General features: G+C 34.3%; 1 protein-coding gene across 1 annotated transcript; it reads left to right on the top strand.

The window, feature by feature from the left end:
• Positions 1-10,550: 10,550 nt before the first annotated feature.
• LOC110019126 (chaperone protein ClpB3, mitochondrial-like) lies at positions 10,551-53,917 on the top strand. Its single transcript, XM_020716702.1, has 10 exons — positions 10,551-10,986; positions 18,152-18,370; positions 18,454-18,691; positions 30,781-30,976; positions 31,251-31,305; positions 42,870-43,020; positions 50,727-51,035; positions 51,366-51,631; positions 51,965-52,894; positions 53,378-53,917. The coding sequence occupies exons 1-10, from the start codon at positions 10,723-10,725 to the stop codon at positions 53,657-53,659; spliced, it is 2,910 nt and encodes a 969-aa protein (XP_020572361.1). The 5' UTR covers positions 10,551-10,722; the 3' UTR covers positions 53,660-53,917.
• The last annotated feature ends 17,292 nt before the right edge of the window (positions 53,918-71,209 follow it).

The raw sequence follows: 71,209 nt of genomic DNA, 5'->3' as shown, positions 1-71,209 counted from the left end.
TTAATGTGATGCCTCTATCTATATTTAAAAGTTTAGGTTTAGCCGATATTTCTATAACCCTTCAGTTAGCTGATCGATCTATCATTTATTCAAAAGGGGTTATAGAAGACGTGCTTATTAAAGTAAATAAATTTATCTTTCCTATGGACTTTATTATATTAGATATGAAGGAAGATAAAGAAAATCACATTATTTAGATGAGACCTTTTCTTGTTACTGGAAAAGCTATGATAGATGTGCAAAAAGAAAAGTTGACTATGAATATTAATGACCCGGAAGTCACTTTGGATGTGTTAATGACTATGAAGTATCCAGATGAGAGAAAAGATAATGATTGTTTTTGGATTGATGAAATTGATTATATAAGTAAAGACCATTTCAAAAAAAAATTTGAGAGTAAGTTAACAGATGAGATTGAAATGGACTTTCATGATGACTCTAAAATGTTGTTTAACGAAGACTATATGTATGTTCAGGAGAGGTGCAAAATGATGGACTTTACCAAAAATAGTAAAATTTTAATTTCATCTGTTGAAAAATCTCATGTACTTAAAATGAATATACCTCATACAATTTTAAGGCTTACCTATATAGAGAATTCATCTACACCACCAGTCTTTATATCTTCATATTTGACTCAATCACAAGATGAACCTAAATTAAATGATGAAATCAGTAAAAGATCTCCTATGAAAGAGTTATTAAAAGTCACTGAATGGCATATTCCGTGGTATACAGACAAAATGAATGAGATTCTGATGTTGGGGCAAATTTTTAATGCAATTAATAATTACCCTCTAGAGATTCTACCTAGTGACTTTGAGATAAATTCTAAATAGTTGAATGATGAGCAATATAAAGTTATCGAACAAATATTTAGAAGAGAATTTAAATATATGTTTCAAAAGAACTTTGAGTTGAGAGATGAGAGTTGAGAGATAGATGAGGATAAGGAAATTGAAAGACCAATGGAAGAAATTTCTGAAGAATTAGAAGATAACTTGAAAGACAAAAGTAACCTAGAAGAATTTGAACCAGAATCTAAATTATCTAGAGAGAATTTGATCCAAAATTTGGGAGATCATGAAATAACTTATAAAGATCCATTTCTTATAAAATTTAAGGATGATATTAATATAAAAATTGAGAAAATTACTAGAAAATATTGGATCTCGAAAGAAATATGAGGAACAAGGATATGAATCAATCTGAAAAGGAAGAGCTGAAAGAAAATTTTAAATTTGAGGACTTTGTAAGAATCCCTGGATCTAAAAAAGATTGGGCGATTTATTAAGGATTACTTAATTGGAATTTTGATCCAGGTAGAATCATTTATCAGGTTAGCGACATTAAACCAAACGCTTTATGGGAGAAAACCTATAGTTATCAGTGTGGTTTGATTTAGTATTCTTAAGAGTCATGATTGTTAGTGTTGTATTGTGTTTGCTTTAGTGTGGATCTATCAGTAATTAGTTTAATTGATGTTTAGTAGATGTTTGAATTGTTATTGGTTTGATTTGCTTTTTGTGTGTCATGAGGGAAATGATTTCTTAACTTCTTATTATGGTTAGGGTTGTATGTTTCTTAACTTCTTATTATGGTTAGAGTTGTATGTTCTCTTGTAGTAGTTGGATTGAGTAATCCACTACAACTCGGGTCTTACCCGGACTTGAGTTTTAGAAGAAACATTATGAATTTATTAGTGACAATTCCATCTCAATTTTATTACTTCATTTATTTGACCTTGTTTTTATTTGGTAGGAGTAGCTAACTTATTTTATGAGTAATATGTGGATGAATTTACACTATCCTTATAACTATTAGAGGTGCTTAATTTAAAGGAATAGATGATGCCTGAGATTGGTGCCTAGGAGCCAATATATCAGGAATAATTTTATCTTTGGGATTAGAATCTATTAAATCATTTATAAGTACCCAATATATTTCTGTAGTGATTCTGTTAGAAATTGGAAGTAAGTTAGTAAGATGTGATGAGTTAAAGGAAGAATTGACCTCATTTATTATGTGTGTGTGTGTTTGTGTTACAATAATAGGACTTGAAGAACATTTTTATATTCCAATGCTGATACATGTTATGCTAGTTAGACTTTTATTTAGTTAATTTTATTTTGGCATGTTTAGTTTAGATTTAATTTCTATTACATGTTTTCCATCCTGATAAATAATTGTAGATGTTTTTGATAGACATTTGTGGTAGATAGACTTTCTAAACTGTTTTACTTCCTACTTATATTTTCTTGCACTAAATTCTATACATGTTACATGTTAAAAATCAAGTTTTTTGGGGGTAGGAAGAAAAATAGATTTTAAAGCTAAGTATACTTCCTTTTAGTTTAGTATTATAACATGCATTTTTTAGGCTAGATTTAAATTCTTCTGTCGTCATTCTATCTTGATTATGAATGTATATAAATTTAATAGGATGTTGTAGTAGCTAGTAGATTTAATTACTTTTCCTTCCTGCTATATTTTATGGAATTAATTGTAAAAAATTTAAAAATGCAAGTTTGGGGGAAAGAAAAAAAAATTTTCTTTTGAAAAGAAGTAAACTAAATTTTATTTGTCCTTAATTAACTATATTTTTAAAATTAATGTAACATGACCTTAGAATTAGAGTTTAACTTTAAATGACTATATTTATGTTTGTAGATATTATAACAAATTTAGGTAAAAGTTTTTAATAATGAAGATTAATTCTAAAGTTAAAGATATTTGATATGAAAGGATAAGATTATGTTTTTCTATTTAAAGTTTTTCTAAAAGAAATTGTATTTTTGAAGTATTAAGAATTTTAGAGTTTCATGTAAGAAGAGAAGAATGAAATTTTATGAAAAATCATAAACTAATATGAATGTATAAAGTGAAGAAAGGTAAGGAGTTTTGACTTTAAGAAGAGGATAGTGAAGTTCAAAATTATTAAAAGACTATCAAGATATAGCAATCCTCACTTGAAAAAAAAAAGAAGAAAAAAAAGAAGAGAAAAAGGAAAAGAAAAAAAATGGTGAAAAAGAAAAGAAAAATGAGTGAGGAGAAGCTTGATGAGATGCTTAATAAAAAATTGGCTTTACTTGAATCAACTTAAGGAAAAGGCTTTATCACATTTTCTAAACTTGTATTGAAGTATTAGTACCATTACTAGTAAGATTTTCATGAAGTTCTTTTCATATGAATGTTCTAAATATCCTTGATATAACAAATTGCAATTGGCAAATTACAATTCTTCTTGAAATGAATATAAATTAGAAATCTTAAAATTGATTACTAAGTATTCTTAGTCTTAGAGTTTGAATATAAGTTATTAAATGTTTTTCTTAAATTTTACAATTTTATTTACTAAACTAAACTATAGAAGTTTATAAGTTAGTCTCTATCCTAAGTCATATTTTTATTTAGTAAAAGGGTAACTTGTGGACAAGTAACATTTAAGTTTGGGGGATTTTGATATACCTAAAAAATGTGCAATTTTTCATATGCTTTTAATGCCTATATTTGGTGATTTTCAATGATATTGCACTATAAAGGAAGATATTTTGTATATTTTTGGTTTCAGGTATAGAAAATGGAGTTTTAGAGAAAAAAAAGTAAAAACGATGCAATTTGGAGCAAAAACGAGCAAGAAAGAAAATTGTCCTGACACATTTTGATGTCTTTCTATGCTTAATGATGTCTTTCTATGCTTATGTCTTTCATGCTTAATCTCTTTTACACTTATCGCACATTTTTGAATGAAATTACACTTTAAAGAAAGGTTGTTTTTATGCTTATTTTGTAGGTCTATCTGTTAGGTCGCAACGCAACTGAAACGGGCCAAAACGAAGCTAAAACGGAGCTAAACGAAGCAAAATAATTGAGCTGCACAGGGTGGGCACCGACAGTGCCAAAGCCGGTGCCGACGGCGCTGAAGAATAGAAAAATGATGAGAAAACGACGCCGACAACGCCCAAAATGGCGCTGACAGCACCCGGGACAGTCATGGATCAATTTTTGGCAGTTTTTGATGTTCTTGAAGACTCCCAAGTGATTCAAACACTCAATGAAATAATTCAATGAATCTAGACACTTGGATAAGGCTCTTGAATGAAGAGACATGTCTTTTGGATGAATAGATTTTTCTTTTAGAAAAAAGGAGGGAATTTGTGTTTCTTTAAAAAAGAGGGCTTGACACCTCTCATATGCATGTGTGTGTGTGTGAGGGTGTGTGTGAGTAGAAAATGTGGAGAATGTTTGGTGATCTTAGAATAGAAGTAGAAATGTAGATTTCTACCTTTTTTTTTGGAGAGATTGGTGAGGGGATTTTGAGAGAATTTGTAAGGGAATGTTCTAGCATTTCATGGATCGGCGGGAGACTTTGTGGGAGAGATTTTCATTTTTCTTTCAAAGGGAAAAAAAACTAAGTATTGTGTTCTTCATTATCTTATGATTTTGTAAACACTTGTCTAGTGGATTTGCTTTGATGTAATGAAGTTTTTTTGTTGTGTTTTCTTTGTGCTTTGTGATGTGTTTCTCTTACTTTTTCTTCTTCTTTGGAAATAGTGGCATGAAAGAATTATGTCATTACTTTCCTTTTACTTTTCTTTTACAATGAGTGGGATTCATGTTTTGGATTTTGGGTTTCATGCTTGAAGAAGTTTCAATTATAAATGTGATGATTTTTAGTTGCACTTCATTTACATTACAATAAAAAGCCCGTTGTAGTGTTAAAATTCGTTGTAATTGCATTAAGACCCGAGAGGGCGGTGTAATTCTCAACAAAGTGGAACCACATTCAAATTCCATGGATGGTGAGGTTTGGATGCAAATAAATAGGGAAATATATTTTGATAGGCGTAGAATTAGAGATTTTAGGGTGACAGACTAAAATCCCCAATTCGGTCTTAGTGTTTAAAGAACTAAAACGAGAGTTAGCCTTCATGAGAAGCGAGAGTTAGCCAAGAACTAAAACGAGAGTTAGCCTTCATGGGAAGGGAAGTGGGAACTCTGGAGTGGGAGCTAGTATCCTCCTAACTTAGTCACAAATTTAGGGACTAAACCTGAGATTAACCAATGATTTTCTATAACACTGAATCAGGATAGAGAATTAAAATTGTTCCTATTTGACACATACAATATTTAATGTATTTTATTCCTTTACATTATCCAATTCACTACATAAAAATAGAAGTTTTTAACATCTTAAAGCTCTCCAAACCAATTCATCCAGAAAGGGTTATCTTTAAAATTTAATATTTACATTTAGGAATAGTTACTGTCCTTATATTTAAAATTAGAATTTAGGAATAGTTGCTAGATAAAACACTATTTTAATCGACATTCAAAACTAAGGACAAATAATAGTAAACTGGAATTTGACTAAGGACATCTTTCCTCGCTTCCTAGTGGGATCAATATTCGGGGATTAATCAGAAAGTCCTATATTACTTGAGCAATACGTATACTTGCGTTTATATCATTGTGACTATATAGAATATATAAAATTAAGCATATAAATAAGTCGCATCAATAAACATACAAAATGGTAAAATTATGTTGATAAAAAAACACATTAAATTTACATATCAACTTGTTTATGACTTAATAAGCTGATTAAATATAAGTACTTTACAAATATTTAAAGAAATTGATCTTTTTAAGGGAGGTTAAAGGATTCTTGAACTTGCAATAGTTCAAGAAATCTTACTATAAATTAAGATGGGACAAATTTAATAATATGATTGATACAAATTATAAATTTAATATTTAATTAAATTCATATAAGACATAATTAATTAAATAATGAGATTTATAATAATGTTGCAACAACATAAAAAAATGGCATCCACCAAAACATTTTTTATCAATATGGCAGCATTAAAAATCAAATTTATTATTTACCTCTATAATAATAATGTTATTTATTCATCTTCTAACAACTTCACCTCGTGTTCTATGTCTAGTTGCATCACTTACTCTCCTGCACTTATCTTCACTACTTTCAACATTATTAGATGTGTTAATTATGCTTTTTGGTAGAGCAATATTGCTTTTTTTATAAGCATTGCTTCACTTCTAAAATGATTTTGGGAGCACTCTTAATTTCTTACACACTAAAGCCAACAATAAAAAAACCAAATAGAATAATAGATTGAAAAAAGTAAATAACTATTAAAATAAAAAGTAAAGAAAATTATCATTTCAATGATACGAAATTCATACAAAAACACATGTTGGGTTATACCTAAATAGTTTTCAATGATAATTTTGAAGCCAAAATAATATGCTCAACTTATCACCTTGGATTTTTTTTAAGTAACATTTGAATATTCCATGAAATAATTATAAATACTATTATATGAGGGGTGTGGCATTCATGATGTAGTGAAGAAATTTATATTTAAAACTTAAGTGAAAGCACAAATATCTTTATCTTCACCAAGAAATATCTTTTATTGAAAGCAACCAAGCTAGCAGCCCAAAATCCACCATCAAGAAAAACTCAAAGTAAGAAAACTTCATAGATTTTGATCCCAAGTTCATCATCTAGTCATGCAATTCAAAAGTATTTATAAATCCATAACACAAGATAACATTGAAGAAGGGGGGAATTTGGGTGATTATTGTTGGTTTTTAATAAAATTGCATTTATTATCTCACATCACATTAACAATATTAGTTAATCAACAACCCCATTAAATTTAATTTCTAATTTTTCAGTGCAAATCCAAACAATTTTGCTAGCTTACCCTTTAGAATTGGGGCATTGACATAATTCCTATGTTTTTACATAACTAACGCCAGAAATTTACTTGTTATATTTATACCACTTAAATCATTCATATCACACCAAAAGTAGAACCATTTTAATTTTTAAAAGTAAAATATACATTTTCATTCATGTTTAGGTTTGGCATGTATGTAATAATTAAAATTTAGATGGTATATATATAAATTCATTGAATTCAAGATCCATGCTCCTTTATTCTCTAACTATAGGAATAAAACCTATAAATTTACCCTGAAATGAAGAATATAAGTAAAAAATTGGCTACCACTCAATTCTTATGTATTTACATATCTAACACAATAATATGTAGAATAAGATTATTGCATTCAAGGTACAACATTGTAGCACAAGAGCAAACGTTTGCCATAATTTCAAGAATAAAAACTCTCTTGGAATAAAAGCATCGTGATATATCATCCATTTTTTCAAGGCATCAACAATCATTGCAAATATCTTTTGAAAACAACCAAAACCATCAATATTTATAATACTGTGAAAATAGATTATTCGCATAAGTAATAAAAGGATAACAAAATATGGTTTGAGAATAAAGAATGCTACATAAATCTTCATCAAATCATTATTATATAGAGCATTTGAAACAGTTACTCTAGTGACAAAAATCTTGACATATGCCTTTGAATGATTTAAGAATTCTTTGGTGATTAGTGAACTCATCATAGGGTGCAGTGCATCAGACATTGAGGATGATGGAGTCTTTTTCACCCTTGACAAATAGATTTTAGTTTGTTGGACTTTCAAAATCACAAACTAACATTACAATAATTAATAATCATAAGATTCGTTAAACTCCCTATATAAGGCATTACACATTCAACTCTGTCATGCCCATCTTATAGTGCACAATTTGAATTTAATTAATAAAAAACTGCAATATTAGAATATTTAGCATGTTCTGCTCTAAATATATGGAAAAAACATAAATTCACTTAAAACATGTTAGAATATAAATTGCATACTATAACAACTAACACATAAATGGCATGAGCATATTGATTCAACACAAAAACTTGGTTAATCTTTCACACTTTAGATGCGAAAGTTAACTCTACTTGCTACAAACAACAACAATAGAAAAGAGCTATTTACATAATCTAAACTCCAAATTTCTGAGCAACCCCACACCATTATTAATACTATTAATTGACCAAACTTCCACTAAAGGATTAGAAGGGATAGTGATAAATCTAAGTTAAAGTATGATTCCAACAAAACCGCTACTAAACTTTTCCATTCAACTATAAGAATAATGGAAATAAAAAAAAATATGAAATTATAATGCAATTTAAACAAAGCCAAATATATAAGAAATAGAAGAGTTAAAACACTACTTCTAAGCAAATCCAATCTTCCTAATATAAATGATAACAAACATAAAAGAATGAAAGGGAAGCGAAGAAGATAAAATTTTTAAGATAAAACATAGGTTAGTAGTTATATCAAGAAGGCAAAGTAGTTCTTCGACATCCAGAGGAAGAGAGGTGAGCCTCATGCCCAACTCCTCCAACTGATCCTCCTATGTTGGGTCCATTTCCAACTTATTTTATCTAAGATGATAGTCTAGCAATATTTTCCTTAAATCCATGTTAAATTCTAACCTAAATCTATTGCTAGAAAGCCCCTTAGATTTCTTTCGTTCTAATTAAGGAACTGTTGAAGTTTGTGGAAAATACATACAAACATCGTGCGAGCGACCAAGTGAGAAATGATTGAGCGATGGGCAAGTTACTAAGGGTCTGTTTGGGACAGCTGCAACTTATCAGCTTATTAGCTACAACTTAATTGCCCCAAGAATCTGTTGCTGGGAAGCTATTGTGGGGAAACTGACTAGCTGTTTATTTCAACTGTTTGAAAATAGTTGTGTGGCAGCTGTTTCTGAACAAATCACCATTCTGTCCTTATTTAGTAATGTTGTTTGTAACAGAACTGCCACAACTATATATTTGATAATTCAAAAGCAGAAATTCACTTTAGAAGAGTACAAAAAATTAGATACACACCTCACTTATCAGTGAGTACCAAGAGTGCAAAAAAGAGTAAAAACTATTATAATTATAATTAATATAATGATTATATTGCTTTTAACATGCAGACAGTGTATGTCCCGTGCTACGCTGTCCTCCTGTGATGGTATCCATTCCTGATCACCGTCAATAGTATAATCTGTCGAACTGCCTACAAACCGGAAGAAGTCACACTTCTCTAAGTTGTTCCGCGTGCACCTATAGAACTTTCTCCTGTAGCTACGAGCCTGAAGTGATTTTGGTAGGGAAGTCTGTAGCCCGCAGTGACATAGCAATCGTTGAGATGTCCCTGAACTCTCTCCTACCAACACATTAGTAATATGTTCCCTTAGCCCGACATGTTGCTTGCACCCTCCCCCTCTTTAATACAGGTAATGAAAGGATCATTCTATCATAGAAAATTTCTGTGGCAAATTGATGCAATTCCTCTATTCAGAGAGTGTGTGTGTGTGATAAAAAATGTTTTTTTTAGCATAAGCTTTTAGATTAGGTTTGAATGATCATGCTCAAACATACCACAACTATACATGTCTTCTAGCATTAAGTATAATGATGATGACAAAGATGGTATGTGACCTTTCTTACAATTTTCTTTTTCATTATATGCCTCAAGGAGTATTAGTACTGAATTTCAATAGCAATGCATAATATTATATCAAAAAAATTTTCTGGGACTTTTTGATGCAATGCCTCACTTAACATAGTGCATGTGTGTGAGAAGAATGTTTTTCTTAGCATAACATTTGAAATTAGTTTGCATGAGCATGCTCAAACACACCACAACCACACATGTCTCATAGTATTTAACATAAAGATGATGAGAAAGATGATCTGTGTCTTTTCTTCAAATTTTTTTCATTAAATGCTCCAAGGGGATGAGTAATAAATTTCACTAGCAAAGCCTAATATTGTATCATAGAATTTTTATTGGCCTATCTAATGCAATGCCTCACTTTATAGATTTTGTGTGTGTGAGGAAAATAGCTTTTCTTAGCATAACATTTGCAATTCGTTTTGCATGAGCATGCTTAAACAGACCACAACTATACATGTCTAGTAACAGTGAGCAAAAAGAAGATGATAAAGATGATTTGTGTACCACAACTATACATGTCTAGTAGCAGTGAGCAAAAAGAAGATGATAAAGATGATTTGTGCCTTTTCTTACAACATTTTTTCGTTGATTGTCTTAAGAGTATCAATACTTAGCTATGCTACCATCAATAAACAGAAGCACAAAAAAAAAAAAACAGTCAAATCCATACGGTGCAGATCTACGAGAAACAAAAATGTCTCAAAGTGAATATAGAGAGAAGGAAAAGATGATACCATAATAAGATGGTGTCCGAAAGGACGGGTTAGGGCAGAGGAAGCAGGTGCTCCGCGGGGAAGGAAAGTGCAGAAGACGAACGCGAGGTCAGAATGAGGGCCAAGCACGTAATACATATAGAAGAAACACTTGTTTTACTAAATGACGCGGTCGTCGCGATCAAAACGCCGCCCTAAACAACCGACATTCACGGCCCCCAACAGCACTGCACAAAAACCGCTGACCCAAACGGGTTCTTAGGCAAGCAATCCTTCACAGGGTGGCTGTTTAGAAAGGGCTGAAGGTTTTTGGTTGGTTGAGTTTTAAATTTTAAAATTTGGCTGGATAGGTTGTTATTTTTAAAATTTTAGTTGGTATGTATGTGAAATCCCCCATTTTTTATTATATTAAAGAGGCCGCAGAACATTCGCAAGCGTTCCTGGACCTTCCCAGTGTTCTTTTTTTCTTCGCTAAATCCCGAGGGAAATCCTCCCGCACAACCACTTCAACCTTGCGTTAGTGTTTCTAAGCTCGCAGCTCCTTTTCCCCCTCATCCAACGAAGTCGAAAGCAGAATAGATTCTCTCCATGTTGATCCGAAAAGCAGCGGCCAGGCTTGCAAGGTCTGCCCCAGTGGCAGCGCGCCGCCGGTTATCTGTGGGATCAATTGTCGCCGGCGCTGCTCCGTCTCTCTTCTCTCCTGAGCTGGTAGTCTCTACCGCATTCCGTGGGGTAGTTCCATTTATGGCAGTTAGAGAACGTGCCTCGGCTTTGGGCTCTTTTGCAAAGACTGGTTTTCTCAGTCGTCATTACCACTCGCCCGCTCAGTCCGGTCATGGAAACCCCTCCCAGGTATCGTTTCCATGGTGGTTTATATCTTTAGGGAAATGGATGAGATCTCTCTTCTTGAGTTTTTGTTGAATTTATTTTTTTGGGCAATTAAAAAACATTTTTAAAAATTTTTTTTTCATGCCGTGGATGGTACGCCATGGAAGGTTTTCTCTTTCTTGATTCAAGTGTGAATTTTTACTGGGGAATCTTTGAAGATTTTAGATTGCTTGTAGAGGAAGAAACAAAAATTTTTCAACATTTTTTGTTTTTGTTATTTTTTTATAGTTGGCCCGTTTGACTGATTGCACGCATGCGTCATGAAAAAAGAAGCTTTCATTCCTGTTTAAATCCTGCTTTGGTTAACTAATTAAAGACGCTTATTAAAAACATTCAAGCTTAGGATCTGGTTGGTTTCCAATCAGAGGCAGAGCAGGGGTGCTGGAGTGGCCCTTGTCCCTTCCATTTGTGAAAAAAAGCTCTTTTTCTTTAAGTGTTTTTTTAGAGAACTTTTTCTTTCTGCTCACCAGATTATTGATGTTGGACAGATTAAATCCAAAACTCTTGCAACAACTTACAAATGTTTAGAGCTTTGATCTATTAACAATTAAAACCACGCCACATAAAAACAACACTGATTCGAGAGTTTTGAAAAAATAAATTGAACAAAAATACACAACAATAAAATCCAGGGAAATAGCACATAAAGAGTTAATGTGTAAAAAACCCGAGAATATAAAAAAATCATGGAGCCACATCGCACAAAAAATCCATCAGTAAAAGTAGAAATTATAGAATACAACACTCATGTTTTTCTCTTTACAACATTGAAACTTACAACAATTTTGGACGCTCAACTCTCGATCAGATGAGAAAAATCATTGAAATCCTGCTTCTCCAGTCTTTTCTTCTTCACAAGAAAGCCTCGTCGAGAAAAATACCGCATGCAAGAGAGAAAGGCATAATGGAGAAACCGTTCCGGCTTAACAACACTTACACTCGACGTAATTATTTTGCACACTCGGCTACGTACCTGAAACAAGCGAAATAGCGACATAATTATGCTCAATAGTGGTGTAGCTTGATAATGTCCTTGCTGGTGTAGCTACGCTGGCATGACATTGGTACGCCTTGTCTTTCCTGCTACTTCAAGCTTTTGGGTGCTTCTTCAGGCTCAACTTCTCAAAAATCTTTCACTTGGAGATTGATATTACCCAACACTTGTCCTCTAGATTTGTTCCTCAATCTGTATCATCTGCATAGTGACGTACCATTGTGTGGCTCATCTCTGATCTCAACCTTCCCGGACTCCAATTGAAGCTAAACATAGCTCCAGTTGCTCGATAGTCACCACCATAGTCAATATATATGCATGATTCTGAGCTTTATGCATCTTCTCCAAGAATAATTGCAAAATTTCTAGGAGAGCGAATAAAATGATGTCTAAGCTGAAAATAATTTATCCTCACATGAAAAATAATGTTCTTAATAAGATGAATAATACCCATACTATCACTATGAAGCCTTCCAATCCCCCATTCCTTGCTTAGTTCTGCCATAAAGCCCCGTAGCCAAATCATCTTATTGCTAGCCTCGTTGATAGTAATGTAATTAACTTCATAGTTGAAAATGTAATAATCTTCTGTAGCTTAGAAACCTAACTCAACGCTATGTCTCCAAAGTGAAGGTATACGTTGCTATACTTCTTCTACCATCTAAATCTCCCGCCATATCTGAATCTTCAAATTTTTGTTGATTGATCCCAACACTTCCAAAGGAAAGTGTCATGTTGACTGTTCCTCTTAAATACCTGAGAATTCACTTTATGTTCTTCCAATGATACCTGTTTAGATTGCCGCCTACTTACCCCATGTCCTTGTACATCTTCATTTCATTGATTGTCATATCCTTGCCCTTGATGAACATCTGGTGTTAATAGTCCCGAAATTTATACCCAAATTCATTCGAGCCCTACCCAATGAAAATGCACTGGACAGATTTTTAATCAAGTTTACTTCTGGACCTTGCATCAACATGTACATATGTAGAATAACCAAATACTTTCAAGTGAGATAGATTTATCTCTTTGTCACTCCAGTATTTTAGATAAGCCTTTCTTTAAAGGTACCGACAGACTACAATTTATCAGATGACATATAATGTTTAATGCTTTTACCCAGAATTGTCTTAACAAGCTTACATGCAACCTTATATTTCTAGCACCTTCCATTATGGTTTTATTTATATGCTCAACTACATCATTTTGTTGTGCTGTCCTTAGAATAATCAAAGGTTCTTAATAAGCCACCATTACTATGAGCCCAAAATTTCTACCAAAACCCTAATATTTCATCATAATCATTTCCACAATCATTTCCCTCTCATTTTTATCATTTCTCAATAATTTCTAGTGTTGGTTGTTGGCCATCTCTGTTAACACCTATTTTGTTTCCCCGACCACTTATGACCACCAATGCACCCTTATTATCTGGTAACAATTTACCCCCACTTTCTCTTAGGCTTCTTTGGTATCAATTTTATGTTTTGTTTTTGAATAGGACACGATGGCCAAAAAACATTCATGCAACTGACCCCACTTAGTGAGATAAAGGCTTATTGTTGCTGTTGTTGTTATTTTTTCCTTTATTTTAAAAAAAAATATGTCTGTCTAATTTGTTTTAATATTTATTTTTTGTTTCTAAAAACAAATAAACATGTTTTTGAAAATACTCAAAATATTTTTTTAGGTATTTTGTGTGTTTTAAAAAACAACTATATATTAATCAAACATACTAAATACATTTTGTTGCAAATCTAAACATAAACAAAATAAAATAAAAGCAAAAAAAATAGAAAAAAAAGAAAAGTGATCCAAACGACCCTTTTTAAAAAATTAAATTTAAAATTCAAACCTCAAAATATGTCGAACTAAACAATCATCATCATCTCCATCAGTCCTATCTTTACAATTTAAAAATTATAAACAACACATCAACCAAAACCACTGCCTTAATTGCTTTGCCTGAATTAAAACTAATCCAATCCTGATTGAAAAATGAACTTAACTACTCTTAAGCCTACCCAACATAAATCCTCATGCAATTTAAAGTTGAATCAATTCAATACTGATCCAATAAAACTAGTCCTGAGTCTTATCTCATTCAACTTTATCCAACTCGATAGTTTAAGCCACTTATTGGTTTGCTCGAGTGCTCCATATGGCTTTGCTTTGAGTTCTGCTACAAATCAATGGTTTTATGATTTCCTATGTTGAGTTTGTGCCCCTTCGTCCTCATTTTTGGTTAGTGTAATGACATCTTTATTTTTGGCTATACTGTGTAGTATCATTTAAACAAGGGTTCCCACATTACAGACGGATACATGTAAAGATGTTTGTTCATGAAATTAAAATTAGGTTATGATCTTGGAATATAAGTACTCTCACAGGTAACTTAATGAAATTAGTTGGTATTATGATTTTTAGAAAGATAAAAATCTTATGTATTTGCGTAGTATCATTTAAACAATGGTTCCCACATTACGGACGGATACATGTAAAGATGTTTGTTCATGAAACTAAAATTATGTTATGATCTTGGAATATAAGTACTCTCACAGGTAACTTAATGAAATTAGTTGGTATTATGATTTTTAGAAAGATAAAAATCTTATGTATTTGAGAAACTAAATGAGTTGGAGAAAGGATTAAAGAGATTGATAGCTTATGTTTTAAACTTTGGTATTCAGGTAAATCACACTAGGAATAGTGTAGGTATAATTATAGATTAGAGTTTGAAAGATCATGTTGTAAAAATTAATAGAATTGAAGATAAAATTATAGCCCTTAAGTTTGTTGTTGATACTAAGATTCTTAATATTATAAGTTTTTATGCTCTTCAAGTAGATTTAGAGATAGGCTCTAAAGAAAAATTTTGGAATGACCTCGAAGAATTAATACAAATGATACCTCTTGAATAAAGAAGTTTTATTGAAGTCTATTTAAATAGACATGTCGGTAGAGTGGTAGAAGATTTTAGAAAATTCATGGCGGCGACGGTTTTGGTGTGATTTATGAAGAAGATAGAGCCATATGAGATTTTATTTTAGCTTATAATTTTATTATTGCTAATACTTCATTCAAGGAAAGAGATAAGCATAATATTATTTATAAGAATGAATCTAATAAAACACAAATTGATTATTTTTTTCTGAGAAGAGAACGTCGAGAATGTAAAGATTATAAGACAATTTTAAGTTAGAATTTAAATACTCAACATCGATTATTAATTCTGAATTTTAAGATGAAGAGTTTTAAAATAAAAAAAATTTAGGAATCATTGTTATAGAATTATATGGAGACACCTAACCGACACAAATAAAATATGTTTATGAGTAAACTTCAAGTTTTCAAGATTTGGAATTTTCATGAAGAAGCAAATTCCATGTGGGATAAAGTAATAAACACTATTAAACAAGTGACAAAAGAGTACTTGGAGAATCAAAATAAAAATTTTCTATAAATAGAAATAGTTAGTAGTGGAATAATAATGTGCAAGAAAAGATAAAATATAAGAAGCTATATTATAAAAATCGGTTTAAATGTAAAAGCTTAGAGAACTGAGAAAAATATAAAATAACTTGTAGGGAGTCTAAGAAAATAATCTGTGATGCCAAAAATTCTGTTTTTAGTAATCTGTATAATATATTAGATACTAAAGAGGGTGAAAAATATATGTATAAACTAGCCAAACAAAGAGAAAAGAAAAGTAAAGATCTAACTCAAGTAAAATGTATTAAAAATGAAAATCAAAAAGTGCTTTTCTTAGAAAAAGATATTCAACTTAGGTGGATGAGTTATTTTGATAAACTTTTCAATGAAGTTTCTGAAAATACGATCGACCTTAGTGATCTTAATATCGTTAATAATAATAAAATGTTTATTTTTTACCATCATATTAGTAAAAAAAGAAGTTGAAGGGGCATCAAAGAAAACCAAGAAAACCAAGGGTGGAAAGTTTGTTGTGCATGATGATATCCTAATTGAAGTGTGGAAGTATTTAGGAGATTTAGGAGTTTCTTGGCTTACTGAACTCTTTAATATTATTTTAAAAACTAAAAAGATATCTGAGGAGTGGAGGAAGAGTATTTTGGTCCCTATTTTTAAGAATAAAGGGGATGCACAAGATTGTGCAAATCATAGAGGAACTAAGTTGATGTGTCATACCTTGAAATTATGGGAGTAATTGAACATATGTTAAGATGTATTACAAAGATTTCTCAAAATCAGTTTGGATTTGTGTCGGCCATGTCTACCATGGAAGCTATACATTTATGAGATTTCTCAAAATCAGTTTGGATTTATGTCGGCCATGTCTACCATGGAAGCTATACATTTATTGAGAGGTTTGACTGAGAAATATAGAGAGAATATGGAGGATCTACATATGATTTTTATTGATTTAGAACAAGCTTACAATAATGTTCCAAGAGATATCCTTTGGAGAGTTATAGAGAAGAAAGGTGCTGGTATGACTCCTATTCAAGTCATTAAAGATATGTATACTATAGCTGTTACTTGTATTCGAACAGAAGGAAGATTGACCAAATATTTTTCTATTTCAGTTGGATTACATTTGGGATCGACATTAAGCCTATATCTTTTTGCTTTAGTTATGGATGTTCTTAGTGGACATATATAGTAGGATGTACCTTGGTGTATGCTTTTCACTGATGTTATCTTTCTTGTGAATAAGACTAGAGAAGAGCTCAGGAAAAAACTTGATTTATGGAGGTCTATATTGGAGTTTAAAGGCATTCGTTTGAGTAGAACTAAAACTGAATACATGGAATATAATTTTAGTAGTAGTAGCTCTAGTGACAGAGTTACAACTATGGGTGATTATATTATTAAAATTTGTGAACACTTTAGATATCTTGGGTCTATTGTTCAAAGTGATGGTGATATAGACGGGGATGTTATTAGTAGAATTCAAGTTGGTTAGCTGAAGTGCTGAAGTGGAGGAATGCTTCAGGAGGAATGCTTCAGGCTTATTGGGTGATAGAAAAGTACCGCTTAGACTGAAAGGAAAATTTTATACGATGTTGATGAGACCTGCAATACTCTATGGCGCAGAATATTGGCCTCTAAAGGAGAAGCATAAAATTAAGTTAAGTGTTGTAATGCTTAGGTGGATGAGTGGCTTACGCTTAGAGACAAAGTGCAAAATGATTATATCCCTTGTAGGGTTGGTGTAGCTCCTGTGACAGATAAAATTAGAGGGAGTTGTCTTAGATGGTTTTGTCACAGTAAACATCACACATCTGATGATCCGGTTTGGAGAGTAGATGTTTTTGATTCGATTTATGTTAAGAAAGGCAGGGGTTGACCTAGATAGATTTGGGCTTATTGTATAAAAAATGATCTTAATTTATTAGAATTAAATGAAAATGTGGCATTCAATAGGACACAATGGAGAAAAATGATTCATATAGCCGACCTCACTTAATGGGATAAAGGCTTGTTGTTGTTGAGGAAATTGAAGAAACATGTGATATAATGATATTATTCAAACGATAATCATTGGAAACAATGAAAGAAAGAAGACAAATATGTGTTCAGTTTATGATAATGTCAAATTTGAGAATAATTATTTATTCAAGAAGTAATAAGCAAAATAAAATGTTACCGAAGAAAGAAATTGGTTGAGTGAACAAAACACGTGCTTTTAGAGAATTTCTTATTAGCACAGGCATGTATTTTTAAGAAAATATAATAAAAGAGAATTTTCTTTAAGAAAGAGAAAATATTACATTAGTTGTGCAAATTCCTTTTATAACTACTAAATGGTAACCACATGTTATAGTCTAAAGCAATTAAGTCATTTAGAGTGTGTACATTTAGTTTTACCTGTATGAGAAATTATTATTATCCTTGAACAACTACTATCTGCTCAGTTAAGTCATGTTTAGGCTACCAGTAAGATGATGTTAGTATTTTTCTTGAAAATTGGATGTTAAGAACCATCAATAGTGCTTTATTAAGATTTTAAATAGGTATAATCCTATTTAACCACGTAATAATAGAACCTACTTGTCTTGAAAACTATATTTTACATTAGCAAGGATCCATCGTTGTAACACTTTGATATCTAAATATTATTAAGATTTTAAATTAACTTTATTTGAGCAGATTAATCAGGGGGAATTCACTGAAATGGCATGGGAAGCTATTATTGGTGCTGTAGATGCTGCAAGAATGAGTAAACAACAAGTGGTGGAGACCGAGCATCTGATGAAAGCCCTTTTGGAGCAGAAAGATGGTTTGGCTCGAAGAATATTTACGAAGGCCAACATTGACAATACTACAGTTTTGCAAGCAATAGATCAATTTGTTTCTTCACAGCCGAAGGCAATTTCTATCCTTTGTATCAAGAGTAGAGTGTTAAAATATAGAGCTGCTTGAAAATGTTAAAATGTTGCTTTTTCTTGCAGATAGTTGGTGATACGAGTGGGCCAATTGTGGGACAAAATCTAGTCTCTCTTCTGGACACCTCGAAGAAGTATAAGAAGGAATTTGGTGATGCCTTCTTGTCAGTGGAACACCTTATATTAGCATCGTGCTCAGATAAGAGATTTGGGCAACAGTTATTCAAAACCCTTGGGTTGAGCGAGAAAGATTTGAAGGATGTTGTATTAGCTATACGTGGCAGTCAAAGAGTCACTGATCAGAGTATGAGATTTTAATTTGCTTATCACCTTCTGTTTTTATGTACGCATAGGGGCTGTTTTGGATCATTTTTATTTTATTTAATTTTGTTTATGTTTTTACTTGAAGTAAAATATATTTGATATATTAGAATATGTTCAGTTAATTTTAAAAGAACTTCAAATAAAAAGTTAAAACAAGGCACTAAACAAACATATTTCTAAAATAAAAGCGAAATCGAAAGTAAAAACAAAAAAAAAAAAACAGTGGAAATCTATGAGGTTTGGCCTCTTTTCCATGGTGGGCTCAGAATGACCATCCAAATAGTGATGGATTAATTGAAAACAATTTGGGAAACTCCTTGATTAGTTTTTATTATTTCCTAATTTATGTTTATTTCAGAATTATTTTTTTTTCATGTTTAGGGTAAGATTGTTGATTAGGAGGGATCAATTTTCTTATATATGTAGCCTTATGGTTGAAGATTGTTGTAAGATTGTTGATTAGGAGGGATCAAGTTTCTTATATATGTAGCCTTATGGTTGAAGATTGTTAATAAGAACTACATGAATATTCCCTCCCACGCTTTTCATGAGATTGGAGCATCGTCAAATTTATTCATCTGCGTCTGCTTTGTTCGATGTTATCTGCATTTTCAATTTTGTTTTGAAGGCTTTGTTTGCTTCGAAAGATGTCAGCGAGGCTTCGAACGGCCTCGTAGCCTTCTTCCCATGACGTCTGTGTTGATCGAATGAATCAATGTCTTTGGCGTCGTTGTCTGCATCCCAAGACGTCTTCGGCGTCGTCATCTGCATTGCTCGACAACGTCATCTGGAGCTTCGGTTGAAGCTTTCCTCGTTCCAATGAAACAAATCCTAGCTCTTCTTTAGCCTGCAAACCCTCTTTTGCGTGCTTCTACAACTACCAGAGCCCTCTTCAACAACCATCCAATAGCCGAAATCCCCACTGCAGCAGCCGAAATCCCTGTGGCCAGCCTGCAAGCCCTCCACTGCTCCTTATCATAGCCGTTGGACTCCATTCATGCAGCAAGCAACAACCAACTCCCTTATCTTGCCCTAAATATGGGTAGTGCTTATCACCAAGTATGGAATAAAGACTTCTAATTCTACTTCAGAGGTTTGTTCTGAATCAGAGATCATGAATTCTATCAAAACAATCCCTGAACTCTCTTCCTTTATCACAAAACATAATCTCAATGCTGATAACTTCCTTCAATGGTCTCAATTCTGGTTTATGTATATTTATGAAAAAAAAAAGGAACATCTCACTGGAGAGGATACATTTTTTGAGCTCACTGATCCTAATCATCACACATGGAAGATTCAATACCATATTATTATGTCTTGTCTATTCAACTCAATTACCATTGAAATAGAAGAATTTTTTGTTCTAGAAAACAACCAAAGAAATCTTAGGTTGCAAAAGAAACTTATTCTAGCACCGAGAATACTTCAAAGTTGTTTGATATCGAAACCAAACTACATGATCTTTGTCAAAGAGAGCTAAGTGCCACCCAATATTTTATCACCATGACAAAGTATCGGCTACAATTGGATATGTTTGAGACATATGCGAGGAAATGTCCACATGATTCCGTGATGTATAAATCCATCATTGCAAGAAGAAAACCATCAAATTCTAATGAGATTTAGTAACTGGATGAAGTGAGAAGGAGGATTATGAGAATAAAGCCTCTTTCATCTATCCATGAAACTTTTGCTGAAGTTAGAAGAGGAGAGTAGAAAGAAGCTTATGATAATGGAATTGGGAGTTCACTAATTGCTCAAAGCTCAGCTTTGTACTCCAATAATTCTTCCCATGACTCAAATGTTCAAGAAGAATCTCCCACATTTGACTATTGCAAGAAAATTGGGCACCTCAAAGATAAATGTTGGAAACTTCATGGAAAGCCTGCAGATTGAAAAGTTTGACATGGAAGGAAAGATCAAGAGAGCAAAGCTAATGATATTATCACATTTGAAGGGTCGATTGACCCATTCACCAAAGAATAGCTTGAAGTACTGAAAAACTCCTTAGGGGCAATTCAGAACAACACACCAGCCTCATGACATATCAAGACAATATATCCTTCTCCCATCTTGCCAATAATGTGAGATTTGGATATTGGATTATTGATTCAGAAGCTTTTGATCATATGAATGGAGACATCAATGCTCTAGTCAACTATCTAGAGGCTTCTACATCTAGACCTGTCAAACTTGCAGATAGATCGCACTTAAAAACTGCTAGAAAATGAGATAGAGCTCTCTCAGGATATTACTCTTTCCTCTGTTTTATATATTTCACAGTCGTGGGATATACTCTTTCTTATTTGGACTGTAATTTAATTTCAGTCAACAAACTTACCCATGATATAAAATGCTTTACTAAATTTCTTTCAAACATTTGTGAATTTTAGGTGGTTGATTCGGGGAAGGTGGTTGACAGTGTTGAAATGCATGAATGCCTATACTTGTTTAAGAAAAATCTCTCTAAACACACAAGTGGTCTCACCTTTATTATACTCTTTCCTATTTGGACTGTAATTTAATTTCAATCATCAAACTTACCTATGATATAAAATGCTTTACTAAATTTCTTTCAAACATTTGTGAATTTTAGGTGGTGGATTTGGGGACGGTGGTTGACAGTGTTGAAATGCATGAATGCCTATACTTGTTTAAGAAAAATCTCTCTAAACACACAAGTGGTCTCACCTTCATCTTTTCTTCAAGTTTCTGAGTCCGTTGAGTCTATGTGATGTTATTACATTGTTATCTGGGCCATCCTAATTTTAGTTATGTTGCAAATGTGCACCTCATTTATTTGCAATAAAAAATATAGTACTTATCAATGTAAGATTTGTCATCTTGCTAAACACACTAGAAATATTTATGCTATGATCCAATACAAATTCTCATATCCTTTTTCTATTATCCGAAGTGATATTTGTGGCCATTCAAAAAATAAGAACCCTAAGTTAGGCTAGATGGTTTGTTTCATTCATTGAAGATCACGCTAGAACCACTTCATTATTCTTAATGAAGGGAAATCTGAAATAACTCAAATCGTCCAAACCTTCCATGACATTATTCAAACTCAATTTCAATGCAAAATTCAGTTCCTCAAAATTGATAATGCAAAGAAATATTTGAACTCCATCATTGGGTCATACTTTTAAAAAAAAATGAAATCATCCATGTGAGTTTATCTTTTGATACCTCACAGTAAAATGAGATAGTTGAGAGAATGAACGAACATCTTCTTGAGGTATCTTATTCAATTATGATTTCCATCATGTTCTAAAATATTTTTTGGGGGAGCAGTTCTTACTACAACACACCATATCAATCAAATGCCTAGCTGTGTACTTAATTTTAAAACACCACTATTTCATGTCTTGATGGATACCTATCATCACATCAGAGCTTTCTCTTTTGTACCATTTACAATTTTTGTGTGTGTATTTTTTGTTCTTATCCATTCCCTAAACTGTACAAAATTTGACCATAAATTCATCAAATATATTTTTCTTGAGCATGTCTCCAACAAAAAGGGCTATAAGTGCTACTCACACGCTACCAAAAAATACTACAACTCCATGGATGCACACTTTTTTGAAAATCAATCATATTATCTCAAATTTGATGTTCAGGGGGAGAGTGCAAATGAACATCAATTTTGGGAAGCACTTAATGACATCTACATTGTCTCATAATCTACCCTTATTCCACCTACCCTTCTATCTCCCTAACATCACTCCATGACAAATATCCTATTTGACGATGTTCAACCAGTCTAACCTGAAGTTCATAACAAAGAATTTCATTTGTACGCAAAGAGGAAGAAAAAATTTTGAGCATGTTAAATACAGCTTGCAAAGACAAAACTGCTTAAACCAACAATTGAGTCCATATCCGAAATTTGAGATGAAGTTTAGAACTCATGAGTTAATATCATTTTCCTCTTTTGGTGCTGCTAAAAGGAAAACTGTACCAAATATTCAATTTAGGAGTGTAGCTTTTGCTAAGCTATCCACATCCCATAAATCTATTATATCTAACCTTGGAGCATGCAGATTCTCCTTTTCCTCTTCTGGTGCTGATGAAAAGTAAAGTTGTACTAAATATCCAATTCAGGAGTGTAGCTTATGCTATGCTATCCTCCTCTTATAAATCTATTGTATCTAACATTGGTAGTGTGGAGTCCATTCCTGAAGCTCTTAAAAGTTCAGAATGGAGGAAAAACAGTTGAAGAGGAGATTCAAACACTGAAGTATAGTGACACATGGATTCTCGCTAAAATTTCTCAAGATAAGAGGCCTATTGGATGCCGATGAGTATTCAACATCAAGTATAAAGCTGATGGTGGTATTGATAGATTCAAAGATAGGCTGGTTGCAAAAGGTTTCACTCAAGCCTATAGGGTTGACTATAAGGAAACTATTTGCACTAGTTGTCAAACTAAACATTATTAAATTTCTCCTCCAAGTAACAATTAACAATGAGTAGACTATAGCAACTTGATATAAAAAATGCCTTCATGAATGAGGATTTTGAAGTGCACATGGAGGTGTCACCATAACTTTAGAATGATTCTAACAAACACCTAGTATGCAAACTAAGAAGGTCTCTCTTAAGCAATCACCAAGGGTATGATTTGAAATATTTGCTAGAACTATGAGATCTAATAGATATTCTCAAGGTCAAACTGATTATACATTATTCATTGAAAACACTCAAGGAGGTAAGATTGTTGTATTGATAATATATGTGAATGATATGATTCTTATTGGTAATGATAAAATAAAAATTCTTAAAATCAAAGAAGTGCTTGCTACTGGGTTTAAAATCAAAGACCTAGGAACCATGAGATATTTCCTAAGTATGGAGCTAACAATGTTCAGGAAGGGCATTGTTATATCACAGAAGAAATGCAACCTAAATTTGTTAAAGGAGACAGAGATGATCGAATGCATAACTGCTGATACTCCAGTGTATCCCAACAAGAAACCTAATATGGGAGAAGAAGTATATTCGCGGATAAAGAAAAATGTGAAAGATTTATTGGAAAACTCATTTATTAGTCCAATACTAGGACAAATATTATATGCTTTGTCAGTATCGTAAGCCAAAATATGACTAACCCTAACGAAGAGCATTGGGAGATGGTGTAGATGATCCTGAGATTTCTCAAGGAAACTTTTGTTCATGGATTAATTTTTAAGAGAACCAGAAACAAAGAGGTAAAAGTCTACAATGATATAAGTTGGGCTGGGAAACTCACTGACAGAAGGTTTACCACAGATTATTGCTTCTATGTATGGAAAAATCCGGTACTTAGAGAAGCAATAAACAAACTATTATCTCAGGAAGCAGTGCATAATTAGAATATAGGCCACTTGTCTTTAGAATCTGTGAAGGGATATGGATTCAAAAATTGTTGAGGAAATTGTGGTGGATTTCTAATAGGCCTATATAAATGTTTTATGAAAATCAAATAATTATCAATATTCCCAAGAACCCTGTGCATTTTGACAAGACCAAACATATTGAAATTGATGGACACTTTATCTCTGAAAAAGTTAATGGATTGAATTATACAATTAAGCTGCATCCCAACACACCAACAAGTCGCTGAGGTCTTCACCAAAGTTCTTCTTTTAAGCAACTTCTTAGAGTTTAATACCAAACTTGTTCTTTACAACATCTACGACCAAGCTTGAGGGGGATTGTGAAATTAAGGAGGATCGACCTTTCCATGGCGGGGTAAGGCCAACCATTCAAGGAGTGTTGGATGGATTAATTGGAGACAATTTGGGAAACTCTTTGATTAATTTTTATTCTCTTCCTTTTTATCTTTATTTCAGAATTATTTTCTTTCCATGTTTTGGCTAGATATATTTGGTAAGATTGTAAATTAGGAGGGACTGGTTCCCCTATATATGTAGCCTTATGGTTGAAGATTAGTAATAAGAATTATGTTAATATTTTCTCCCACATTTTTCTTCATCAAGGAAAAAACTAAAGTTGATTCCAAACAAGCCTTTAATGTACTCATCAATCCGCTTAGGTGCTATTTGATCTACACTGTTACATTCCAATTAGACACTTTTCTAGTATTCCTAAATATTTCTGCATTATTAATCTATGAAATTAGAGTTGAGTCCAAACTTCTGCCTTAGTGGGAGAGGAGGAGGATTCATATAAGCAATTGTTATTAATCGCGGTAAGGTTTATGGTGGTGGTGATTATGAGAATGTTATATTTGATTGTTTATTTAATTTCTACTTTTGGCAGACATTAGAATTTATTAGATTTAGTATATTTTTCCGTTAAAATGTTGGATTACAATATGCATTTTGGTAGATGTGATTTAAAATGGCAATGTTATACTTCTTATTCCAATGCTAAATGATTTGCATGGATTTCTGTTTGTTTTTTTATTGTTTTTGTAATTTATTACTCATTTCTTACTTGCAAGATTCTTCTTTGTCTATCATTCCATATTTCATGTTGACAGAGATAGATGGTTGGATGATTTTAAGTGATGGTTGGATGATTTTAAGTGATGGTTGATGTTGGCAAGTGGTTAACGAATGTGGTTTAGGGCTTTGGTTATGGAAAACAAAAAATAAATCAATTCTCACCAAAGAAATGGGTTTTGTCATGGTCACCAAACCAAGCCTGAAGAATAAGCCACCGAGACAATTTTAAAAGAGGACAACTTCTCTAATTTGATTTCAAATCATATAATATCCATTTATTTACTTTTCACTTAGCTTATAAAGACATTACATTTCGTAAGAAAATAGAAAACAATGTAAAAGAAGAAAAATGATTATCACTAAAAGTGGACAGTTTCAAGTAAACAATGGAGTTGAATTTGCCTTCATGCTGAATCTTGGAAGCTGAATTCTTCTTTCATGAATCTTGAATTTGTAGTCTTTATGGATGGGGGCCATAATTTTTCTCATAGAATTTCTGAAAAATGCTATTTGATTTTATAAAGCCTGACTTTTGATATCTCTGTTAAAATCTTCATTCGTATGTATGGATTTTGAGGAGATTGAAAAATACTTGAGAATTGGAGACGGACTTCTCAGAAGCTCATAAAATAAATGGATTCTAAACCTTTCTTGGTCTTTGGATTCATTCATTGGCATGCATGAATTACATTTAATGACTCTTGCATTGCTTGAAGTGAAGTGGATGGTCTCATGGCCACCTTTGCATGAGAACAATACTGCACTACTTTTTCTTCACACAGCTTCTTAAACACTTTTTGCAATATAAATTAACAACTCCTGAAATTAAAATTAAATCTATTTTCTAAAATAAAGACAAGTAACACTTTAATCCTTCTATAAAGACAATTAGTAAGCTATCCACCTAATTTTGTTTTTTTACTTTCTAATTTTCCAATATTTCCACCAACTTCATATTTTATCATTACCTTGACGACGATAATTGAGTTATAATGGTTGCTTCTAGGTGGTAGATCTTTGACAGCTAAGACAATTAGTTGGATTGCAATTGCTGAGCAAGGAATGACCTATTATTTGAGCCACTTTAAATTCATTCATGTTGCAGCCTCTTCTGATTATACTAAGTATAGCATGATATCTTCATGGACACAACCGACACGTGATCTCAATCCATTAGTTGGGGTAATTAGTCAACTGTGAGATGAGATAGTCCTTTAAATACTCAGCCTAGATCAGATCTTCTATCTGTTATTTAGCTGTGATGGTACTTAATTCACCAACTTCTTTAGATTCCTTCAAGGTAGGAAGCAGCCTAGAGTTGGCAGTTTCTTTGGAGGGTGAAGATCCAAATGTATGCTGGGAAAGGAAAGAACACCACCTATCTATAGGGGAGATGATAAGTGTCGAAGGCCTACCATCAATTTTTGGATCTTCTGCTAGAAGCACACCTCCATATATTGCAAATGTTATATTTTTGTGTACTTACATTACTGGATGCACCTGTGTGGACTGTGCCATCAATGGTTGATGCTCATTCATTTTATATTGACCACTCATTAAATGTTAAAGCCTAATCTGGCTCAAGAAGTTACGTTTGAGCTTCCTTAGACCTGGATTGATAAGAAGCAAGAAGCAATGAGTCAATGAATAATAATAATAAAGTAAAATGAATTTATTTATTCAATGGAGGAAAAGATGGTGCCCGAGTGGATCATCCGTTACATGAAGGAGAAAATGGGGAGACAAAGGAGAAAGTGGGGAATAAGGAAGTCAAGGGCAACACATGAAGAGCTCATGCGTCTATTTAAGAGAAGTGACTAAGAGGGGAGATTTACTTGTGCGGAATAAGGAAGTCAAAGACAACACATGAAGAGCTCATGCGACTATTTAAGAGAAGTGACTGAGGGGGGAGATGTACTCGTGGGAACGAGACATATAATAGGGAGTTGGATTGAGCAATGCTACGTGTGAACTCTAGTGAAGCTGGAAGCAACGAAGGCATGGATTCAAGTAGGCGCAATATGCTGTCAGGGATGGTTATAGAGTTTGAAGTGTGAACTGGGGTGATTAAGTAATCAGTGAGTTTTGAAAAGTCCATAAGGAAGAAGAGGTCGAATCAAGCAGGATGATGGTGTGTGCCGGCTGTACTTCAAACTAATTTGAGCAAAGCATCAATCAGTCACACGATTGTGGGTGACGTGCTGAGTTGAGGCATGGGTGAGCAAGTTTGGCTTTTATAAGTTGGATCGAAGTGCTCAAATATATGCTATCAGTGGGAGTGATCATATCAACACTGATAGAGATGGGTAAATTTTTTTTTCTAGTCTTCTTATGTACAAATTGCAAATCCTAAACTTAGATCTTTTTTAAAAAGAGATTTTGGAAAATCCTAAATTATAATTTTGAACAATAAAATGCAATAAAAATTTAAATTAAAAACAATAAAATTAGAGGGAGATTCTCATTAATTATAAAATCTAACTATTTGTTTTCTTGCAAATAATTCAGATAATGTCGGTCAGCTGCTCAAGAAAATTTTTCTCTACAAATTCCAATCAAACTTGAATGTCTATAGAATATTAAATATAAATTGTGTCTTGTCATGAATTGTGTCATATAAAGTTTGAAGAAACCTGAACCAAATTTCATTATACTCCTATTCAACTATAACAAAAACTAGAGGATAAAGATCACTGTTTGTATTAACTCAAATAGCAGAAAATACCTTTCTTCTATATTTATTTGGTAGCAATGTTTCATCTTAGTGACAAAATGCAAAATGAATATATCCGTGATAGGGTTGGTGTAGCTCCTGTGACGGACAAAATTAGAGAAAGTCGTCTTAGATGGTTTGATCACATTAAACATCGACCATTTTGAAGATCCGATTAGGAGAGTAGTTGTTTTAGATTCGACTTACGTTAAGAAAGGCAGAGGTAGACCTAGGAAGGCTTGGGCGTATTGTATAAAAAATGATCTTAATTTATTAGAATTAAATGAAAATATGACACTAAATAGGACGCAATGGAGAAAAAGGATTCATGTAGCGACCTCACATAGTGGGATTAAGGCTTTGTTGTTGTTGTTGTTGTAATGTTTCATCTAACCTTAGCAAGGACTGACAGTGAGCACATTCAGCTATTGATGGTCCAAATCTCCTGAAGATATGCCTAAAACAATTCAATTGACCAACCTGAATTTTTATGCTGATTCTTGCACTACTGAATATATTTCCCTTGTTAGTCTGTATTAGGATTGATACATTTCTGTACAATTCTTGAATATGGTTCTAATAAAAATTTTCCATGCATCCCAACCTTTCATTTATGAGATCTTGAATTTGAATTCTACGCGATCTATAATTTCTTTTGACTTTCAATCAAATTGCTAGCGAATATTAGGCAAGAAAAAATAATAAATAAACTAAAGAGGAGCACTGTTTATGCCCTTTTGTAAAATGGGATGAGTGCACGTGTGCAAGATGGCTATATCTGAAATTTGGATACTAAGACTTTTTCTATTAGGTGCGTGCAACCTCAAATGACAAGGTTTAGATGGGTGATCATTCTAAGCACAAATAACTGTGTATTGACTCTTATTTAAGTAGATTATCTTATACTCTAAGTTATTTCTAATCTCCCCAACATATAATATAAATTGGAGTTCTAACATACTAGGAATGAATATATTTTTCTGCAAATCATCCGTTAAGGTCTTCCTCATATGACATTACATTTGTGATTCATTAAAGTCAGCACATTTGTTCCACTCTTTTTCCGTACGACAATATTACATATAATCATTTATAGATATTGTGTCCACACTATTTAAATTAATGAATGCTTGAATTTGCATTAAGTCTTGACTTGAGAGTAATCGATCTTCTAGTTTTGTCATAATCTCAATTTTTAAGAAATTATCACCATCATTAAAATCTCCATTGGATTATTTTTCAATTGTTTTATAACCATTATTAATTGGGTGAAAGAGATTGTCAACTTCTGTCCTATCATTATATTGCTAAAATGCTATACTAGCTTTATTCGTACCAACAGGATGTGCTGGCTTGCTATAAAATTAGCAGATATTGAGTTAAAAAAGTGTATATAATATTAGATATGTATTATTGAAATTTAATTAATACTTCTGTAAGCCTTACTGAAACATCTGTATATAAGTTCTTTAGATAGTTGATGTTGATCAATATCAGAAGATGTAATACCTCGTTGAGTTGCAACATTAATATCAATATATTTACTACCAATAAATGGAACTGCATCAACGCATACAACTAAAGGTTTATTGCATGTCAATAATTGTAAAATAACTCTGCTAACTTTATCATCGCCAAAATGTATCTCTATGTATCCATGGGCCTGAGAAGATTGACAGATCAAATTTACAATGGCTATGGCAATACTAAAATTTAAAGTCTGAACTATTATACTATTGAAGTTTGCAAATACTCTCTATTGAAATTTGGAGTGATCAACTTTTTCTGTTCATATATTTGGGAATAAATTCCTCTAAAATCGTTTACTCCTCATCATATCATAGAATCAAAGCTGCAACTTCTTTATTCAATTTATATTTCTATTCTGTTTAGAAAAAAAAAAAAGATTAGTTTCAGAAAAAAAATATTTGAACTAACTTTTGTATTTATTATATTAACTAGCATCAAATGCTTGTCCGTAAACCTAACGATTGGGTTTATGAATAATTACTGGTGCCTTTTGGCTCATACAAATGCACTTGATACTTCTGTGTACCTTTAATTTGATGTTCACTAATCATTATATTCTCAGCCACTGCATGTACTTTATTGGGTCAGAAGTTAGATGCAAATTTTTTCTTTTTTCTTATTAATTTATCCTAGATCATCACAAATTAATTATATCGTTGGTTCTTTCTAAATCTCTTTCTTCTCATAATATATATTTCATAGATTTATTTGTAAGTTTTGGGTTGGATACAATAGTCCTAGGTTTTCTTTGCTGATTTTTTTTTACATTTTAATTTTTATACTACACTAAATAATGCTCATATGTGACCATGTAATTGTGTCTAATAGGCATTTCATGGTTCATATTTTAAAGAGTTTTGATGCTAATTGTCTGTTAGATCTTATCCATATCCATTTTTGGGCAATGAATTTGTGATGCCATATGATCTTCTAGCCATAAAATTAGCTCATCTCTACACAGTATTTGAAATAGTGAAGTGCCAAAATAGTTCCCTGACTGTTTGCATGGGGCCATTTTAGTCCTTGATCTATAAAATTTAGCTTCCAAATTTAAATTGTGGTTGAAATAATTTGCAGCCCATATTAAAATTTGGGGGTTAAACTGACACTTGACTCTGAGACTAAAATGACCCCATTTAAAGAGTTAGGGGATTATTTCAACACTTTCTCATTTTTGAAATATTATTTTATTTGCCATATCTTATCTTCTAAAACTTTTGTAACACACCTAAATTGGCAGGCATTTCCAAGCATGATTTGTGCTATTTATGTTACCTTTTTTTTTTTCTCGTACCACTCGTACCATAGGTTTGTATGTTGTCTTATTTTCATATCTTGGCTTACACTAAATTTTTGTTTTAGATCCCGAGGGAAAGTATCAAGCACTAGAAAAGTATGGTAATGACTTGACGGAACTCGCAAGGCGTGGCAAACTAGATCCTGTCATAGGCCGCGATGACGAAATTCGACGCTGTATCCAGATACTTTGTAGGAGAACAAAAAACAATCCTGTGATTATCGGCGAGCCGGGGGTTGGAAAGACTGCTATTGCTGAAGGGTACTTTCCCTGAAGTTTATTTGATTTATTGTCGCTGAAAAATAATATTGTTAATTTGGACCTATCTTTTTCATGTACCCTATTTCTATCTGAGATGCAAATGAGATTTCCTAAAGTTAGCATGATTTGCATTCATTTTTCTTTTAATCATTTTGACGACATTGCTATCTAGTATTTGGCTAAATGTTTTTTGGAAATTTTGTTTTTTTTTTGTTTTGTTTCTACGGGACTGCAATACTTTTGAGTCCTGATTTTTACTGTTGTTGTTCTACAGATTAGCTCAAAGAATTCTTCGCGGAGATGTCCCCGAACCCTTGATGAATAGAAAGGTAATAAACTTTTTCTGTTTGAATCGCTTTCCTGTCTTAGAACTCAACCTTAAATATGCTGTGATAGTAGCCCTATCGTACACTGATAGCCAGTATAACAATGATTATATCTTGTCTACAGAAAAGACGTTTTCTGGCATTCTACTTAATCAACTAAAGCTTCTTTTGCTTTAGCTAAATCTGAGATTTTACAATCCAAACAAATTTGTGTCAATAATATCAGGTTACCTTTGATTTTTGTTCAATTGGCTCGTTTCTTAATGTGTGCCGCTTATAAATCTTATTCATAAAGGAACCTAATGTAAAATAAGTGGAACTGCTAGATTTAGAGAGGGAATGCAAGTTTGATATACTTGTTTTCTTAAAATAGATAGATTTTTTCATCTTTATTAGTCTTTTCACCCATCCATTGTTGTCTAATGTGCTTGTACTTTGATGCCACATTTAGTTTTTCTGGAAAATAGAAATATGCATACTTTCTTTCTTTTTTTCTTTATTATACGTTTAAAGTTGAGTAGCACAGTGTGATGGCGACCCTCATGCAACTTATTTGGTGGCTGTTATGATTCTCTTGTGTTCGGTGATCCTTATTTTTTCTTTATTATGTAGCTGGCTTTGGTGATCCTCTCTCACCTTTTATGTGGATTAAAGAATCTTCGCCTATCATTGGGCTTTTGGTGGCTCTGGTGATTGATGTTTCATTGTAAATTTTTTTTTTTCTGTTTATTCTATAACTGGTGAATCGGGAGTATCATGCGGCATTGTGATTATATTCTAAAGAAGATAGAGGCATTTATGTACATACCACACATCTTATATATTTACATATCTAACTTAAACTTTTATATTTACATACATAACACTAAAATCTTTGACATCATATAACAATACTACCATCACTAACTTTTGAAGGACATCTTTTTGAAGAGAATTGATTTGGATAGGAATAATTCTATTTTGATTGTATTATTCATATGTAGGGTACATATTTATAGAGAAAATATTCTCTCTTAATTTACAAACTTATCCAGCATATCTAACTTACATTTGGAAAGGAAGTCATTTTGAAATAAAAATAAAATAACATAGAATAGGAAGGGAATAAGCTAATCAAGGGTTTTCTAAGCTGCCCCAATCAAATTCTCCACAAATTCTTCTCAGATTTCCACACTCCCCCTCAAGCTGGATCGTAGATGTTGTAGAGACCAAGATTGATATTGAACTTGGAGATGGTGCTTAAAGGAAGAGCTTTGGTGAAGACATCAATAACTTGATATGTCGTGATGTAGCTTAGTTGTATAATTTTCCCATTAACCTTTTCAGAGATGAATTGTCTATCAACTTCAATATGCTTGATCCTGTCGTAATGCACAAGTTTCTTGGTAATACTGATAGCTGTTTGACTGTTACAAATAATCATTTTAGTTCTTTTGGAGGTACATCCCAGTTTCTTTAATAATTTTTGAATTCAGACCCCTTTACAGATTTCTAAGGAGAGTGCCCTATATTTCGATTCTGCACTGCTTGTAGAAACAATATCTTGCTTCTTACTTCTCCATGTCACTAGATTTCCCCATACATAGGAGCAGTAACCAGTGACGAACCTTCTGTTAGTAAGTTTCACAGCCCAACTATCATCAGCATAAGTTTTCATCTCTCTGCTCCTGGTTTTCTCAAAGATTAATACATAAACAGGAGTCTTCTTGAGAAATTTCATTTGGGCTCTGTATGTGTTGGCTCACAATACGGACAAAGTATGTAATCTCTGGCCTTTTATGTGATAGGTATATCAATTTACCTGTAACTCTTTGATATATTCCCTTATTCACAAAGAGGCTTTCTTCTCCCCTTTTTGATTTATGGTTGAGATCCATTGGAGTATCAACACTTACAATCCAATCATCTCTATTTCTTTTAGTAGGTCTATGATGTATTTTCTCTATGATATAACGATGCGTTTCTTGGACTTTGCTACCTCCATGCATAGAAAATATCTCATGGTTTCTGGGTCATTGATTTCAAACTTCATGACAAGCACTTCTTTGATCCTGAGAATATCTTTTTCATCATCAACTGAAAGAATCATATTATTCACATATACTATCAAATCAACAATTTTGGCTTTCTGAGTGTATTTTACAAACAAAGTATGATCAGCTTGACTTGAGAATATGCACTATATCTCATAGTTTTAGCAAATCTTTCAAGGGTGATCAGCTTGACATTCTCACACTCTCTCTCCCTTCTTCTCCCTTTGTCACTTTTGCTCTCTCACTCTACTCTCTTTATCTTGTTTCCTCCAACTCTTCTCTCACTCTCCCACTTTCCCACTCTCACTCTTACCCTCCCTCACAATTCTCTCACCTCTGTTTCTCCTTCTCTCATGATTTCTCTCTCACTCTCATTTTCTCTCAGCTATCCATATAGAGATTGTCTGAGTTTCCATACTAGGTGTTTGTTGAAATCATTCTCAAGTCCTGGTTGTATCCATATTTTTATATCAAGTTGATATAGTTCTCATTCCTTGTTAACTGTAATTGGACGGAGAATTCCGATCGTGTTAAGTTTGACAATTGGTGCGAAGGTTTTCTGATAGTCCATCCCATAGGCTTGAATGAAACTTTTTACAATAAGTCTGACTATGAATCTCTCAATACCCTCATTAGCTTTATATTTGATGTTGAACACCTATGTGCACCCAACCGAATTTTTATCCTAAGGGAGTTTAGTAAGAATTCATGCACCCTTCAACAACATTTTCCAATCTGAATTTTAAGAGCTTCATGAATAGATTTAGGAATCCAAATACTATCAATGTTAGAAAAGGAAAAATTGTTGGAAGAGGATAGCTTTTCATAAGCTATATACTTTTGAATTAAATATCCAATACAACTTTTCTTGTCACCAGCATTAGGAGAGTACGGGGATAACTCTTGAGTAGTCGACTCCTTACCCGAAATTTCAGGTGAATGCTTACTTGAGTTTTGATCGGAATAATTATGTCCCTTGCAAGTCGTCTTCCACTTACTTTTCTTCCTCCTCGTGTACTCAAAGTTCTTTGTTTTGGACTTTATGTTGGGTTGATTTTCTTCCTCCTCGTGTACTTAAAGTTCTTTGTTTTGGACTTTATGTTGGGTTGATTGCGTTGGGCATCCTCAACCAGGATAGGAGGGCTAGGTGGAGTAGGTGGTGTGGCCGTGTAGGTGTCATCAAGTGCATCCCAAAATTGTTGTTCATTTGCACTCTCCCCATAAACATCAGATTTGGGATAATATAACTAATTTTCAAAAAAATGTGTCATCCATGGAGTTGTATTTTTTGGTAACAGTTGAGTGTCACTTATACTCTTTTTTATCAGTGGCATACTTAAGAAAAATACACTTGATAGCTTTATGTCAAGTTTTGTGCGATTTTAGGAATGGACATGAACAAATGATACAACCCAAAAATTTTAAGTGGTATAGTAGAAGAGAAAGCTTTGATGTGAGTGTGGGTAACCATCAGAACACGAAGACCCGTTTTGAAGTTAATTGCTCGACTAGGCCTTCGATTGATAATATATGTTGCAGTAAGAACTGCTTCCTCCCATAGATATTTTGAAACTTGATGGGACATTATGATTACGGGAGATACCTCAAGGAGATGTTTGTTTCTTCTCTCAGCTGTAATATTTTGTTGCGGGTTCTTAATATAGAACTTCAATGGATGAATTCCTTTTTTTAAAGATAGGACTCAATGATGAAATTAAAATATTTCTTTGCATTATTAATTTTTAAGATCTGAATTTTGTATTGTAATTAAGTTTGAATCATTTTATGGAAGGTTTGAAAGATTTGAGTTGTTTCGAATTTCTTCTTAATTAGGAATATCCAAGTAGTTTTAGTGTGATCGTCAATAAATGGGATAAAACATTTTGCCCCACTTAGGGCTTTCACCTTTGAAGGTCCCCAAATATTACTGTGGATGATGAGGCATGAGACAACTATTTCTAGTGTGTTTGATAAGTTGACAAATCTCACATTGATAAGAACCAGGGTTTTATAGATAAGGAAATGAGTATATAATTTTGCGACTTAATTAAAAACATGACCTGCTTTTCAACATTATAGTGTCAACAGACTCGGAAATTTATGACCAAAATGGAGGTGAGATCATTTGTATATTTAGAGAGATTTTCGTTTAGCGGGTATAAGCTTTTTGATGCATTTAGCTCTGCCAATTACCATCCCCAAATTCATCATCTAAAATTTATAAGAATGTGTAAGGAATTTAGTTATACATTTGATATCATTAGTAAACTTATTGATTGCAGTTCAACTATGGAACATATAAAACAAATGAAAGAGTAAATTCCCGAGAGAGCTTTATGTCACATTTTCCAACAATTTTTGATAAATTCCCGAGAGAGCTTTATGTCACATTTTCCAATAATTTTTGATTGTGATCCATGTGCAAGTCTGGCCAATCTAGATATAGAAGTCTATTGATAGTTGACTAGAGTATTGATGTCTCCGGTCATATGTTCATAGGCTTTTGAATTTATGATCTAAGTTCTAAATCTCTTATTATTGGCAAGATGGGAGATTGATATATTACCTCGGTATATCACGAGGTTGGCGGGCAGAATTCTTGTGGCTCCTCTGTTTGCTCGGAAAAGAGCTTCCTAAGGTTGTGTAGGATGCAACTTGCGGCTGCTCTACTTAGGGCTGGATTTTCTGCTAACATATGTAAGTTGTGATGCTCTGCTTTGGAAGACAGCAGAGAGAGGACGGTTGTTGTGGTGGAAGAGGGAAGGCCTGTAGGCTGGCTGACGACTGCAGGGAGGATTACGATGTTGGAAAGCTATGGGAGGAAATTCCTGCCGCTAGTTTCAATTGCTTGAGTAGATTTCCTGAGTCGGCCTGGCAGGAAGGAGGTCCAACTGCAGGAGGGAAGTTCGGCTCTGGCAGGATGGAGAGCTGGCTACTGGAGAAAAACATGCAGTAAAGCCTATTGGGAAGAACAACGAAGAAAGGAGGCTGTAGGAATGGTTCACAGTCAGGGGCATTTGGGTGGCCGACAAAATTCTTGAAGTTCCTCTGTTTGTTTGGGAAGGAGTTTCCTGCGGTTGCGCAGGATGCAACTTGCGGCTGCTCAACTTAGGGCTGGAGTTTCCTGAAAACAGATGTAAGTTGGGCTACTTTACTTTGGAAGACCATAGAGAGAGGACGCCTGGGACGTCTGGAAGCTGCAGGGATTAACACCTATAGGGAAAAGTCTGCAGGGAAGAGCTTGCAGTGGGATAGCCTTCAGCCTATAGTAGGGAGGGATCCAGTAAGCCTGTAGCAGGATATGGCTGCAAGAAAGAGTTCCGGTAGGGAGATTCCGGTTGGAGGGCCTGCATGGACAAGATCTGGAAGGAAATTATGATGGTTGTTGGAGGGTTCCAATGGATGGAAGCTAGGGTTTGTTCCCAGGCTTTGATACCCTATAGAGAAATGATTTGGAGAGAAATAATTCTCTTGATTGTATTATTCACATGTAGGTATATATATTGTATTATTCACATGTAGGTATATATATATATATATATATATATGCAGTTGGCCGGTCATCTGCTTGTAAGTTGTAAGTCTCATTTGGTCTGTGGTTCAATTCTCTCTGAGTGTAGGGTTTGGTATTCGAATTTTTAGGCGCATGAGGGATGGTCTGGGCTCGTATAATAGCCTCCAACCATTCCTTTCTAAGAATATATGCACACACATACACACACTATATATATATATATATCAGAAGTCACATTCAATGTGTTAGAAGTAATATATATATCGATGGACGGAGTCGTCTCCTTTGTCGAAACCCTGCCCTAGCCTCTGCTACATGTACTCCACGCTCATAGAAGAAGGGGGAGTGTGCTCCTCTGTTTTGTTGTCTGTTTTGTCGACGAGTTGTAGGGCCGATCGGGATCGTGATCCGCCTATTTCCGCGGGTTCGACGACCTGATCGGGCTACGCCTGTGCTGCTTGCGTTTTTGTTTTCGACCAGTACACGCCTTTCTTCCGTCCTGCGCTTGTTTTCACTGGTTCGATGACCCGATCGAGCTACACCCGTGCTGCGTCGTTGCTGTTTGCATTTACACGGGTTGAAGGATCGTCGTTATGACGCTTCCTTATTCTTTGGTTGATTCAGACAAAGCTTCTTTCGCCCACGCGGTTGGTAATCATCTTGCGGAATCTACTATTGTCTTCCCCTCAAGCTACTAGGAATGTCGTGATGGTACGAGCGATTGCCCTTTTCTTAAGAAGATAAGCAACAAGAGTGGGAAAACAATAATATTTCTCTCATTCAGAAATTTCAACCCTAACTGAGAAATTCAAGTTCGCTCTTATTGGGAAATTTCAGTGAGGGCACCCACTTATGGAAGTTATAAAAAAGAGTGTTGACGATCTCAAACTTGTAGGCAAGTGGAAAGTAAGACTTTTGAATGGGAGATATATATTGATTCAGTTAACCCTAGTTGAAGACTATGTTCGAATGTTCTCTAAAAAATATCTCAATATTGCAGGCAAATCAATGAAGTTACTCAAGCGGTCTCCTGATTTTGACCCAAATCATGAGTCTCCTACTGTTCCAGTATGGATTAGTTTACGTGGTCTCAAGTTGCATTTCTTTAATCATCAGTTTCTTTATTCTATTAGAGCTATTCTTGGATATCCTATGAAGGTAGATATGCCCACCTTTAACCTAACCAGGCCTTCTGTGGCCAGAATACTTGTGGAAAGATATATTACCTTATCTGATTTTACTGAAGTCTGGCTTGACACAACTCACAATGGATACTAGCAACCAATTGTCATGGAACATAAAACTTTTTATTGTACCCACAGTAAGATGTTTGGGCATAGATTTGATAAATGCCACAGGCTTCATCCAAACTTGAAAGCTAAAGCTCAAGCAAATAAAGAGGAGTCTAACCCCATTGCTATGGACACATCTGCTCAATCTGTGGAGGAAGTTCCCACAAGACATAATTTGCCTATGAATCCCCCCTTGCCAACACCGCAGTTTCTGATGAAGAACCATACTACAGGTACAGATCCAAATGTGTTTATACCACTCACTGTTTTTGAAGAAGATCTAATTACATGCTAGGACACATGAGAATGCTCCCGATTCCCTAATCTGATAAAAAAGCAGCTTGTACAACAAGTTGTTGCTTCTAATGTTCAATAACCTACACATGTTCGACACACTTTAGACCAATGCACTGACAAGGCGAGTCATTCTTCGGATGAGGAATGACAAGTATATTCCAGGAGGAAGAAGAAGAATGGAGGCAGACTCGAGCTTGGGAATTTATTGGATAGTACATTAATACATTGATTACTACTGGCAATGCACTCATCTCACCAATTTATTAGCTGGCTCCTTCTTTAGAACTAGAGGCAGAGACAAGACAAAATTGGGTCGCTCTTTAGTTACCTGATAATCCAGATTTTGTCACTTTTTGGTTTTATTTTCTTTAGGTCTCTCATGTATTCTTTCGTATTTTCTCTTTTTGGAACCATTTGCATATGGTAGTATCGACTGAGCCGGGTGTCATGTTTGGGTCTTCCCACACAATCTATCTGCATCCTGTAGTATCGACTGAGCCTGGTGCCATGTTTGGGTCTTCCCACACAATCTATCTGCATCCTACTTTCTTTTTAATATATTAGCCATTGGACTTTCTTGAATATATCGACTGAGCCGGGTGCCATGTTTGGGTCTTCCCACACAATCTATCTGCATCCTACTTTCTTTTTAATATATTAGCCATTGGACTTTCTTGAATATATCGACTGAGCCGGGTGCCATGTTTGGGTCTTCCCACACAATCTATCTGCATCCTACTTTCTTTTTAATATATTAGCCATTATATGTATGTGTGTGTGTGTGTGTGTGTGTGTGTGTGTGTGAAATAATAAGTTGATCAAGGGTTTTGCTAAATTTTCCCAATCAAATCCTTCACAAGATCTCAATTTTTCACACTTTTCATGCGTAAGTATCTCAATTTTTCACACTTTTCATGCGTAAGTTTTTAAGACCAAGATGTTATAAATGTAAATATCAAACTTTAGGCGTTAGATATGTAAATGCGTAACTACTTTTGTGAGTTAGTACTTACTCAAAATTTTCTATTAGTTCTTTTCCTTATACTTTATTTGCTTTAAATTTTGTTATTAATTTGATAATGTTATTGATTCTAATCAAAATTGAGTAAATGAATTTCAAATCTTCTGCATGATTATTTATTTTGGAATCTTGAAATGATAATTTATTCTAAGTTTACTGAATTTTGTTTTGAGTAGATTTACTTTTTTATCTTAGGTTTTCATATGAGGTCATGAATAATTGTTAAAAGATTAAGACTTTGTGAATTGTAAATTTTGTGTGCTGCATGATTTTTGCTGCTTGTTGGATTTAGACTGAGGACCTTGGTAATACTTCAACAAACATTTTTGCCAATTAAACTAGCTGACACTAGCGTATTGAAACTTATGGTTTTATCATAATGTCAACTAAATCAAATGTATCACTGATGTTGTATTTTGCAACATAGAGTCAATCGACTCTGTTTGCCTTTATGATAGTCATTGCCCTAACAATCTTAATGGTATTAACACCACTAAAAATATATATATCATGCAACATTAAGAGCACTTAAGATTATTAGAATTTTTTTTTTCTTGTATCAAGTATATACTTAACAGTAGCTTGCGAAATAGTCACACTATCATATGTATCATTAACTTTATAGTGTTAGTTCTTTTAGTTTTTCATGCAAAGTCCCTTTCACATGTAATTATAGCTACTAGGATTTGGCTCATATGTGAAACAGTCTCCAAAATAGACCACACGCAATTTGAACAAGTTGAGCCTATTATCTAATGCTTTTTGCACCCGTCCCTCTCGGCCCCCAAGAGAGCACCAATATTAAAACCAAATCACTCTGCAGCTACACTAGCATTTGCCAACTTATGTTCCTTATAGTTGTCATTTACTTCATTTTCATGCTATAAGGCTAAGCAATTCCTCTCTACGTTCATTTTTTTTTGTTCCTGTAAAATTAGACGATCTCCTTGAATTTTCCATGATGCTTACTCCAGCTACGAGTAGAAGGGAACCCTTAGTCATATAATGTCTACTGAATTGCTATAGACTTTCAACTAGTTGTTCTTTTCCTCTGAGCTTAGTAAACACCTCTTTTGAAAGAATTGAATCTTTGTCATCCTTTAAAATTAATTGTATCACATCCATATAATATGGTGTTCTAGAAGTACTTGCATGGGGGAAAGAATAAGATAATAACAATATTTTGCTGATGCGGGGCATCTCCCACTTATGAAGTGGACGTAGGATCGCAAGATCCAGTGATCGCGTGCGTGGCTTATGCCAACGACCCAGATCCAAACTTAGCGGCCCTGTTTTCGATTCCTTCCAATTTCTACCAAGTTTTATCCTTTCCTTTTCATTTCTTTCTAGTCCTTCCTATATATGTCTTGTAGTAGGGTTAGATTGCAGTTTTTGGTGTCAGTCTAAGACAACTGCTAGTGTCTTCTTTTCCATTCGATGGCTGTATCTGAGGGTATATGTATCTCTCTCTCGAGGTGTTGATTATATAATCCATCCTCTTCCGCATCTTCCCCGCATCGCTCTCAGTAGCCCTCCATTGCTACAGCTGCCCCAAACATCTGTCGTTGCTATTTTCATTGCAGGTTTTCCAATTCTAGCAGTTTTTCCTCGCTGTTGCTACCCCGGACAGCCATCCTCTTGCTGTTCGGCAATCCCTGACATCCCCTGTTGCCGCCGCCCAGCCCTCCCTTTTGCCGTCATCGCTGTTCCAGCCATCGCAGCACCCTCCTCCCAGCCTTCTGCCTCGCTGCTGCAGCCTTGTAAACACCTCACCTTGTTGTGTACTCCGTTTAGCTATCTTAGCACCTTCCTCCAGCATTTCCAGCAGTCCTTCATCGCTGTTGCAGGTCCACAACTCTGTCGCCTTCCTGCGCTACCGCTGTCCAGCCATCCTACAATGCCACCACAACCCACCACATTCCCCTTTTATTACCACCCCACTATCCCACTCTCTAACCAACATTTGCTACCTCTCAGGAAGCCGAAATTTTTGTCGATCACCACCACAACCCTCAGACCTAGCTCTAGCTTTGACTTGTGTTGTCAATTGCTGCAATTTCAATTTTCCGTGTGTCAGTTGTAATTTGCTACTTGAATTTAGTAATAATATTTATTTTTCTATTATTATTTGGATTAATTCCGATGTCATTTATTCCTATCATTAGTAATTATATTAATATTTCTCAAATTTTTAATGATAGTATTGAATTCATTCAGATGTATTTTGATTAACATATATTTTATTGCATGAGAATTAAAACTAAAAATCTTGCTCTTGGTGTAATTTGTTGAAGAGATTTTCTAGTCATTGACATAGAGTCCAACTTAAGTTCTAAACCTTCAGCATTATTTCCTCCAAGTCTTCTATTAAAATATCATATGTTTAACATCATTGTATCGTTGACAGAGCCTTTTCATCCAAGTTTGAAGACTCTTTAAGTTATCAGACCTCTTTATCTCTACTAGACATTATGCTTTTAGTATTTGGACAGCCCGTCTAACTTAAAATTTTCAATGCATCAACTTTAGACCCAAATTTGAAGAGTACTGCAAATGAGATAAAAAATGCAAAGACCTCGTAGACATTATGCTTTTAGTATTTGGAGAGCCCCGTCTAACTTAAAATTTTCAATGCATCAACCTTAGACCCAAATATGAAGAGTACTGCAAATGAGATAAAAAATGCAAAGATGTGAATTTTATGTGATTAGGTGAGATCCCATATAGTTCCGGCCAAACAAAAATCAAATAATTCACTAAGCTTTAAGAGGAATATATGAGAGAAAGCTGTAGAGGCACTACTGTGATATGATCAGATGTTGGAGGGGAATAATAACTATCTGTTGCCTTGATCATCCTTCTTTAAAGATGAATGCAAACATATCCTCTTCTTTTTATACACAACTTCAAGCGAAGTAGTTGAAGCTGCATCATAGTCTGGAGTGTTCTTTTTTTCTCTGACTAGAAAGTTGATATGAAGAGCTAGTAATTGAATTCTTATCCTTCTCTTCTCAATTAGGTTTGAACTAATATAAACAAAAAATCATTCACAATGTCATTTAAGTTCATACCTATCACACCATGGGATCACTTATTTGCAATGCCAAACTGAAATTTAATTCATCTTGGAAGATTTAGATACATGCCACTCAATTATATGTATTTTCATTTCTAACACCAAAACTTTAGTTATTGCATATATGCCACCTTACCTATCCATGAAAAATTGTTTTTCGCTTTTTAAAAACTTAAAATGGTGGTATTATTGATGTGACATGAAAGATTTGGGGGTATAAATGTAAAAAATAAAGTTTAGGTGTAACATATTTAAATACATATGAACTGGGTGGTATTTATGTAAATGTCCCTATTATTTTTTTTTACTAATCTAACATATTATTCATGTTCAGCTGATCTCTTTGGATATGGGCTCATTGCTTGCGGGAGCGAAGTTTCGTGGGGATTTTGAAGAAAGATTAAAGGCTGTTCTGAAAGAAGTTACGTCTTCTAATGGACAGATTATATTATTCATTGATGAGATTCACACATTGGTTGGTGCAGGTAGCTTTGATATTTCTTTCTCTCAAGTGCAATTTCTGTTCACATAATTTGATTATTTGATTTACCTTTTTTTCGTATGATCGATGTAGAAATGTGTTGTTATTTTTAGTTCTTTTATTTTTTGAGGCCTTATGACATTAGTGAGCTAAAAAAAGAAAATGTTACTGAAGCAACAAGTGTCATTTCCTTTCATTCATTTCCAGAATAAAAATAATTTGATTATTTGATTTACCTTCTTTTCGTATGATCAATGTAGAAATGTGTTGTTATTTTTAGTTCTTTTACTTTTTGAGGCCTTATGACATTAGTGATCTAAAAAAGAAAATGTTACTGAAGCAACAAGTGTCATTTCCTTTCATTCATTTCCAGAATAAATCTATATTCTTTTCATGAGTTTGATTCATAGAAACCATTTAGCCATTCATACATTTGGAAAATTTGGGCAAAAGATTCACTGGTGGGTTATCTGCATATCCATATTAGTAAAAGAAATAATTCGAAGCTGGCGCCCACCCAATTATTATATATTTACATAAATTTTATTGTTTACATTTATACCACCCAAATCATTAATATCACCTAAAAAGTGACACTTTTATCTTTTAAAAAGTGATCTACATCTTTTGTTCATAGGTAAGGTAGTTAGATAAGTAAGTTCATAGTGATACCGGAGTTAACCCAAACAGCTATAAACAAACAAATAATATTACTGAAAAGCCAATAGGAAGTTACAACCAACACACTGGAAGGGAAAATAAAAACATACACGACATGCAAACTCACACTATGTTTCTGTCTAGGGGTGGTAGTTGGCTATGGGGTTTGAAAGGGGTGACAAGTGGCGGGAATGATGGTATGGGCGCTGGGATGAAGTATTCCAACGGTTGGAGCGGTTTTCTAGGAGTGGCAGTTCTAGGAGTGACAGCAAGTATGGGGCAGCTGAACAACAGGAAAACTGCAGGTTTGCTTTTTTCTGAATGGCGGCAGTGAGGAACGACAATTGGGTGCGATGCGAGAAGGTTGGGGAAGGGTGGAGGCTGCAGTAAACAGCTCAAGGGGTGAATGGCGGCTGATTCTGTTGGAGGACAGCAAAGGAACGGCAACAGGACATAGTTCTATGCAGTTGCAGCAAGGTGGGAAGAGAGGGGAAGGTGGTTGGACAGCAGGAAATGCTGAAAAAAGCAAAAGGAGGCTATTCCGTGTGGTCACAACAGGGAAGGGGTGGCTAAGTGATGGGGCGGATGTCGGACAATGAAAGCTTGAGATAAATATCCCCCGAGCGAGAGATATAGCCGGAGCACCACTCGACTCTTCGAGGAGAATCACCATCTCTGAATGAGATACAACCGGAGCACCACTTGCCCTTGGATACAGCCCTAGACGAGAAAACAGGGGACACCAATGGCTATTCTGATAGAAATGCAATCCAAAACTAGCTCTAGACTTCTATAAAGGCAAATATATAGTAATAGTATAACTTGGAGTGGCCCAAGATGACCATCCGACTCCTCAACTGGGACAAAACATTGACCGGTTCGGTCCAGATGCAGCAGCCATGTCGTTGCTTCATTCGTGGGATTCCCATTTTGGGAGGAGGCGTTCCCGCGTCACTCTCCCTAGATTGGAGGAGCTTCAGCCTCATGTGTCGAAACTTCTTTCTCTTCATAGCAGTCATGTCGACCTTGTTGAATGTAGCGGAAATATTTTCATCTCCCGTTACGTCACTCTTTAGATATTGTCAGCCCAAAGCACATCTTGATAGAATAAGCATTCATTCACTTTTAGTACAACTTGAGCCGGAGTTGCATATCGACATAGATTCCTATTAGCCAAATCTCGAAAAATTAAATTTATAATTTTGTTACGTCTATGTCTAATCTAAGGGCAAGTTTTTCTTTTGTACGCCTAAGGGAAATTTAGTCTCTTATTATTATAAGTGTGGGGTATAAATATGCTTACTATGTTTAGGGTCAAGGTTTGAGAGAGATTTTTTATCTCTCGAATGGTAGAAATTGGGAGAGATTACCCACCTCTCGAATTGTAGGTGCTTATCTTTTGTATTCTTATTGAGTTTTTTGGATTGTTGCAATAAAAATTGGAGTTTGCCCTAATTTTTGGGAAAAAAAATCATGTCGATTTTGAGGTCAAATCGTATCGAATTGGTATCAGAGCTTAAAATTCTGGGAATGGTAGCTACAAAAGAAAGGATCGATCAATCGACTCTCTAGGGCAATGCAACGAAGGGACCACGACTTAGGGCCCATTTGCGACAGCTTATAAGTCTACCAAAGAAAGGATCGATCAATCGACTCTCTAGGGCAATGCAACGAAGGGACCACGACTTAGGGCCCATTTGCGGCAGCTTATAAGTGCGGCGGCGTTTTTGAAAACGCTGTTGTTGTTTGGTATGAGCGTTTTTGAAAATGTTGTTTGCCGCGTTTGAGTTTTTTATACTAAACACAGGCCACGGGTCGAACTCCGCGGTTGACTCATGGGCCGCGTTTCAGAATAAGTTGTTTATTCACGTTTCAGTATAAACTGCTTATTCTAAAACACACAAGCTGCCCCAAACCGACCCTTACTAAGACTCTAAACTCACATTTTTTCTCCTCACGCACGATAGAGTTGTGATCTAGATCGCGACGTGTCTCTGGGAGGCACGATAAGATCGTGGCTTATCGAGACCAGGAACTCCCTGCATCAATGAGATCACTTGCAGCGCATCTCCCTCCCGTGACGTGATTGCGACTCACAGTGAGCGCGACTCTGGATAACTATGGCTCACAATAATCGCCTTTCCAGTGGTTTTCTCCTCCTTCCGCTGTACCTTGAGATCCAGTCGCGACCAAAGCAAATGACTGAAATTCTTCAGATTCTTTTGCTAGATCTCAATTTTGCGGCACTTAATGACGTGATTCAAAATAGCTATGAAATCATCTATGGCCTAGTCTAAGGGTATAGGTGTTTCTATCTTGTGTGATAAAAAAAAATTTTTTGGGAAGAATGATAGGCAAGAAAGTAGATGATTTAGAGAATCATGTATGGCCTAGCCTAAGGGTATAGGTGCTTCTATCTTGTGTGTTCAAAAAAATTTTTTGGGAAGAATAACAGGCAAGAAAGTAGATGATTTAGAGAAGAAATTAGAGGAAGAGTTGAGCCAAATTAGATCGGGAATGGAAGAAAGGTTTGCCATCATTGATGATTGATTTTCTTCCATAAAGAGCCGAATGGAGGGCAGATTCGAGAGCATAGAGGAAATACGAGAGATGATGATGAGGCTCATGGAGATGCAATCCAAGACCCTGCCGACAGCTCAAAATTGTAAATCCTAACCAAGGGTTGATTTGAGAATCCTTGTCCAAATCAAAAGTGAGAAGGATCTAACAAGAAGACAACGAGGAGGACACCAGCTTCCACCTAAACCTCCCCCTTAGGACTCTGAGAAGGGGGGCGTGGGGAATTCCGATGGAGGGGGTTGGCCCGAAAATTGGAGGAGGGGCGGTGTAAGGGGCACATAAGAGCACAAAGAAGAAAGAAGAGAAGTGGGGAGGGGATATGACTATGATCAAAGGGGAGAGTTTTACCCTCAATACATGGGGGGAAACAGTGGAGGGAGAGGATGTTGTGGTGGAGATGTTAGGGTTAGGAAGTTGAAGATGCTTATTTTTGAGGGGTAACACACATGTGTGAGTGTATTTGGTGGAGCGATACTTCGTGGTGAATGGGCTAGATGGGGAGGATAATCTCATGCAGACAGGGTTATGTTTTGGCCCTAGCTTGGTTCCAATGGAGAGAGGCTAAATACCTGATTGTTCGTGGGAGGATAAGAATTATTTGTTGGAACATTTCCAAGCCATTTAGGAAGAAGGCCTGCACGAACAATTCTATGTCTTAACTCAGGAGGGGACTATATCATGAAATATATAGAGAGATTTGAGCTACTATCAAGATGACAGTGGGGAATTTTTGAAGCAGGATTGGAGGGAAATTTTAGGAAGGCCTAAAGCCCGACATACGGGCAACACTCCCACTATTGAGGCTGCGGGGATTGAGGGAGATAATAGAGCTCGCCCATATGATGGAGGACAAGTACCGGATGAAGAAGGCCAACAGAAGGAACACAACTGGAACGTCGTACCGAACTGCGCCAGCAGAAGGAACACAACTGGAACGTCGTACCGAACTGCTACTATCTCAACAATACCAAAAGCTCAAACATTGGGCGTCTAGAGTGAGGTTGTACGGGACAAGAATAATAAATCATGACCTGGAGCGACACTTAAGCACCTTACATAGACAGATTTTGTAGAAGCAAGCCAATGAGTTATGTTTTCGGTGTGATGAGAAGTTTATCTCAGGACACTATCGCAAGCATAAAAAAATTATAAGTTCTCATAGTGCTTGATGAAGAGACAAATGACGAAGAAATAGAGGCGACTGTGGAGGAGTACTTTCATTTTTTCCCACCTTGAGAATAATGCGTCTTTTGGAAGGGGGAATATTGTCACGTCTATGCCTAGTCTAAGTATAATTTTGTCTTTTATGCCTAAGGGTAGTTTAGTCTTTTATTATTATGAGTGTTGGGTATGAATAGGCTTACTATGTTTAGGGTTAGGGTTATGTATAAGATTGGATTGTGAATCTTAGGTTTAGGGTTTGAGAGAGATTTCCTACCTCTCGAATTGTAGGAACTCGAAGAGATCGCTCACCTCTTAAATTGTTGGTGCTTTTCTTTTGTATTCTTGTTGAGTTTGGATTATTGCAATAAAAATTGGAATTTGCTCTAATTACTATGAAAAAAAAAATGTGCTGATTTTGAGGTCGGATTGTATCATATGCTTCGTCCACTCCTCATACTCGTTCGACTATATCTAGTAAACATGAAGTAGGAATCAACTGGTGGATTAAATCTATAGGTTGTTAGACCACACTGAAGTGTAACCATTTTGGGGAGACATCTTCTTCTCTGAAAGGTATTCATCTCATTTTAGTTTTTTTTCCCCCTTCAAAGATCGTACATCGATTTTCAACTCTATTGTTCATCTATCTTGTGGGATCATCTGTTGATTGGTATACTGCAAAACTGACTTTAATACCAAAATGAATCCATATAATCTTCGAGAAGTGGCACAAAAGAGTCATCTCTAACATGTTGAACCTCTCTCCGTTGGGGCAACTCAGGAAGTAAACTATATGTATCTAAAAAGTTCAAAATTCTCTTGTCTGGGGTTCCCTTGTGCCGAGTGTCGGTTTCTCACACTTAGGACTGTTTTGTAGCACCATTGTTAGTTCTGTTGAAGTCTTTATCATGGGCTTAGCTTGAATTACATGATTTTCTCCCTCATCGATTGGAATATGGTATTTCTTATTTGTTTCCTCAACTTTTTTAGTTTTTGCGGTGTCATTGCGCATTTCTTCAACTGCTCTTTGATTAATGAAAGAGATTGTTTTTATGGTTCGGCAATCTGATTCAATGTGCCCAAAACTGTGGCACTTGATGCACTTCTAGTAGGGATTGATTTTGGAATGTTGGTTGGCTTCACCTGTTCTCCATTCTGAACTAGTTTCTCCTTGGGGATCTCTTGGATGTTCCTCTGGGTGTTCTCAAATTGTTTGATCTTGAAATTGAATTCTCTTTGAGAAGTGACGATCATCTAATAATGTTTTTTCTCCACATTTAAGGTATGAATATCCTGTTTGTAAAGAATTGATATGTACCGGCACTGCATCTTTCATTTCATCTTCTATTAGGCCATAATTTTACTCTACTTCTCGCTGTTAAAAAATCTTTAAGTTCTCCCACAAAGAAGATGCACCATTCCTTAACTTGTTGGTGGCTAGTTTCACCATTCTTTCTGGTGGGACGTCCCAGTACTCAAAGACATGTTACACTACCCAGAGCCACTCGTTGAACTTGTCCGGATCCATTTGGCCGTCAAAATATGACAAATTCATTTTTACTTAAATATCTTAGATTTTCTAATATTTCATGCCAAATCTTTGGGGCAGTAATTCTTCATCTCTAGAATTTGTCTAGTAGAAGGGTCGCTGCATTCTTTCGATCTAACAGGTCACTGTGGTGGCTACTAGTGACCTTTGGGATTGCCTCCTCTCAAAAGTGGTGGGTTTTTGTTGCACTTGGAGGATTTCCCTTTGCACATCCTCTATAGAAAGTTCCTGGAAATTTTTTTCTGGATTTTTCATAAATGACATTGTGGTATTCCTCCCGAACTGGTCTCCGACAATTGTCTTCTCGGTGGTTGGAGTTGGGGTTTGAGTTTGGGTAGGTGGAAGAGAGTGCATAGGGATGATACAGGGCAGGAAAGAAAATTTTTGGGTGGCCGGTTTGAAAATCAGTAAAGGAAATGAGTTTTATGTGGAGGTGAGGTTGAGTATTGGTGGATACTAGAAACCCTGGGATTGTACTATGGTTAAACTGACTCTGATGCCAAATGATATTGGACTTAACCAAAATAATAATAAACAAACAAATATTATTACTGAAAAGCCAACAGACTGTTACAACCAACACACTGAAAGTAAAAATAACAACAAACACGATACAAAAACTCACATTAGGGTTCGATCCAGGGGTGATGGTGGTCGGCTATGGGGTTTGTAAGGGTGGCAAGTGGTGGGAATGATGGTATGGGCGTTGGGATTAAGTTAAACTGTGGTTGGAGCGGTTTTATGGGAGTGCAGCGAATAGGGGGCGGTTGGACAGCTGGAAAACAGCAAGGCATGGAGGCAATGAGGACCAGCGATTGGGAGAGATGTGGGAAGATTAGGGAAGGGTAGAGGTTGCAGGAAACAGCACAAGGAGTGGCTGGCGGCTAGTTTTTGCTGGAGGACAGCAAAGGAACAGCAATGGGATGCTGTTCTATGCGGCGCTGCAAGGAGGGAAGTGGCGGGAAGGTTGCTGGACTGCAGGAACTGCAGAAAACAGCAAAAGGAGGCTCTTCCTTGCTGCTGCAACAGAGAAGAGTGGCCGGAAGTGTTGGGGTGGATGTGGGGCAAGGAAAGCCGGAGCTTCCGGAGCTCCACTTGACCTATAGAGGAGAATCATCACCTCAGAACGAGAAACAATCAGAGCACTACTCGCTTTTGGATACTGCACCAGAAGGAAAAAAGGGGACACAATGGCTGTTATGACAGAAATGCTATCCAAAACTAATCCTAGACTCCTAAGAAAATAACCATATAATAATATGATAAGTATGAGCAGTGCAACAGGACTGACCGACTCCTCAATAGGTGCAAAACTTGGACCAGTTCGGGCTAGATATAAAAGTCGGGTCTTAGCTTTGTTCGCAGGACTCCTGTGTCTGGAGCAGGTAAAATTATTGCGTACGTACGAAATAATCGGGCACTCCACATCACATTGGAATTAACTGGTATGTATGTAAATTTTCCTTTGAAGTATTCTGTCGTCAATTGCACCAAATAAATAACCTTACTCAGATTTCCATCGCACCAGCGTTTATTGCATAATCATTTCAACAATTACTTAAATTAAGGAAGCTTGATATTTTTTTCTCAAAAAAAAAAAAAAAAACCTTCGGGGAAAAATGCTTGCATTCAATAAAAGCTCATCTCTATTAGTTTTCATTTACGTTTTCTCATGTAGAGTTCCTTTGATTGGCTTGATAACAGACTTTCCAAAAGTCTTTTGTTAGCTAATTTTCAGCGGTTTCCAAATTCTACAGGAGCTACAGGTGGAGCAATGGACGCTGGAAACTTACTTAAACCCATGTTAGGCCGAGGAGAGCTTCGTTGTATTGGAGCCACCACCTTGACTGAATACAGGAAATACATCGAGAAGGACCCTGCTTTGGAACGGAGATTTCAGCAGGTTTATTGTGGTCAGCCATCTGTGGAAGACACAATATCCATCTTACGCGGGCTCCGTGAGCGCTACGAATTGCATCACGGTGTTAAAATATCCGATAGCGCTCTCGTCTCAGCCGCTGTTCTTTCAGACCGTTACATCACTGATCGTTTTTTGCCTGATAAAGGTATGTGACAATTTAAGGGGTCTTTTGGGATAACTTATATTTTTTGTTTTTATTTTAACTTTTTTTGTTTTGATTCAAAATAATAAATGTTTGATTTAGTTAGTTGTTTTTAAGAATACTTAGACATCTTTTTGGTATTTTGAGTGCTTTTAAAAATATATTAATTTATTTTTTAAAACAAAAATATAAATAAAATATAAGCACATAGCATTATACCAATTAAACATATTTTCATAAAATAAAAAAAAAAGAATCAAAAGTGATTCCAAACAGATAGGAAGCCTTCGAAAATGTTTCTTTCTCTGAGTAGATTATAAATGTTGCCTGTAGCCATTGATCTTGTTGATGAAGCTGCTGCTAAGTTAAAGATGGAAATAACATCCAAACCTATTGAATTGGATGAGGTGGATAGAGCAATACTGAAGTTAGAGATGGAGAAGCTCTCATTGAAAAATGACACCGATAAAGCTTCAAAGGAACGGCTAAGCAAGCTGGAAGCTGATCTTGCAGTATTAAAGCGAAAGCAGAAGGAACTTTCTGAGCAGTGGGAGAACGAGAAGAACCTAATGACTCGAATACGTTCGATTAAAGAGGAGGTAAAATTGAAATCAATGTGGTGACCCAAGGGTTTGTTTGAGATTATTTTTTTTTTAAATATTATTGTTTTGTGCATTTTTGGCATACTTTTATTTTTATGGTTTTTAAAAAAAATTAATTTGTTTTTAATAACATTCAAAAGACTTACAATTTATTGAAAATTTTTTTAAAAACAATTAATCATATTTTAACATATCAAATATTTTTCATTTTGACTAAAAATACATTAAAAAAATTAAAATTAAAATTAAAATCAAAAGTGATTGCAAACAGCACCTAAGGTTCCATGACACCATGTTTTAGTTTCTAATTGTGATAGTCGATCATTTCAGATTGATCGGGTGAACTTAGAGATGGAAGCGGCTGAACGTGAGTACGATTTGAACCGTGCTGCAGAGCTCAAATATGGTACTCTCATGTCCCTTCAGAGACAGCTAGTGGAAGCAGAGCATAAACTCGAAGAATTCCGCCAATCCGGACATTCCATGCTTAGGGAAGAGGTCACTGACATCGATATAGCTGAAATTGTGAGCAAATGGACCGGCATTCCGATTTCCAACCTCCAGCAGTCAGAGCGGGATAAGCTGGTTTCATTGGAAGAGGTTCTACATAAGAGGGTAGTTGGCCAGGATATCGCCGTGAAATCTGTTGCCGATGCCATACGAAGATCACGAGCGGGGCTCTCGGATCCCAATCGCCCGATAGCGAGCTTCATGTTCATGGGTCCAACTGGAGTAGGCAAAACTGAGCTTGCTAAAGCACTGGCGGGCTACCTTTTTAACACGGAGAATGCTCTTGTGAGGATCGACATGAGCGAATATATGGAGAAACACACAGTTTCTCGCTTGGTTGGTGCTCCGCCTGGTTATGTTGGGTACGAAGAAGGGGGACAGCTAACCGAGGTTGTTAGGAGACGGCCTTACTCTGTTGTTCTTTTTGATGAGATTGAGAAGGCACATCATGATGTCTTCAACATACTGTTGCAGCTACTGGATGATGGAAGGATCACTGATTCACAGGGAAGGACTGTTAGTTTTACAAATACAGTTATAATAATGACATCTAATATTGGATCACATTACATACTTGAAACATTGCGTGGAAGCCATGATTCTAAAGAAGCTGTTTATGAGCTAATGAAGAAACAGGTGGTTGAGTTGGCCAGGCAAACATTCCGGCCAGAATTTATGAACCGAATTGATGAATATATTGTTTTTCAGCCGCTTGATTCTAAAGAAATCAACCGTATTGTGGAGATCCAGGTAATATTCCTTGAAAGTTTAGGGGCATTTACATACATAGTACACAATTATTATGTAGTTACATATTTTACATCCAAACTTTCATATTTACACACATAAAACTCAAATCTTTAATATCACTTAAAAATAGCATTATTATGCAAATAATGCTCATTAGGGGGAATAAATTGACTAAGGATATTCTAAAAAAATGGTTCAGAATATTCTGATCGAATTTTTTGTCACGATGAGTTTTACACTTTCATGCATAGGTTTAAACACCAGGCTCTGTAAATATGAAAGTTTAGGTGTGAGACATGTAAATACATAAATTTCTCATACAAAACACCACAGTGCTATGTAAATATGAAAGTTTAGGTGTGAGATATGTAAATACATAAGAATTGTGTGCTATGTATGTAAATTTCTCTTACAAATATCACATGCAATCAAGATTAAACTCATTCTCCTTCAATTTTCTTACTTCAAATTTTACTCTTCCAGTTAAATCGTGTGAAAGACAGACTCAAGCAGAAGAAAATTGATCTGCAATACACTAAAGCAGCAGTTGAGCTGCTGGGCACCATTGGTTTTGACCCTAACTTTGGAGCAAGACCTGTAAAGAGAGTTATTCAGCAAATGGTGGAGAATGAGGTCGCTCTTGGAGTTCTCAGAGGAGATATTATGGAAGAGGACTCGGTTCTGATCGATGCTCTGAAGGCTGAGTTGATCGTCAGGAAATTGAAGAATGAATCATCAGGTAATGTGCTGGTAGCTAATCATTAATTACATATTTTAAAGTATTTATTACAGTTTGATATTTACTGAGAGAAAATGAGAACAATTTTGTTTGTAGATATGGATTGAGAATTTTGGGACTCTTGTTGTAGTAGTATTGTGATTAGTCATTTGGTCATTTATTCTAAGTTGTTTTGGTGAAAAGTTATTGTTAGATTGGTATTAGTATTGAGGCAAATGTGCAAATTTTGGTGTGCTTAGAATAGTTATGATAGGAGTTGGCGATTAATGGGGAAAGCAATTCTTATTGATCAATCTTAATGCCATTGTGAACTGTTGAAATTCTTAGAATGAATGCTATAATTTTGAGATGAACTTGGTTAAATTTTGGCTTGATTTGATCTCATTTTAATGTAGGTATTGCTCATTAGATTTTATTGAGAACTAAAATCAATTTGATGTAATAATTTTAAGATAGAAAAAAGGCTTAAAATTGATCCAGTATTACCTACATATAGGATTGGTTAGAAGATGTTTTTTTTGAAAGAGAATATATAATATTATTTGGACAAATTTTATGTCTTCATATTAGTTGGATGGATTAATATTTCTGAACTATTCTCCTTATAGCATGAAAGTCAACATGACATCAAGGGTGTTCTTCCAAGTGGTTATAGTTATGGCAACACAATAAGTGGATTCTATTTTTTTCTTAATTTTGTGATTATTATAATGAATTATTATAATTTAAATGTTTAGCAAATATTGTAATATTAAAACTAATGAATTGGATTAGTAGTGATTAGGGTTAGTCATCAATGTTATTGGCAATCAACGAATTTGTCATTCAATACTGAACCTTTAAAATTTTCTTGTGAGCAAGAAACATTCAACTTCAATTAAAGATCATTAAGAACTCCAATTTCAACAAACTCCAATTTCAACAAACCCTAAACCCTAAACAATCGGATCATCGAAAAGATGGACCTAATAACACCAAATATGGTCCAATCTGAGTCAAATCATACTTGAATTAAGCTTTTAAACCACATTTGAAATATTTTGGAGACTAATTGGAAGGTCAAATGGATTCCAAACCTGACAAGTTTTATATTAAATCAAGCATTTCGACGAGACGAATCTACCAATTCTAAGATCACTCAATTATGACATTATTAAGATACTTAAATGTTAAAATGTCATCAAATCGTGGGAATCTCTCTGCGTTGTCCAATGTAGTGGTTCAAAACACTCTTTATTTACAGGGAGGCACTCTCATACACTATAATTAGAGCCTTACCCCCTTCATGAAAGGGGACTGAGGTCTTGAGCCAAAAGAAGAGTTTGACCTGGAGTTAGTTCGCGAAGGACTTGAATTCCAGTGTCGTTTTGGACCAAAAACTTGATGAACACTTTCCGCTCCCTCGTCCACTGATCACCCTCGATCATCGCTTTCCAATAATCATCAAACATCAAATGACTCATGCTTGTTGCAGCAAAGCCCCTTGAAGAGTCAAGACACACATTGTAGAGTAACAAAACACTATGCTGAGTGATGACTAACATCACAGAGTAATGAAGCATTCTATGAAGCAACACATTATCCTGAGCACAGTACAACGACACACCTCGAAGTGGGCTCTGACAACTACTCTCAACTGCAACCCCTCTCGACACAACACATCGACTCATTCAACATGCAAACATTATATATTGAGGAACTGTGTTTTCATTTATAACTTGTGGGACAAGGGTCTGGATGTTTAATCATCAGCTCATATTTGATCATTTCAGCTGGGCTAGGCCCAGTTGTTTTTTCCTTTTTGAGTTTTCCATGTAAAAACTTTTGGTATATTTACTTGTTACTTCTGTTATCTAAGTGTATGCATGACTTTCGTCAAATGTTAAGATGTTAAATAATCACTTTGCAATCGTAAATCTTCTGACACATCAATTTGGCGCTATTTTTGGGAAAGACAATACTAAAATCGAAGGACTTGTGAAACTTACTGAGTGGTCGCTAGACATAACACTTATAACAACAAAGCATCCCACTATAACACCCACCATTATAGGAGACTTTCATGAAACCAAGTACGTTAAGACCCTGTCACTTCCCACTTTGAAGATATTATCCTGCAGATGAAGGCACCTCAGGTCCCTCTCTGGAAAATTGAGTGCACAGGATAGATAAGTCTTGGCATGAGATCTTTCGGCTCCTATGTGTGGGCTGATAGTTGATGCGCACACAAACAAATAAAGCTTACTTATCACATATCTGGAGCCAATGGGAAATGCCTCGATTGAGCAGACTCATATCGGGCCCCGTCCCTACTAGGGAACCTTTCTTATGCCAGGCTAGACACCTATTTCCTCGATACTGCGCGTTCTACTTACTGTTCTTGTGTAGCTAGGCCAGCCGGTCACCCTCCGATGCTCAAGGTAAATTTAGCTTCGCCACATTGTCACCACTCCTGATAGCATAATCTGTGATGAGCTATGATGTCTGGCTCGAGAAGACTTCTCTATGGGGGATAAGAATCACTTCCTCACTCATTGTAAGTTTCAAGAGTCCTCACACTTGGCTGAGGTGGTCCTCCAACACCCCATGCTAGTCGGTTTCAAGTTCTTGAACATTGAATTCTATGAATGGGTGACTGACCCCTATGAGCATATTGACCACTATCAAATCATCATGCACATTCAGTGTGTCTCTGATGCGCTTCTATGTCAGATGTTTCCTACCATTTTAAAGGGTCAAGCTAACACCTTGTTGTACTCTCTTTTGAGGGGCACAATCAACACCTTCAACGAGTTTTCCAGACTATTCATTGAGCAGTTCATAGAAAACAGAAAGATCTTCAACGATTTGTCCCATATTTTGAGAATTTTCCAAAATGAGAGAGTCATCAAGTACTATTTTCACATATTCTCCACTGAATCTCATTAGATTCTCGGGGTAGATTCAGAATTGCTGAGAGAAGTCTTCTTCTGGGGCTTTGCCCATGATATTTCTACAAATCCTTGATGCAAGAGATGACTCACATTTACAGTGACCTCATCCATCATGTCAAAGCTCAAATTATTGCATATAATGCCATCAACACACACAATGAGCAATTCAAGCGATTTGTAGACAAGCATAAGAAAAACCCATGGGATGCCCATGGGATACTAATCAAGCCTCATAATGAAGAAAGTCTGCATAGCAAGGGAATCATGTTCTCTCTCCATGGTCCTTGAAATAACAACATGAGCCTTAACTAGAGAACGAATATACACCACTCAACATATCACATGTCAACAGTTTAATGACCATAATTGATGAAGAGACCGTCAAGTGGCCTTACCCTTTAAAACTCAACTTGGGGAATCATGAGCAATACTTTAATTTTCACGGGAGCCATGACCATGCCACCAAAGCATGTAAGCAAATTAAAGAAGAAATTGATAGACTTGTTTTACAAGGGTGCTTGGGTCGATTTGTGCAAGATAAGTATGCTCGTATAAACAATGTTGGAGGCCTATTGTTATCTAACCAATTCCTCATCACCGAACTCGAAGAACTAGTGAAAAAGAAAACACATTTCAAGCTATCATTTTTGTTGATTATAACTTAGAGGGAGTCCAAGTCCCCCAAAAATACACTCATGCCATCAACGCCAGAATTGGCGATTGCTACAGTGTGAAGAGAATTATGATTGACAAAAACAACTCTATCAACATCTTATTTTACTGAACCTTCCTAAGTTTGAGGCTGACTAGGGATAAAGTTCAATCCGCATTTGGGTCATTATATGGATTTGATAATCTATCATTAGTGTTTAAGGAGCGATTAGTTTTCTTGTCGTAATAGGAGAATTTTCCCAGCAGATGAATCACTACATCTAGTTCATTGTCTTCAAGTCGAAATCAAACATACAAAACTTTGAGAGGCACTTTCAGTCTATTTTTTGTATCAACACTTTTGTTTCACATCTCAAGTTGAAGTTTGTAAACCCAATTAGGGTTGGTGTGTGCGCAGAAATCAAAAGATAACTCAATCGTGTAACCTTAAGCAAGCCAATCACACTCATTAGAGACACTTAGCATCGAAAACTTCAATCTTTGTGACGAGGACGTATCCTAACAAATCTCTCTCATAGATGACTTCATCTACGTTTTACTGTTGGGTGATCATCCCTCAAAAACGGTTCACCTCGGTTCCCTACTCTTCGATGAACAAAGGTTGAAATACATAGATGTTGACTCTTTGAGCCCAATAGTACTCTAGATGAGTGTTGATGATAACAAATAGATGTTGGATGATACTAATGTGCTTCTACAAAGTGTTTTAGAGAATATTTCAGACTTAGGAAGCTCAGTCAAGCTTGTGGAGTCAAAATCATATGAATTGGATAGTTTGGAGAAGTGCTTAGCATATGACTAGGATATATGCAACTAACAAGACAATTAAGAGCACAATATTTTTGACACTCATATCACTTGCATTAAATCACTCATTTAGCTTGAATTACTCATTTATTGGATATCTTGATAACCTAATTTTTTAAATTAATCTTAAATTAATATTTCCTCTACGAATTAATTAAAGTAATTATTTTATATAAAAAGTTTTTATCCAAAAAGTTTCGTTAAACTAATTTGATCGATAAAAAGTTTTTATATAAAAAATTTCTAGTTAAACTAATTTGATCAATTGTGGGATAATTATATGGTTTCACATGTTTTCCTATAACAAAATTTTTTTCTTAGAATTTTGGTCGATGTTTTTACATAATATGTTGGTGTAACTATTTATCTAAGTGTATTAAATCTTTGAGAATCTATTTAATTTTTTTTCCATATTTTATTTTTCATTTTTTTTTCTTGAACTAAATTTTACAAATCTATCAAAATTTAGAGTTTGTAGGATCTGAATCTGACAAATTTTTTCTTACTTTATTGTGGCCAAACTTTTGCATATTATTTGCGTATAAATACTTATCTATATGTATTAAATCTTTGAGAATTTATTTAGATTTTTTTATATTTTATTTTTACTTTTTGCTTGAACCAAAATCTTGTAAAATTTGTGCAAATTTAGAGCCTATGTAGGATTCGAATTTCACAAATTTTGTCCTACTTTATTTTGGCAGAATCTGTGCATATTTTGTTGATCTAAATACTTATTATATATGTGTATTAAATCTTTGGAAATTTATTTAAATTTTTTCATATTTTATTTTATTTTTTTCTTGAATCAAGTCTTGTAAAATATGCCAAAATTCTGCCCTTATGTAGGATCTGAATTTCACCATGTTGGGTTGACCAAATTATGGCTTAACTGCACAAACTCTCTTAAAAACTTTCCTAACTGCATTCTACTTCATTCCCATGGCTTAAGCCCTTGAAATCAAACACATGGGAGTCAAAATTAGGCTTAGTGAAAACCCCATGCAAAATTTGCATTTAGTTTTGTTTATTTTGTTTTCTGCTGTGTTTCTCTCCTATAAAGCTATCTTTGGATGAATTTCATGCCACATTAAAGCTCAAAAAAATTAAAATCATCTACCAAATAAGCTTGGCCAAAGTGACCTTTTCTTGAATCATTTCAATTTTTTCCTTAATCATCTCCCTCCAATCTTCTTTGTCTTGGCCAAATTTTTAAAAGGAGGTAGAGTGCTTTTATTTTATCTTTTTAAGTGCATCTTTCTTGTCCTCTACCTTGGCCAAAAATCCCAAGTCCTCAAGCAAAACTTCTTTGGTTGAAGAAAGGTTTGAAGCTTTTTTGTGTGCAAAAAACTTGATTTTGTTTTGTTCTCTTTTGATTATATTTTGATTATGAGGAGATTGCTTGAATAAATTTATTTAAATTGTTGGTTCCTCAATCTCACGTCAAATTTTTATTTCAATTATTTCTTCATTCTTATCATGGTGTTGGAGAGTTTGCAACATAATATAGGAAGTGATTTAAAAGGTTCTTCTTGATAGCTTGCAGAGTGAGTTTCAAATCCTAATTGAGAATATTGCATGATTGTTTAATCAAATTTAAAAGTGCAAGCTCTTGAAATCTTTTGTGTTGGAAAGATTACATTTATATTTCAATTGTTGTGTGTTTGTTTCATTATGCATTTCATTAAGCACTCACATAAAATTCACACATCAAGTTAGAGCTCTTATTATATTTGTCTTGTTAATTATTTTTAGCATGGGTTCAGTGAAAATCTTTTTAAAAGTTATTGTCCTATTTTAATTTTTTTTATTTTACTATCTCATTATATTTGGGGCAAAGCTTGCCCAATCTAGGAAAGCTTGGTGTTTGGGATTGTGCATGACCGATTAGGAGAACATAGTGTTTGGGGTTTTACTTGCCGATGTAGGAGAGTACATGAGATTGGTTGTAATTTTTGTATTATTAGTGGAATTCACAGTCAAGGGTGACTAAACATGGACGTAGGCCAGTTTTGGGTTTGGCTAAACCACATAAGAATCTGTTGTCTCATGTGTTTTCTTTCTACACTAATTTATCTGCTTGATTATTTTAGTTTACTTTAATTAAAAGTATTGAAGATTTTATATATTTAAGTTTTCTACAATATTAAAAATCAAGATTTTTAAATTTAAAAAATAGAGAAATTATTTTTACCCAATTCACCCCCCTCTTGGGTGCCATAACATATATCATGCCATAACATATATCAATTGATATCAAATCCTCGACTCATTTGTTTGAATTTGAATTAATATCCTAGAGTAGATCATTGTGGCAGATGCATTTCCTAAAGGTGTATTATCTGAAGAACAATTCACACATAGACCACCATTATTAGACAGTGTACCATTTGACTATCGGAAAAACCATCTTATTACTTTCATTTGTGGTCAAGACTCATACATGTGACACATGTTAACACACCAATATCACACACCTACTTTTGAATTGAATGTTTTGAAAGTTGAAAAATCTTTTGATGAATGGTCTGCTTATGAAAGAGAACTGAATGAACTGAATGCTAGAGTTTTTAATATTTTGTTATGTTCTTTATTTCTCGATGATTACAAGAGAATATCCATGCTCACTATTGCTAAAAAAATTTGGGATAAATTAAGCATCACTTATGAAAGACACAAATGAAGTAAAAGATATTCACATAAATAGACTTGTGCATGAACATGAACAATTTAGAATGTTACCTAGTGAGACTATTTTTGACATGTATACTAGATTCATGAAGATCATAAACACTTTACATTATCTAGGAAGAACATATAAAAATTAAGATTTAGTTTACAAAATATTATGATGCCTTCCAAAAGAGTGGGATGCTAAGGTAACAACTATAAGTGAGGCCATATATTTAACTAAATGTACACTTGATCAATTGTTTGGTTCCTTGATAGCACATGAACATGTTGTAGTTCAAAGAGATCAAACTGGCTCACATCAAAAGGAGAAAGAAAAAAAAATATTTGCTCTGTAGGTAGATGATTCAAGTGATGAGCACACCTAATTTAATGATGAAATGGTGATGCTCCCAAAGAGGCTTGGAAACATGATAAAAAAGAAGAAGCAAAAGTATGAAAAGTTCATGTCTCATAAATTGTATATTAAAAAGCCTAATGCAGGTAAAGGGATAGTCTTCTATAATTTTAAAAAGCCAAGACACAAAAGTGGTGACTGACCAGATTTAGTTGAAAAAGAAAATAACAATAAAAAGAAGAAAAAAACATTGAAAGAGCAAGAAATCACATAATAAGGAAAAAAAAATGCAATGTGGACAAATTCAGACTCTGAATCTTCAAATGATGTGACATCTGAAGAAAAAGAAGTCAACCTGTGTCTAATGGCAAGAACAAATTCTTCTAGTGAGGTATGTGATCTTACCTATGAAGAGATAGAAGATGCTTTTTTCTGAAACTGCTAATGAATACAAAAAATTGAAGAAAAAAAAAATTATGTTTTAAATGATGAAAAAAAGAATTAAATAAACGAACATATCATATTTGTAAGTTGAATGTAATAAGTTAAAGAAATGAATAACAGGCTAGAGGAAAAAGTGTCCCATTTAGAACACTTAAAAAGAGAAAATATACTTTTACATGATAAATTAATTTATTCTTGTAGTTCACATTCACATTCATATTCTTCACCTGATAGAATCAAACCATTCAGTGTATCTAAATAATTAAAATTCAAACCTTATGCAAACAATAATGTCTGGAGTAACTACTATAATAAAAGAGAACATTTATCATTCGATTGTTATACATGAAAAAATGAAACATTTCTAAAATTAAATTTTAGTTTGATTGCAAAAAATCAACGTAATATAACACCATTGCATACCACCAATATGCACTGCATGTTTATATATATATATATATATATATATATAACAATATGCACTGCATGTTTATATATATATAGAATGTGGACCAACATATTTGGGTTTCAAAGGTTAACCATTGATTTCCATTTTGTTGGAATGCATTCAAAGCAAAATCAAGAAAAGGAATGTGGCACCTGGATAGTGGTTGTTCAAGACTCATGAACGGTGATAAATCTAAACTTTTAAATTTTGAATCATGTAATTTAGGATATGTTCTGTATGGTGACAATGCTAAAGGAAAAAATCACAGCAATTAGTTCTATTTTAAACAACTTTGTTGTCTTAGATAAAGTCTTTCTTGTATAAGGTTTAAAGCACAACCTTATTTCTATTAGCCATTTATGTGAGAAAGAACTAAATGTTCAATTTCATCATTTTGTATGATCAGATATAATCAAAATGTATTACTTGTAGGACATGCATGAAAATATTTATCTCATTAATTTTGAACATTCTCAAAATATTAGCTTGCATTTATTTTGTTTTAAAAGTACACATGATGAAGTTTGGTTGTGGCATAAGTGATTATGTCACAATAATATGCATGCCATGAATAAATTTATTAAACTTGATTTAGTAGAAGTTTTACCTAGAATTAAATTTCATTTTGATTACTTTTGTGATGCTTGTATTCATGGAAAACACTCAAAACATTCTTTTAAAAACAAAATTATTGTTTCTACAACAATACCATTTGAATTACTTCATATGGATTTATTTAGCCCTGTTAACACTGCTAGTCTTGCTAACAAGTTTTATGGTTTTGTTATTATTGATTATTCAAGATTTACTTAGTTTAAAATAAAGCTTTTGATGTTTTTAAATCATTTGCCAAGTATATTCAAAAGGATAGAAAATATCAAATTATTAAAATTCAATTTGATCATGATGGTGAGTTTGACAATAAAAATTTTAAAGATTTTTGTAAAGAACATAGAATCAAACACAACTTTTCTACTCCTAGAACCCCCCAACAAAATGGTGTAGTACAAAGAAAAAATAGAACATTAATTGAATTAAGTATAACTATGTTAGATGATTTTAACTTACCTAAATATTTTTGGGCTGAAACTGTAAATATTGCATGTTATGTAATGAACAGAGTTTATTCGAGAAGAAAATTTAAATAAAACTCCCTATGAACTTTTTTTTGATTTTCAAGCATAAGATAACTATCTTTTTTATTATCTTGAAAGTAAGCAACATACTTAATATTAAAGTTAGATAAATACCATTTAACTTTCTTAAGAGTAAATTTGACATTCTTTAACATATTACAAAGAGCGAACATAGGATCCCCATTAACCGAAATATTCCAAGTTTTTTTAGTAATATAAAAAAAAATTCAATATAAGAACTCCATTAATTCTTATAAAGAAATTTGAAAGAAAAAGTACGATTATGACCGACATTAAGAATAATAGGAGCACGATAAAAATATGAAGGTTCTAAAACCTTAAAATTAGAAAGAGAAACATTATTAATCCAATGACTATTGCATATGGCTCTATCCAATAAAAATCTAATAAGATATTGCATTTATTGATTAAACCAACAAAATGAATAACTAAAATTAGAAAGATAAAAAAGTCCATAATTAAAATTAGCCAACTTTGAAGAGGAGACCTAATCCAATTAAAATCACCAATGATAACCTAAGCACCATTAATATCAATCAAGAAAAGTAATATCTTTATAAAGGCCTTTCTTAACAGTAGTAATGTTATCAACATAAGCAAAAGTAGCAAAGAATTAAACAGAAGCAAAGAAAGAAAAAGTGGCCATGAAGATATTGAGCATGACAATATAACATAGTGAGAGACATAGAAGTAGCATTCCACCTAAGCCAAGTTCAGTCATTTAAAACCACACAAAAATTATTTAAAGTGCCTTCAGAAGGAAAAAAAAAAAATATTTAAAATCATTCACAAGTGACCTGAAAGGAAAAAAAAATATTTAAAATCATTCACAAGTGACCTGCAATCAAAAATACAGATATCACTAATGCAGACTTCCAGCATTCTAACAACCCATGATAGGAAAAAAAATATAAAAAAATTGATGTGGAACTATTTGCTTTGGTACTCCCACCCTTCTTGATTCTAAAAGCAGAAGGCATGGTAGAATAAGAATGGGATTTGTTTAGATTTTGAAGGAGAAACAGGGAGAAAACCATTTGAAATTTGGACCTCCTTACAAGAAGGTTGCTTGGAAGAATGCAACTCTTGTAACTGCATGATATTTGAAGTTCAGACGTAAAAAAAAAAATGAACATTCAGAATTTCAAGAATGTTATTAGCATTATTAATTTGAACTTTCTTGAACAGAAAAAGTGAAGGGGGGGAACATTTAAATCTGGAGCAAACATTTGAGGATTATGTGGTAAAGAAGGTAACTCAGAAATAACATTATCACGATCAGAAGAGAAAAAAACTCGTAGTAAATGCATTGTATAAATTTAGATACTTTATTTGATCTTAGTAGATAAATTCAATTTTTCAATTAATTGTTTTTTATTTAAAGATTGGTATTTTGCTTGAGCTATGATGATTTGGAACCATATATTAGAATTTAAATTTACTTTTGAATATTTGGATCCTTGATTTAAGTTACTCAAACTTCTTAGATGAAATTGTAATGTTTTTGTAAGTGGAATTCTGAGCATTGGTTAGCTCCTATTTGTTTTTGTTATGTTTTTTTTTCTCTTTTTTATTTTTTGAAAGAGTCGTTAGCCTTTCGATCGTCGTATACTTCATTTCTATGAAGAAATCACTCTTCTGAATCATATAAATGACTCGAAGAAGAAAGAAATTGGAAAACATGGACTTACGACAAAGACAATAGACAAGAAAAAAAATAAAATGTGGAGAGCCTACGTGCAACAAACCTTGCAATAATAGGTTAAGTATGTTCACTCAAACAAGATCAGATGGAGGCACATTGGACCAATATCCGTGGAGGTATGCCTACATATGCTACCACAACTAGAGAGTCAGGTGGATGCCTGTCCTGGGGTCAAGAGCACTTGCAAGGGGATATGTCACACTTGGTTAATTACATCTTAGGGGATGCCCAAGAATACTCTTGATAAAAAGTGTTTCGCTAGTACTATCATAGACCTGGGAAAATATGTTATCAAATGGAGGTTGTTCCGTGTGGGAACACCTATATGCTTCAAAGCTCTGGCTAAGCCCTTGGGCAGAGAGTGAGTCTCTCACATCCTAAGTAGGTAGCAACTTATCGACATATGATACCCACAAAATAACCAATAATCATCTCGACGGGGGTACCCTTATACGTCAAAGTACGTCTGGGTCGTAAGAGCAGAGGACAAATCTCCATATCCTAAACGGGTGGCAGCTCATCTGCATCAGGCCATCAAGATGATACTAACAAAGTTAACAGGAGTGAAAGGGCTCAATAGGGATAGTCAAAGGAAAGAGAGGAGTAATCCATAAGAGGTAGGGGTAGCCAAGTCAAGGTATTACAGAACCGTCATTTCAAGACACTAAGACCTTAAGCCTACCTTATCGTGAAGGTAGTCGATCCAACACGTTCTGAGATCTCCAATCAGCAACTCATGAATTACGTTGTCCATGGGGACCTCGGTAGCCTTAAGGTCAAATAAAGGAAACTCAATCCTATGATTATAAGCTAGAGCTCCAAGAGGTGGGACTTACAGCTACCAAAGTGGCAAGGATGCTTCAGAAAAGAAAGAGAGGTGGAGGTTCAACTAAAAAGCTGGAAACGCTCTGAACAAGAAGACTTACACTCTGTCTGGGTTGGGGAGCCTTCTAACGACTTAGGCGCACTAGACAATCTCCTGTGTAGAAAAAAGTATGTTGGGTCAGTCAAATTGAAGAAGCACGGGGGCTCCTCTTTGGGACATGCATATATGAATGTAGTTATCTAGAGTAGTTCTTAATTATTGTGAAGGTCCTATTAATATGACTTGGGTTATGTCCTTGTTTGAAGCTTTATTTAGGATTTTTTTAAGTATAAAATTTATAATTTTAGGGTTCTTAATGAGCCTGAATTATATTTTCCGTTGGATCCCAGATGCACAGAAATAAACAATGAAAACCAATCCAGGCATGCAAATACAAATGTAGAAATTCAAACAAACAAAACAAATAATAAACAGGTCGGTGTCACTGAGTCGACAACATATCCCAGAAAAAAAGAGTGTTCAGGCTTCGCATATACATGTCCAATTCTAATTCTATACATCAATATCAAATGCAGAATTAAGATACGGAGCACGAGCATTAGCTTCTAGTCCCCTCCACGTGGTTTCCGAGACAAACGCCTTGGAACCCGTGTCTGTATCTTATTGCTGCTACAGGACTCTCCTAAGACTTTAAAAAGTAAAAAAAAAAAGGAATCAACCTGCATGAAAACAAGTGTTAGCGGGGAAAGTCATGCAACACATATAATGAGTCATGCCTTATAAGTGGGGGGAGATTAATAACGCATGCAAGCAAAAGGGTCACAAATCATTACATGCTCCACTACCATCACATGCTCTCCATAGTGGTACAAGTGTGTGTGCATGTAAGTAGACACGGTTCTCTATAGAGGAACGCCCTAACACACTACTATGCATATGCAGCATGCAGACATATTGAAAAAAACACAAAAAATGTGATGTGTGGCTAGCGCAAGAGCAAAAAAACGTCACAAAATAATAGTCAGAGGTATCAAAAAGGACTACTAGCATCCTAAATTTTAGTCTAAGACGTCAGCTAACGAGAAAGTGTCCTAACCAGCATCTAAGTGTAGGGTCAGTCTTCGGGGAAAGTATGACTTTGGCGGGGTCGCCTTGCCGTCCCCGCCCTAAAGATCCAAGGGTTACAAAGGGTGTCACCCGAGGTGGATTTTGAAAAGAGTTGGCCTTATATAAGACCTAGTTTGTCATATGCGTAATTTTTTAAAATATAGCGGACATAATATGTAGAAAAATATATTTTTCTTTTAAATTTAAAATAAGGACCATTAAATGCAGGCCTGTAATATGCAAGATGACACAAACTAGATCTCTTGGAACCTTAACACAGTCATACTCGTGTGAATTACGATGACTTAACTCGCATCGCTCACCGGGATCGACCCGACAAACAATGCTCATTAAGGCATCGCAACCGACACATAAGTACTCTCCTATCGAGCCTGACTCGCTATCAATGCAAGCATGCAAATGCAAATGCAAATACAAATGCAAACAATCACACAAAAGAGTGGTTAGGGTGAGTGTGTCGAGGAGACAGTGACTCAAAAATGTGCAGCAAAAGCAAATAATAATGATCATGCAAACTAACACATACAATATGCAATGCATCATACAAGCAGACAAACATACAAAATGATGCAAAGAGCATACAAGAATGCAAATGATCGGTTGGTCGAACTGTGGTGGGCGGTCGAACCAAAGTGGTCGGTCCGAACCAAAGTGGACGGTCGACCGGGTCTGGGTGGCCAGTTAAATCAAAGTGGTTGGTTGGTCGGGCCGGGGTGACTGGTCAAACCAAAGTGCACGATTGACCGGGAAGGGGTGGCTGATCGAACCAAAGTGGTCAGTCGATGGGGTCGGGCGACCGATCAAACCAAAGTGCTCGGTTGACAAGGCAGGGCAGCCGTTTGAACTAAAGTGAAGTGTTGATCGGGCTAGGGCTGTCGATCGAGGCGAAGTGAAGTGTCAATCGGGTCGGGCGACCGATCAAGACAAAGTGAGATGCCAACTGGGCCAGTGCGGTCGGTTGGAGCAAAGTGAAATTTCAACCGGGTCAGGGTGGTCTATCGAGCTAAAACAAAGTTTTGGTCGGGCCGAGGTGGCCGGTCGAATCCAAAGTGAAATGCCAACTAAATCGGGATTGTCGGTCGTGGCACAAGTGACATGCAACATGCTTCAATCAAAATATGTGATGCAATCCAAGGAAAGCAAAATGCTCTAATGCTTTCATGTAGGAACCTAAATATTACATCAGCACTCCTGATGTAATATTTTCTCTTTTTTTCTCCTTCCTCTCCTGTTGTAATATTTTCTCTTTTTTTCTCCTTCCTCCGTTAGCAGTATAAAAATTAAATTATATGTAATTTATAATATTATTTTATATTTTAGTTAATAAGAACCGAAATGAAATATTCTTGAACCCTGAGTTTGTATGCCATCATTAACTTTGACATTACAACAAACACTAAATTGCATGCCATTATTTTTTTATTTTTTAATTCAGATATATTTTATTTTTATAATCTCTTACTATTTAATTAAATGTGACCTTTTGGACATGTTATTTAAATTGAATTTTGATATGTATTACTAATGATATTTAGATTTATTAGTTATATCATTTTTTTAATATAATTTGTATGCCAATGCAAATAATTTTTAATCAAGATGAATTAATTAGCCTACAACTAACACTAGGATATTTAGCGCCTTAATTAATCTAATTAATTTAACCGAATCAATAATCTCATTTTCCTAGAAATTTTTTTACCTTAGTGCTTAAGTTGAACAATTCAATCTTATTTGAAGTTATTTATTCATCTTTGAATTTTTGACCCGAGTAAACCTAATAAAATTATTTAGTTAGTTAATCTATTCATATGAATTAGTGGGGGGTGCATTAAGAAAAATAAGAACTTTGGTGTTATGATTAAAATACAAACAAAGGTGGGTTGAATTTTTTTACGATGTAGGGTTTTGTATCGTTCGTGGGTACATATAAGTCGATAAAGACCTCGTATCATAGAGAGAATGATGAAGAGAGATGAATGAAAATCTTTCAAAAAAACCTTGAGAAATATATTAAACTTTGATATCAGATAAGTCGGAGGGAGACGAGTCCCTACAGGTTCCTTGGGTTACAGGGTTAGAGAGAAAACATAGATGGAAAACAATCTCTAGAGAGGAGATGGAAATAGAGGAGGATCCAGGTAGAAAAAAGGGAGAAGTTCCCTTCGTTCGCTTTTTCCCTCCACCTTTATACATATGGGAGAAAAATAATAAAATAATTGAAGTAGTACATCTTATACTCTATGTCGCTTTCCCCGATGTCATAATAGAAGAAGATGATGTAAATAATAGATATTATTGGTCGTATGTCAGGTATTGTGGTTACGGTGACCATCCATGATACCAGGAATATGTTCCAAGTGTCAGACGCAGTCTTTAATAAGGGATTGACGGGTGTTCTTATTAGTCATGATACCTTATGCATTGTCATGATGGTTTTTTCTAATAGTTACACTTGCATAAGTTGGCTACGTTGTCCTTTCAAGAAAGATGATGACAATCACACTGGCGGATTAGCTCCATTCGGTCACTTCAACAAGCGGGAATGATTAAGTCGCTTTGATAGGTGGGTTTGATTTATCGATTTTGGCTGGTGGGCTTGATCCCGCCACTTTGGCATGTAGGCTTGATCCAGCCACTTAGGCAGGTGTGCTCGATTTGGTAAGATAGTTTTTAGAGAAAAACTCTAATATACTTGTATTTGTGTATGCAGGGTGCAATCTATGCAAATGCAAGTAGATTAAGATTGTATGCTTTTAAATCAATAGTTCCAAATTTAAATTTCATTTAAATTTCTTTCAATTAGAAATTAAAAAAAAAAAGAATTCATGTACTTTTCAAGAGGATTACTTATATTTACATATGATATAGTCAAACTTTGACAAGTCAAAACGAAAAGAAATAAAATGATATGTATTATTATGTAAAAATTGTATTATTGATTGTTATTATTAATATTGTGATATGTATTACTATTTATGTTATAATTGTTACCATTATCATTAATAATTAATTATTCTTGTTGTTATTATTATTATTATTATTATTATTATTATTAAAATATAAAACGAAAATAAAAACTAAACTTAAAAATCATAAACTTATGGTATTTCTCTTATTAAAAAAATATAAACCGAAAATAAAAATAAATTTAAAATTAAAATAAAATATTTATCGTACTGTTATTATTATTAAAAATATTTAAAAAAATTAAAAATAATAAGTTTATAGCAATACTATTATTTCTTTTAAAATGTAATCCGAAATTGAATTTTAATGATAATAAATTTACTCTTACTGTTTATATAATATGAAATAAATATGATTACTATTTTTTTAATTTGCTAATATGATTACTTACTATTATTTAAAAAATATAAATCAAAATAAAATTTTAATGAAAACAATTTGTTTTTACGATTAATAGTAATAATATTTATTATAGTATGTAATAATAATAATGTTATAATATACCAGAAATAATAATAATAATAATAATAATAACAACAAGAATAATTAATTATTAATGATAATGGTAACAATTATAACATAAATAGTAATACATATCACAATATTAATAATAACAATCAATAATACAATTTTTACATAATAATACATATCATTTTATTTCTTTTCGTTTTGACTTGTCAAAGTTTGACTATATCATATGTAAATATAAGTAATCCTCTTGAAAAGTACATGAATTCTTAATTTTTACACTTATCATCTGTCGGAATTATTAAAATTTCTATGTAAAGTTAATATAATTTAATCTTTTTTTAACTTGCTAATAATATTTTTTCTTAATTTTATAAATAAGTTGAAAATTTTAAATGGAAATTTTAAAAATTATATTGTAGGCCAAAGTAACTTTTTTTTAATAATAATTTATGAATATAGTTATATTTCTATATAAAATGAATAAAATTTTAATATTTTTAAAATTAACTCAGAATACTTCTTAAATTTACTAATATATATATATATATATATTGGTGATTATGTTAATATAAAAATTGAGCTATGTAAATGATAGAATACTTTGATATGATGAAGTTAAGGATGCATAGTGGTATGCCTCTTTCATTGTTTCAAGCCTATGCAGACCATATTTAAGAAAGAATTTAGTGAGTGCTTCTAGTTTTGTCAGATGTATATTATAAGGTGATGCTAACAACATGTAGAACTACACTGTTGCATTGTTTGTCTAGAAGGCCAATCAAAGTTAGGTCGCTTTATGTGTTGCAAAGTACCATATCACATGCTACTATGTTGGATTTAATAACTATGATTATATAGCTCATGAAAGCAAGAATGATACTAAAATTGAAATTGAGCATAAAATCATATATAAATCTAAACTTATGACTTGAATTGAGTCTCCTCATAAATCCATGCATGTTTAATGAAATTGATGATTTCCCAATG

The sequence above is a fragment of the Phalaenopsis equestris genome, unplaced genomic scaffold (genome assembly GCF_001263595.1).
Source record: "Phalaenopsis equestris unplaced genomic scaffold, ASM126359v1 Scaffold000050, whole genome shotgun sequence".
NCBI lineage: Eukaryota > Viridiplantae > Streptophyta > Magnoliopsida > Asparagales > Orchidaceae > Phalaenopsis > Phalaenopsis equestris.
Note: the sequence above shows the minus strand (reverse complement) of the source record. Positions and strands in the feature narration are given on the sequence as shown.

Coding starts and splice junctions, on each gene's coding strand:
- LOC110019126 (XM_020716702.1), top strand. CDS start 10,723: ATGTTGATCCGAAAAGCAGCGGCCAGGCTTGCAAGGTCTGCCCCAGTG. Junction 18,371..18,453: donor TTGTTTCTTCACAGCCGAAG/GCAATTTCTATC, acceptor TTTTTCTTGCAG/ATAGTTGGTGATACGAGTGG. Junction 51,036..51,365: donor TCGTTTTTTGCCTGATAAAG/GTATGTGACAAT, acceptor TGTTGCCTGTAG/CCATTGATCTTGTTGATGAA.